We start from the raw sequence: 72,089 nt of genomic DNA, 5'->3' as shown, positions 1-72,089 counted from the left end.
GATCGTTACCTCGGAGAACCAGTGACTCATTCCCACACCAAATGCCAGCTGGAGCTTCTACTGATGTCTGAGGGTCCGTCCGCCCCGTGACGACCCCGACTTGGAGTTTTCCTGATCATTCTGGGGGCAAGACCTGGCCATATGTCCAGTGCCATGACAGTTATAGCACTCTATGGTTGGGCACTGACGGGCCTGGTGACCCCACTCCTTACAACGCCAACAGCGCATGTCCTCAGACGTCCTCTCAGAATTTGTTGTGCCGGTGGATTCCAACTTGCTTATCCTGGATTCCATCTTCTGTAGCAGGTCCAGAACCTTGCTTATGTCCGAATCTGCTTTCGGTGCAGTGGTCCCAGAAGTAGCACTTGCCACCCTGCCTTTCCCGGATGATGCACTACCATCATTCCTATCCTCACGCTGCCTGGTCCCCTGTTTGAGAAGGAGCTGTGCAGCCTCTAACTGACGCACTTTCCTTATGGCTTCTCCCACGGATTTTGGGGAACTCATGAGAAGTTGTTGCTTAACAGGTTCTGTGGCAGTCACTCCCAACAGAAACTGTTCATTTGCCATCTCTTGTTGTAGGGAAAACCCACTTTCTGGATAAGCATTTAGGGCCAATTCCAATAAAACGTCAGCAAATGTTTCGTAAGATTCAGAGCTTCCCTGTATGCGTGCCCTTAATTGTAGTTTATAGTCCTCACGGGTCACATTGTGGAATCTATGCTCAAGTGCACTAGAGAACTCCTCATACGTCAAGGAAGGGGCCAAGTGCAAATTTGCAACAGCCATGTATGCTTGATAGTCAAGACGTGATAGAATTTGCTGCCTCCTCTCCGACACAGGTATTTTTGTCAGGTCACAGCATAAGTGTTAAAGCGCTCAAGCCATAACCGAAAGTTCTGATTTACCATAAATGGTTTGGGGGCCTGCACTTTTGCCGAGGAATGTTGGGCCGTCCCCTCCTGTTTCAATCTACTCTCGACTAAGGATGTAAACGAGTCCAGAAATGATGACATCAATTCTCCCTTGTCTGCACCAGCATCCAAATCTTCCCGTGTCCTCTGTCCAGCAGGGGTCACTGGTGGAAGCGGGGTACTACTGGCTCTGAAAGCGGGTGTACCAGGTGATGCCGGGGACAGGTTCAATGTACGGGGACCACTACGCTGGAAGTCCTCAAATCCAACTCTTCGGTAAGGGTTGTGACCTGGTGGTGCACATATTCCAGCAGCCCTCAGTGGTCCTCGTGGGGTGTCAATGGCCGGGACCGCACTCCCCTGCACTATCGGAGTTCTACAATTCTGATCCGTCACCACATCAAAGAATTCAGCCATATTTATGAGTATAGATAATACTTAATGAATATGCAATAAACAAGTATACTCTCCCACCACAACAAATAGCCGACCAGAATTACCGCAATAGAAACACAATATCATTAACTAATGAACAATACTATAGTGATTGGCACTACAGAGCGTGTACCACTGGTAATGCAGAACAGAGCGTTAGCACACCTAACAGGCCACCATACATTCGCACTTGAGGACTAGCACAGTACCAGCCATGCAGTGCGCGAGAATGGCAATATAATTATACTAAAATCCAGGCAGAAAGTTCATGAAAGCCAACCACGGCGCTACAACTCACTAATGCTTGTGTCTTGACAATGCCTGCAGTGCTCACCCGACACAAAACTCACTTAAATATAGCACAGTAGCACACAAACGAACGGCGTAAAAACAAGAGGCCGTAATACACTGCCGCAGTATATACAACAAGCCCGCACGCAAGCGCGAGTGTCAGATAGGGCCGGCAAAGTTGGGAAATTAACTGCGATCGGGTCCAGAATTCCTGTACAGCTGTCACCAGTGTGAAGTTTCGTCGGGGGTACTTCTCCTTGCTCGGCATTAACTCACGCTAACATACCTTCATGTCTATAAAACTCCTTTATTCCTTCGACACCGAATCCTCACATCTCATCTAAAACCATGCCGTCTTCACCCTCTCCACTCCTACGGTGTCTCATCATGGTCCCGTCACCCGGCAGCCCCCGACCAGTGGCGCCATCTGGCCTAAGGCCAACACACCAAGAGCTACCAGATCACCACACAGCCTTTACTTGCGGTCATGAGTGCCGTCACATTCAATTAAGACAGGTGGGGGACAGCTAATTCGTGATATCCTTTCGAACACTTCGTCCAGAGAGGTAAGGGGACTTTGGAAGTCTTACCATACAGCAGATTTTTGTATTCATTCCAAATAGATGTCGAATTTAATAGTGTTGATACTTTAGCTGTAAGAAGAGCGAGGATCCAGTCATCAAATGTTCGGATAAGAACAATGCCCTCATTGCATCAGACACGTACTGCGGTTACATCAAGTCAACCACTGGACCATTCGCAGAGTGCATCAAGAGCGGAAAGGTAGATTGGAAGTCAGCCTATGCTGCTTGCCAGATAGATGCTTGCGCTTTTGTGGACAAACCCGAGTCCATTAAAGAAGTGATATGCGCTGATGTGGGAGAATTCGCCAGCGAATGTCAGCTGAATGGTTACCAACCTTCGAAGGTTTGGAGAACAACCACATTCTGTCGTAAGTTTGACTGATTCTGCTTTTCAAAAAGATGCTTTGGCTGCAAATCTACAATAATGGCCTTCCGATTGCTTGTCGAATTTCAAAATGGAACCAATGAAGTTCTAGCCTTGTAACCCTCAATTTGATTGGGGAATATTCCTGAGGTCACGCTATGCCTAAGGCAACTGGTCGAAGAAGTTCGAAAATCAAGAACCATTTGGCTTCGGTGTGGAGCAAGTGGTGCTGGCGTTGTTCCAGTGCATCTGGAGTGGGTCCATTGGCTCTAGGATCTGGTAAATGCCAAGAGCGTCTGGTTTCAACCCGAGTAAATTGGCTCTTGGGGATCTTGTGTTTGGTCAGCGCCTGCATCCATTGACTCGTGTTGTGTGATTCTGGTGTTGGGGCAGTGGCTCTGATGTGAGGCCATTGTAAATGATGAGACCTTTCCTGACATCCTTAAAACAAGCATGTTGACGTTAAAACTATCATCACAGTTTTCACTTCATTATCGAATGGTCTCTACCTTGTTCTCTTTTTACTGTTAATATACGATTAATATCAATGTCATTTTCCAGCAATGAAGTGCCCTGCTAACAGCGTATATGAGTCCAAGATGCGTCCATGCCAACCGACGTGTATCAAGCCCGAACCAATCTTCTGTGAGGATGAGTTGATGGAAGGCTGCAAGTGTAGTAAAGGCTTCATCCGAGATGGTGATTCGTGTGTCCCCGAGCAGTCATGTGGCTGTTGGGATGCAGACAAAAACTATTACACGGTGGGTAATGAGTAGAACCTTACTGAGTCAGATCGTGTCTAACTCTTGACCCTAAACTGCATAAACGAAGAAATCGCCCCCCTCGTCGTCTAAGACAATGTTACCTTCATCAACCATTTGATAAGTACTTCTGCTTATATTGCTACTCTTATGAGGAAATAACTATACGGTCTTTGCTTCTTCTCTTTTCCGGTATGACGTAATCTCATCAGGATTGCAGAGACCAGAGCATGTAGTGGGGCTTTTCATTGTACTTCATCTGCTGATATTGTCAACAATTCTTTTTACCTATCAGATTGGTGATGAGCGCATAAGCTCCGACTGCACGACACTTTACAAGTGCATCAAAGTAGGATCAGTCGCCAAGCTAGGGTCCAGTGAGCTTAAACCTTGTGGCAAGGATGCTGAATGCAGACCTGGAGACAAAGGGGTATATACCTGTGGCTGCAAGAAAAGATACCAAGGAGATGGATTCAAATGCACGAAACGTAAGTGCAGCAAGTTTGGCTGCCGTTATAAATGACACCTCACCTGTTGAAACGAACTTGATATATCACCTCGTGACTGGTATAAACTCGCTAGCACACGCCACGAAGGTCGTCTGGGACCATCAGTCATGTGCTTTTCATGGTTATGTCAACATCTTTAGAGTATCTGTAATATGTTTTCCTTGCCCCTAAACATCCCAACCAAATGATACTATCAGTTTTCTTCACAAAACTCTGTTTCCACCAAGTGCGTACCATGGCATCTTTCATATGCTGCAGTTATCTATACAAGCATCGGAACGTCCTTTGGTTCATCCAAACAAAAGCCAATATTTTGGCCAAATTTGCCATCCCTTTGCGTGTTTTCGTAAACTTGTTATCATTTTCCTTCATGAACGATATTGCAAACGGATCTCCATCCACACGACCGAAAGGGTGCACTAAAGTTTAAAAGTTTCAAGTGTTTTTCTGTTGAAGGATTAAACATTAAGCAGGGAGAAGAAGAAGTTTTCACTGCCAGTAATTAACTTCCTTTTTTTCAAGAATGCACAAATGTTGCAAAGAGATGGACGGGGGATAAATGTGTCAACCGCTGTGCTCCAGAGGAGATCTGGGATGACACCAAGAAGATCTGCACACCGAGTGAGTATGAGACATCACAGGATTAGCCTACAACATAGCACTTATCCTTTTAAATATATCTGTCTTTCTGTAGTTTATCCTCTTAAGGCAGCTCGACTGTGGTAAAACAGTGTTGTATTTTAAACGCTTTGCAACTCGTTTTCATTATCTGCACTCGTTTTTTGGATGCGACCTCACCAAAGGCTTTGCCAAAGCTACTTAACCATCGCGATCTCATTCATGATAGAGTGACGCGCAAGTGCGGTGTGAATTCCTTAAGTCATGAGTTTGTACATTAATACACAATCACTGGGTGGATTCTAAATTGAATCCATTCTAAGCTGAATGAAGTTTCGTAACCATTAACTGTCGTTTAATGCTTTACCTTTTTCTCTAGGGTGCACCGAGTCTCAGTTATGGAACATCCCGACCAAACGATGTGTAGACAGTATGTATGTCTTATCTTAATAACTGTATAATAACAAACGCACGATAACGATTACTGATGATGAAGCCTGGGAGATACTAGTGCCGTGGTCCTTGGCCTCGACATCCAAGGACCGTTGGTGGCAGTCATTAAGATTTTCGTGATTGTGAATGTGATGATGGTTAGGTTTTAATGTTAGAATGTATACTCCGACCTGATAATTATATTAATGAAGTTCATATATCCTTTTGGAGATATATTTGGAAAAGCCAGAGTATAAAAGTTATTCCGTTCAAATTTTACCTTCAGGGTGTAAACCTTCTGACATGTTGAAGAAAGGAGACTGTGTTGCTCGTAAGTATAGTTCATTATATTGGAGGATATTCAATGTAAAAAGATATAATACACCGAAGCCTTAATTCCGAATCCTTAAATTTCAAATTATGGATTCAAAGATGTTCAATCTGAAAAAGTGCTCGTACATCAAATGATTTGTTGATACATTAAATACTTTGTCAGATGTAGTGTAGCCTGTACGCTGTTCAGAGACGATGATAGAATAGACAAAACACTGAAGGGAAAAGTCTGGTTCAAGGCAAGTAGTTGTTAACATTACCGAAGCCACGTAGTCACTACTGTCTATCTACATTCAGCTTTGCTTGGAGATGTTACATGACATTCTAATTTCGATCACTCATCAAGAGGTGTTCGTTCTTAACCTCGAGGCTAAATACACATTTTCTTGTTTTCCTTCACTTCAGGTTGTACTCCACCGAAATCATGGGATCTCAGATTGAAGAATTGTACAGAAAGTAAGTCCGTCTTTGGAATTGAGTTTCAATAACCAATAACGAACTAATTGATTAGTGATAAAAATGCCTCTGTAGAAATGATACAACGCATTAAAACTTTATCTTGGTTCTCAAAGTGTTGCTCTTGAAAGTTGTTCATCCAAACGACATGTATTCAATTATCGGTGCATCATAACGGTAAGTCAAATTGTATATCAGGCGTGTTTAGACTCATTTGATTCCAAACTATGTAGCGAAGTTGAGTGTCTCCCAGCACAAATTGATGCATGTAGATTATTGATGTTTGATGTATACTAAGTGTAGCTCTCCGTCTGTTTTATCCACTAGAAATCTGCACCTGCAAGGCTTGGGGAGATCCCCATTACCATCGTTACGACGATTTTAACAGAATGATCGACTTCATGGGTGTCTGTAAATACGTCTTCTCCAAGACGACCAACTCTGACGACGCGTGTTCCTTCTCCATTGAGGTGAAGAATGAATATCGAGGCAACACAATTGTGTCTTTCGGTAGGATGATGGACCTGAAGATGGGAGGTTTCGTTGTCAGACTTCACAAGGACGGATGGACTAGGGTACGTTCTCATATACGAGTATATGCTCCACCCTTTTTTTGATGAATTTTCGCTGTTCGAATAAATTGCTAGAACCGTCATATTGGTGTGGTGGTTCATTTTTCTTTCATCAAGACAGAATCTCGATCTGCACACTCTAATAAGATGTTTGGATCCAAGAGCGTTTACATCTCACTTGTTTCTCATTGGGGTTTTTTCGCGTTACTTGCATGTGATAGGCGAAATCAAAATGCAAGCAATGTTCAGTCAGTATACTGAAGTGTAATGGTATTTTTACCGGCTTATTATAAACCGCGAGATGCGGAATGCGAAATCGCTAGATGCCAACCTCTGTGAGAGTAACATGCGCCAGAGGATGTATTGCAAATATGGAACCTGAAAAGGCGAACATTTATGAGACCGAGGCTGTAGTCTGGAGTTATCCTTGTTTTGAAACCATTGAAATTGCCCATTGAAACAGACTCCGCTCTGCGATGTGTGGAATTTAACCTAATTTATAGCCTACTTTCGATGGTCAGACTATCCCGTGCTATTTTTAGCGATGACCAGACGTTCACCAGGTACATGCCCTGTGTTATCGGTCAATCATGTATATGGTGACTTGTGCCGCCAGGCCTAACGGGAAAATAATCTTGACACATACTGCATACTGAACCTCGCGGTATTATACTCACAGTATATCTTGATAAGTTGCAAAAATCCTAGTGGTCAAGATGAACGTGCAGTTGCATGTAGGCTTTGTATCATATTCGGCCGTACTCTCATTAAATTGAGAAGTAAACAGCAGCGTTGGAAATGGTGATTGTCATGATCGAGGGAAGTAGAAAATAATGATTACTTATCTCGCGATTTCGATACACCCATCGACTAATATAAAAACTTATGTTATCCAGTTATACGGACATTGCATTACTCTCTAACAAGTCACCACAACTTTGTTCTGCAGGTCAGTGGCCTCACACAAAGAATGCCCTTTAACCTCAAACTCAAAGGCGGACATACTCTCAGTGCCACAAAATCTGGTGCCAACGACTTTAAGATATCAGTGCCAACCTGTTCCTTCGCTTTGTCATTCGGTGGTCAATATGGAGGTATTGTGACATCTCTTGGCCACTGGCAGTATGGAGGTGCTGGAAAGCTTACTGGAATGTGTGGTGACTGCGATGGAATAACAGATGCCTTGACTAGCTTCAATAATTATCAGGTTCCCGATGACTCGGATGTGCCATTAGTTAAGTAAGTGTATATTTCAAACAAGCCGTTTGAAATATGATCAAATAAAACAAAAGAAATCGGTTGTTTACCTTGAAAATAATAAGTTCTATGCTTGATAACATCAAGTAGGTCTTTATACATAGTTGATAACATATATAACAAACCACACTATGTCTTATCTGAATATGGATCCTGCAATATTCAACCGATGTCAGAATTACATCGAAAGGTTTAGAATAGTATTCGCCCTTTGTTGAATACGAACAGATAGCCTTTACTTGCGGTCATGAGTACCGTTGTAATGTTTTTGAGTGTTTCTGTTTTTGAGTGTTTCCCCTCATTGTTTGGGAATGCTCAAAAATAGATTGACGAGTATTTCTGTGTATCCCCCCTATTGAAAAGTCATGGTCTCTCTAGCTGCCTATTGTTTGGAAACACTGAAACATGGGGAACAACCACAGATGTTACACCGTCACATTCAAATAAGACAGGTGGGCGACAGCTAATTCGTGATATCCTTTAGAATAGTTCGTCCAGAGAGGTAGGATGACTTTGGAAGTCTTACCATACAGCAGATTTTTGTATTCATTCCAAATAGAAGTCGAATTTAATAGTGTTGATACTTTAGCTGTAAGAAGAGCGAGGATCCAGTCATCAAATGTTCGGATAAGAACAATGCCCTCATTGCATCAGACACGTACTGCGGTTACATCAAGTCAACCACTGGACCATTCGCAGAGTGCATCAAGAGCGGAAAGGTAGACTGGAAGTCAGCCTATGCTGCTTGCCAGATAGATGCTTGCGCTTTTGTGGACAAACCCGAGTCCATTAAAGAAGTGATATGCGCTGATGTGGGAGAATTCGCCAGCGAATGTCAGCTGAATGGTTACCAACCTTCGAAGGTTTGGAGAACAACCACATTCTGTCGTAAGTTTGACTCATTCTGCTTTTCAAAAAGATGCTTTGGCTTCAAATCTACAATAATGGCCTACCGATTATTTGTCGAATATCAAAATGGAACCAATGAAGTTCTAGCCTTGTAACCCTCAATTTGATTGGGGAATATTCCTGAGGTCACGCTATGCCTAAGGCAACTGGTCACAGAAGTTCGAAAATCAAGAACCATTTGGCTTCGGTGTGGAGCAAGTGGTGCTGGCGTTGTTCCAGTGCATCTGGAGTGGGTCCATTGGCTCTAGGATCTGGTAAATGCCAAGAGCGTCTGGTTTCAACCCGAGTAAATTGGCTCTTGTGGATCTTGTGTTTGGTCAGCGCCAGCATCCATTGACTCGTGTTGTGAAATTCTGGTGTTGGGGCAGTGGCTCTGATGTGAGCGCATTGTAAATGATGAGACCTTTCCTGACATCCTTAAAACAAGCATGTAGACGTTAAAACCATCATCACAGTTTTCACTTTATTATCGAATGGTCTCTACCTTGTTCTCTTTTTACTGTTAATATACGATTAATATCAATGTCATTTTCCAGCAATGAAGTGCCCTGCTAACAGCGTATATGAGTCCAAGATGCGTCCATGCCAACCGACGTGTATCAAGCCCGAACCAATCTTCTGTGAGGATGAGTTGATGGAAGGCTGCAAGTGTAATAAAGGCTTCATCCGAGATGGTGATTCGTGTGTCCCCGAGCAGTCATGTGGCTGTTGGGATGCAGACAAAAACTATTACACGGTGGGTAATGAGTAGAACCTTACTGAGTCAGATCGTGTCTAACTCTTCACCCTAAACTGCATGAACGAAGAAATCGCCCCCCTCGCCGTCTAAGACAATGTTACCTTCATCAACCATTTCGTCAGTAGTTCTGCTTATATTGCTACTCTTATGAGGAAATAACTATACGGTCTTTGCTTCTTCTCTTTTCCGGTATGACGTAATCTCATCAGGATTGCAGAGACCAGAGCATGTAGTGGGGCTTTTCATTGTACTTCATCTGCTGATATTGTCAACAATTCTTTTTACCTATCAGATTGGTGATGAGCGCATAAGCTCCGACTGCACGACACTTTACAAGTGTATCAAAGTAGGATCAGTCGCCAAGCTAGGGTCCAGTGAGCTTAAACCTTGTGGCAAGGATGCTGAATGCAGACCTGGAGACAAAGGGGTGTATACTTGTGGCTGCAAGAAAGGATACCAAGGAGATGGATTCAAATGCACGAAACGTAAGTGCAGCAAGTATGGGTACCGTTATAAATGACACCTCACCTGTTGAAACGAGCTTGATTTATCCCCTCGTGACTAGTATAAACTCGCCAGCAGACGCCACGAAGGTCGTCCCGTTTCGTGAGATGTACACAGAAGACCTACTCCCTACTATGAAGTTGTATTCAGTCATTGTACTACAACATGCTTCTTTGCGTGTTTATTATGTCGCATGTAGAAAGTGCCATTTGCTCTTTTCATGTCAAAAGAGACTATTTTAGCCAATTTATACTTGTTTAGCCTATTTAAAGTTTTTAATTTGTTTTCCTTGCCCCCATACATCCCAACCAAATGATACTATCAGTTTTCTTTACAAAACTCTGTTTCCACGAAATGCGTCATGCTATATATGCTGTACTTATCTATACAAGCATCAGAACGTCATTTTGTTTATCCGTACAGAGGCCAATAAGTTTGCCAAATTTGACATCTCTTTGCGTGTCTTCGTAAACTGGTTATCATTTTGCTTCATAAACGATATTGTAAACGCATCTCCATCCACACGACCGAAAGGGTGCACTAAAGTTTACCAGCTTCAAGGGTCATTCGGATCAAAGGAAAAATTTGGCCCCTCACATAAGTCGCTTACATACACAGCGGTGAAAAATATTTTCCACCGCAGTGACAATTATTTCCGACGGCGGTTGTTAATGAGGAGAGAAAAATATAATTCAAAAGAAAATATAGCGTTCTATTAAGAACTTTTTTCAAATACATGTACATGTATAATGAAAATAAACGCATGTCCTATATGGGCCACCGTACGATGCACTGGATCATTGCAAACACAAATCTTGACACGAGAGGCGCTGATTTCGTTCCTTACAACGCCTCTAGAACTAGTAACTTGCCACCATCTTGAAAAGCAGTACCGCGTGTACAGAAAAGGAAAGAATCTTTCTGAATTAACACGCATCACCACTAAGCCCGCGAAAATGATTGCTGCACTACGCTGCGTTTATAGTTCTCCATACAATCATCTTAAAACCCACCAGTAAGTGTCAGATTTTATTTATAAAGATCATATTTTCTTAGTTATTAATAAAAGAAAACGTTTTATGAGAGAAAGTGGCAATAATTCGGCCTGAATATGATTTACAGTCCGAACTGGCGATGCGGCGGATGACTTAGGATTATCAAAACCCTGAATCTAAGGATGCCGAGATCCAAGATGGCGGCAATCGATCAATTCTGAAGTTTTTTTAATTTCGGCACTGGGGTGAGTCTGTGCCAACCCTAATAACTCACCGATACTTTATGCTCTTCCGATCCATGATTCAGCATTTGTACGACAAAATAAGGACGATGACGATAAGACGGCAGAAATCGACACTCAACAAACATGCAGTTCCGGGTGTGGCAAAAGGCGTATTCTTATTTGAAGCGCCGACCCAACCCAAGTGACGTCAATTTGTGCGGGAACGCATGAACATAGGCAGATTGATTTAAGATCATTTCGTAACTTTGACGCACAAGAATCTCTCACATCTTTGATGCGCTCAAATCCTTATTTTACTTCCTTGAACTAGAATATATGTATTGTGGTGGTAGGAATCTAGGTAATTCTAAGCTATTTTAACAAAAGCCCTTACAGGCCTTTTTGTCTCAAAATAGCTTAGAAACCCCTAAGAACCAGACACCACAATACATATATTCTTCAATGAAATTACTGTAGAAATCATCATGTCAGCTTTAACAAAATATCGACTCAGTATCATACTCTACTTTCTAGTTGTGACTCTCTTAGAAGAGAATCCAATCAATCTGACCTAGATATTCTCTTAGAAGAGAATCCAATGACCTAGTTATTCTCTTCTAAGAGAATCTTATTGATTACTACGTTTGCGAAATGAGTGCCACATAATTTTACTAGCAAATAAATAGAAAATGGCAACAGGATATTTATTAAATACCGAAAGGGCACATAAGATTCCACTTGGTTTGAAAGCTGAGAGGCAGCATCATATCATTACTCATAACCCATCATCTGCTAACCCCAAAGAAACACTGTATGTTAGAATACCGGCATTGCGAGAGAATACATTCTTTGTACCTAAATCTCTTTATCTGTCTGCTGATGTAACCATTTCTGGTGATTCTAAAAATAGTGTTGTAAATAATCTTGGTAGAAACCTGATTTCAAAGATGGTGGTTAAGTGGGGAACAGAGCAGATATTTGACCTTGACGAATACAGTCATTATTCTACATTTAAAGATCTGTGGTTTACAGAAGAAGAAAGAAATGATAGAGTTTTTCAGGGTATTCAGTCAAAAAATCTTAGAGAATTAAGATCAGGAGTCGCTGAAGCTGATGTCACTGGAGAAACAGCTAATGAAAAGACTTTAAAGAAAGTGTTTGACAAGAAGTACAAAATACCATTAGATTTTGAACTATTCCATCATCATGCTCCATTTTACAAGTTTCCAATTCAAGAAGATGTGATTATTGAAATAACTTTAGCACCAAAGGAGGAAATCATAGTCACCACAACCACAGCTAGCATGGGCTACAAACTAGAGAATATTTGTTTTGAATACGACACGGTTACTAATAAGATGATTGCTAGTCAATTGAGTTACAAGTACAATTCTGGATTCTCAATATTTTATGATTGGGTAGACCATTTTAACACAGTCAATGTTACTGCTAATGAAACACTAATTAATGAGAACATCAACTTTCCAAGAATGTCTATTAAAGGATTATTATTACTATTTGTGTCTGACTATGTAGATGGAGCTAGAGATTCAGAGAAGTTTGAAAACCCTAACATAAGTAAAGTGCAGATCACAATAGAGGGTGTTGCCAATCAGGTGTTCCCAGAAGGAATGAGAATGATGGATCAATGGGAGGAGATCAAGAAACATTTTATGTCTGAAGATTTGAAGAAAACTCATGACTGTAACATGACCATGGAGAAATACTATGGTGATTCTAATCACTATGGTTTATGGTTGGACCTGAGAACTTCTGAAGATAATTGTCTACACGGATCAGGAAAGAAGCTCCAGAACACAAAAGATGGTATTCAATTATCTATTACAAAGAAATCTGGAAAGGGACCATACAAAATGCACATATTCGTGGTTTCTGACGCCCAGGTAAACATCCAGAATTCTCAGATTGCTTCACTCCAACACTGAGGTGCTGCAAGAACAAAGTTCGCTCCAACACTGAGGTGTTGCAAGAACAAAAGTTCACTCCAGCACTGAATACTAGATAAATGAGTTTTACTAGTGATTTTCTAAGTAATTAAATGGATACACCAGGAAAGAAAGATATCATAAATACACTGTATCAAAGTTTACTGTTGGCATCAACAACAATTGGTTACTCTATGTTACTGAAAAGGTTCTTGAGAATCAATATTGGTCCCCCAAGTCAGGCCAACCTAGAGGAAATTCTTAAACTGGGTGGAACTGTAGCTATTAGTAATGGAACATTAGAGTACCTTTACGATCAAGGAATCCTACCCAGAAATATTATGAAGTAAGAATAATTTACTTATTTGATAAAAGGTAAATTTGAAAACGAAAATTTGCTTAAGTAAATGGTTACTGTAATTAACATAGATTCAAGTGACTATCCAGATCAGAGTTCAAGTGATTTAACAGTCAATCTCAAGACTGAAATTCAGGATGCATGTAGCATCACTTTAACTTTTGCAGTAATACCTTGTACATTCTACAACATAAGTGCAGCCAGGGAGAATAACCGAATCAAAGTTAAGGGGTTTGATGTGGCAGAGATTACGCTACCAGATGGTCTCTATGACCTACAGAGCTTTTCAAAAGTATTTGCGGATAAGTTGAAAGAAAATAGTATGAGTAGAGGTGCTGTCAGATTTGACCTTGAAGAACCAACAGGTAAGGCCGTCTTACACTTCCTAAAGAGAAAAAATGAGGCGCATTATCAGATCTATTTTATTGGTAAAAGTAATGAATTATTTGGCATGAAATCAGAATGGCCTTACCCTTTAGACAATAAAAGTAAGGATGATGTTGTAAGCGAGAAACCCATCAATTTTAGACCAATTAACCATTTTGTTTTTCACTGTGACATAATCGAATCTAATAGTGTATTAAGTAATGGTGAAGCATCTGATGTGCTAACCACAAGACCAATAAAGGAAGCTAATTTTGGGGATTTAATAGCATACACATTTGAGAAACCAATAGCAATTCCCTGTAAACCAAGATTCAATAAGCTGAATATTCGCTTAACTGATGAAAAAGGTGACATCATCGATCTTAATGGTCATAATGTACAGTACCAATTGGTATTAACTCGAGCTATGCTCTCAGGACGAAGTCCGACACATCATTGAAATTAAAATTCATTGGAATTAAATGGCTGGCATTGGCATGTTATTTGGATCTGCAATAATCAATGGATTAGCATTCACTGGATCCGGTTACCTTTTTAAAAAACTAGACAAGAATGGTTATGAGACTGAAGTGAAAAGACATGATTTGGCTCAGGAGCAATTACAGAAGGCCTCCACAGAATGGGATGAGCATAGGAAAAGTACCATTGACTTCGTTAATCTTGAATTAAAGAGAGAAAGAGACGCTTCTATTGATTTTAACAATACTGATTCAGCACTTACTGTTTACAATCATTTACATCCAGAAAGAACTATTGTACTACCTCAGCGACCACAATTAAGTGATTACTACCAACCTAGTGATGAAATGAAGAAATACGAGTACCTATGGATTATCCTAGGACTTAGTGGTTTAGGGTTAATAATTTATTATTTTACTAGGGTTAGAAAGACTAAGACCACTGATCGGACACAGTCCTGATGATGAGAAGCGGGACTAAGATTTTTGATGTGAAAGAGTAAATCCAAATGGATGTTGTAGTCTAATGATCAGTTTTGATCCTTTTTTCATCTTAAGTTCTTCTATGTAGTACTGTCTTTTCTCCTTAGGAATAACACTGTTTTCTTCTAAGGCATCTTTCATGGCTGATTCATCCTTATTAAAAAATAATACTAAAATTCTTATGTTCTCTCTGTAGTCCTTGACAACTGAATTGTACTTCTGAACTAGAAACCAAACAGTGAGATTGTAGTGCCTGCCGGAAAAGGCAAGATTACATAACTCGGACACCTTCTTTTTTGTGTCTCTCAAATTAGCACAGTCATCAATGAGGAATAATGTGTTAGAACCAGCAAAGGTCAGAGTAGCAAACTGAAGCACAAGGTCCAAATTACTGGCCACAGCTTCGGGATTAACTATGTAGACGTTCTTGTCTTGGTAAATCCATTTCCTTTCATATGTCTTATTGTTGAAATATGTTGGACAGAAAATTACTATGTTCTGGAACTTGTGCCGATACTCCTTTTCTAAGAGGTCAAGGGCAAAATATGTCTTACCACAATTGGTAACACCAGAAATTAACATATTGTGTGGCTCGTAAATAAATACTTCACTCATTTAAATGGATGTAAAGGATGACACACAGCAGTATCTAAGGGATTTGTACTACAACCCTGAGAGTCCCGTGGCTTACAGTTCTTTGAGTAAAATCTGGAAACAGGTCAAGGAAGATATGACTTCTTCACGAGAGCAGAGCACAACTTCGTTGTTAGGGACAAAGTCCCGCTCAGGAAAACTTATTAAAAAAAAAGAAGTGAAAGAATTTCTAGAAACACTACCAACTCACCAACTACACAAACCGGCCATTAAGAAATTCACCTTCAGGAAGACAATGGTATCGTACATCGATCAACAATGGCAAGCAGATCTGGTTGACATGCAGAAATTCGAGAAACAAAATAAAGGCAACAGATTCATTTTAACAGTCATAGATCTATTTAGTCGTTTTTCTTGGGCTCTAGCAGTTAAGAGTAAGAGGGGAGAAGAAATCAGAGATGCATTTATAGTGATATTTGAGGAAGCAAAACCAACGAAAATCCAGTTTGATGACGGTAAAGAATTTTACAACAAACACTTCAAGGAACTCTTAACAGAAAATGACATAGAATGGTTCTCCACAAAATCTGATAAGAAGGCAGCAGTAGTAGAGAGATTCAATAGAACCCTTAAAGAAAAAATGTGGCGTTATTTCACCGCTAAGGAGACTGACAAGTGGATTGACGTTCTGGATGACCTGGTCAGCGGCTACAATAACACATTTCACTCATCAATAGGTATGAAACCTGTAGACGCCAGAAAGATGGAAAACGAAGGAACAGTGTGGTACAATCTTTACGGTCTTCACCTCAAAGAGACATTTGGTGATCCAAAGTACAAAGTAGGTGACAGTGTAAGAATTTCAAAGTACAAGTCCATTTTCGGTAAAGGTTACATGCCCAACTACACTGAGGAGGTGTTCCAAATCAAACAGATCATATTTACTCACCCTATCGTCTACCAGCTTGAGGATTACCACAAAGAAGAAATTCAAGGATATTTCTATGAAGAGGAATTGAGCTATGTTCCTAATCCTGACCAGCTAGAGTACAAGATCGAGAAAATCCTAAGGTACAAGACCAGTAAAGGCAAGAAATACGGATTAGTGAAGTGGAAGGGTTACAGTGATAAGTTCAATGAATGGTTACCAGTTTCTGATATCAAATCATTGAAATGAAATAAAGTCTCTAAAGTGACTTAAGTCACAAGAACAAGTTCGAAAAACGTAATTTAAAAAAAAAAAAGTCCTACTAAATAAAGAAAGAAATGGAGGGAGCAATATTTGATAATCAAAATGGTATGATGAATCAAAATGGTATGATGAATCAGAATAATATGATGAATCATGATAATATGATGAATCAGAATATGTTAAATCAGATTATGTTAAATCAAAACATGGAAAATCAAAACATGGAAAATCAAAACATGGAAAATCAAAATATGATAAATCAGAATAATATGATGAATCAAAACATGGAAAATCAACCTACAATTTATTGTGTTAAGTGCTGTGAAAAGAAACCTGAAATTAATTTTGAAAAGAACAGGCGTAATAAACTACTTGATTACTGTAAAGAATGTGGTTCAAGTAAAATCAAGGGATGTAATAAATGTTATGAAAATAAATTACTAAGTGATGGTGAATTTGGTAAAAACGGAAATAGAGGTAACTGCAGATCATGTTTTAATTCATATTACAAAAAGGATTACCTTGACCAAAATGGTAATAGAGACAGACACAAAATTAGAGTTGGTCTAAACCGCATTTCTGAGGGAGAGTGTAATCGAGCTCTGCTCTCAGGACGAAGTCCGACTCGAGCTCTGCTCTCAGGACGAAGTCTGACCGGTAATTCATCATTCAATCTAGGATGTACAGACAGTTTCTTCTCACAGTGGTTAGAGTACCAGAGGAGTCTATCTACAATAGGACAAAGTCCCGAGAACAGAGTTCGAATAGTAGAAGAAGAGTTGGATCATGTCTTACCAATCAAGGAATTCAAAGATAAACCTGAACTGTGCTTTGCTTGGTTTAACATTAGACCAATGTCTAAAACACAAAACAGACAGAAGAGTGCTAAAGTAGACTACACACTATTTAAGGATCAATTGGATAGGTCAATGGATTTCATGGTAAAAATGAGAAGTGAAAACTGGTTTGTCTTTCGAGACCAGGATGTAATACCAAATTGGAAAATAGTGATATCACAGCATTTCGGGGATTATCTTCGTGATGAAAATATGATTCTGCTTGATAGATTATCGAATTTAAATAATAACATGAGAATGAACCAGAACATTAACATATGTAGTCAGACAGAAATCATAAACGAGATGATTAAGTTGAATAATAGACTTGAAAGAAATTTACTCTTTGCAGTGAATTGATTTTATTTTACTTAATTAAATGAATAGAACTTGGGGTTACACAAAACGACCACGTAATTGGAAAGAAAGATTAGAACGATTTCATAGAGAATTAGAGGCAGAAGTAGAGTCAAAGTTGGAGCCTGGTCCCGAAAAACCTTTAAAACCTGCTGGGCCTGCTGGGACAGAAAAACCTTTAAAATTTAATGTACAACAAAAACCTGTAGTGTCTGTAGGATCAACACTAAACACTAGAAATGACAGAACAACTGATTCTAGTTATTCCCACTAATTAAATGGATGGAGACAATAAGGTTTATCCAGATTTAAGTAATTTAAACTCTGAAAGTCATTTGAACTATGAAAGGTCTGAAAAGCATACAGAAAGTAACCCTCAGGCTTTCAGACTACAACAAATATGTGAGGTTAAGAGTTTCTTAGAAAGCGAGATTGAATTTAGAAGAAAGATATTTTCAAAGTACAAAAAAGCATTTAGCGTAATTACTGGCATTAGCCACTTCCTTAATTTAACTAGCGTAGCAGCCGGATCTGTTGGTGTTTCCGCTCTAGCTGGTGTCATCACAGCACCGATAGGCTTAGCTTTGGGTGGCGTAACAATAGGTAGTGCCATTATTTCATCAGCCTTAGGCTGGGAGAAAAAGAATATTCTAAGGAAAATTGAAAAGCATGAGAATATCAGAATGTTGGCAATTTCAAAACTGAACACAATCAATGATTTGGTTAGTAAAGCCTTAACCGATTCTCACATATCTACAGATGAGTTTACTTTGATTCTCAAGGAGAAGGAGAAATACATTTCGATGAAAAATGCCATTAGGAAAAAACAAAGGGAGGCAAGTTCAGCTGTTGATGTAGAGTCTTTAAAGAAGACTTTTTTAGAAGAAGGAAAAAAACTAGCACAGATAGAGATGCTAGAAAAACTAAAAGTTCAGTAAATCAAACAGGACCCGGACTACGTCCTAATCCTAATGTGGTGTATCACTATCACTATTATCATGACTTCGGTGTTAGGGATGAATTTCACCAAGTAACACTACCATCAGCACCACCCTATTCATTAGTTTAATCGAACTTTGTTCTCTGGACCTAGTCCGACTCAAGCGAAGTTTGAATCGCTGTAATCTATGTAGCCTTCATAATACATTCCAAATGGTAAGGTGCTTATTCCATCTTCAAGTATGAACCTCTTGTCATCAAAAGGACTGAGGCTTTTTTTGTCAACTTCTTCCAAATAGATTTGGTGTTTATCTGATCTTAAGTGTCTCATCTTGTGGTAAAATGACCTACTCTTTTCAAGACAATCAACATAGTCATCAAATGAGATATTTCTCCTTACTACATTCTTGGCAATACCCTTCAATTTCTTAGAATCGTAATCTTTTGTCGAGCCTTGCTCTCCAGACATAGTCTTGGTCCTGTAAGCGTACATCTTACTTCTCAGGGCAATGAATTCAGTCATCTCTACTCCTCCTAGCTCATCCTTAAAGTAGCCTGGTACCTTCTTCTTACTGGTGTCATAGAGTGTATGATCTTTTGGATAATTACTGAAGTCAAAATAGTGTCTCAACTCCTTTAAGTCTTTAGTTAAGTCATCAGTATTAATGTTAAGTACAAAGGAATCTGTATCTAGATACAGCAGTTCAATATTTTTCTCACCAAAGTACGGTTGAAGAACTTCATAATAGAATTCATACATTAATAATTTAGACAATTCAAGTACTGAAGCTCCTATGTAGATTGGTTTGTTGAATTTCATTGATGTTTTCCTCATGCTAATAGCAGCATTATGTTCGTCAAATACGCATATCGATGAAAACCTGGGATTGGCCATTACATTCCTGGCTCTCTCCCCGTCCGATACAAATTCAATTTCAACCCTGTTCCTTACATTCTCACAAGTTTTTCCATAGAACGCATTATTCATTAATTTAAAGTAATCTTTCTCAAAATCAGTCTTAGAGTCCATACGTCTTTTAGTGTTAAAATCAATGTATGGTGCTAACCACTTTGATTGTTTAAAGCTTATCACTGAATGAACCCTCTTAAGTACCATTCCGTGCTTTAGGTAAAATTGTAGCATTCTGTAATGCACTATGTAATTAGTTTTATCCTTTTGTGTTAGTATTAGTTTCTCTACATTTGATCTTTTATCATCACCCAGTAACTCTCTCTGGTGAGGACTTAATTCATCATCTTCAATAAAGAGAGATTCGGGACAGAATGGAAAGTTCCTTGACTTAAATTTAATATTTCCTGGATACTCCAAATCAACCTCTAAGAAGTAGCCTACTTCACTATCACTTGGAATTGCCATAATCTGCTCTTTACTGATAACATTCATGTTAAGTCAGACTTTGTCCTGAGAGCATAGCTCGAGTGGATCAATATCTATCATTTCAAAACTACCATAGGGTTGAGGTTCCATCATGGACCAGCCGTAGAGATTATTTGCGTCTACGTAGAGTAGTTTGTGGTGTTCATCTGCCTTGACATGTCTTGTTCCCATAACACCCGAAATTCCACCTCGTATTGCTTTCTCAAAAGTAAGTAAGATGTTGGTATCAGTCAGTAGTTCTAGGTTTATTCCTGTGTACTTCAAACCAGCTTGCCAGGTTAGGCCTGGTGCCGAGTAACAGTGACATGGATCTATCTGAAAGTAGTTCAAATTGACATCCCTGAATTTCTCAAATAAATCAGCTAAAAGGATCACATCAGTTTTGAGGTAGAGGTCAATGAACTCACCGTGATTCCTGATCTTGAAATGATCCCATATTACCTTAGCCTCATCATAGGCAGAATCAGGTGCCATTTCATTTTTCAATTCGTCAAAAAACATAGACTTTTCTAGGTAAGTAACATTGTAGCTTTCATGTGATGTGTAAAAAGAGTAAGGTACTGAACCCTTCTTCCTCAATAGCTTAAAGTCAGTGGTATTTGGGAACAGCTGTCTGGTAATTTTAAAATCATCATCCAACATTGATTTGGTTATGTTGTCTAAACTGGACTGCAGGAATCTGTACGAGTCCAAAAACCTGAAACAACCGAACTGAAATGAAATGTATTCCTCTGATGTTTTGGCAAGTATTTTCAGTTTCTTGTACTTCGGTAGCTTATTCATTAATTCTTTAATAAATAAGTGAGAATCGTAATTACTGAGATTGTGAAAAAACACTGGAACAAACATAGCTTTCTTTTCATTCAAATTACACAAGTTGTGAGCAGCACCTCGATATCTACCACAGTAGTGATCATGATCCTTGACCTTGTCATATCCCAAAGGTTGATTACAATAGTAACAATGTGTTTCTAATTGATATTTATGCCAGTCTTCATCTGTCATTGTTAGAGGAAAGTTACAGTTCAATAAATTAGAGAATTGTTCTTCCATCCTGATTAACCAATTACAGAACACATCTACAACATCAGCACCCCTGTGAGACACATACTGGCTACTGTAAAGGTGTGTGTAGTCTGAGTGAACATAAACACCAACAGCTGATGCATTTTGTTTAAAAAGTTTCTTTGAACTCGGTTCTTTCATCATAGGTGGCTCTACTGATACTACTGGTATGTTGCCTTCGGCAGAAGAACAAGGTTCGCTTATCGCTTCGAAATCAGCATAGATCACAAACGGAACTCTATTTTTGAATGAGTGTTTTTCAAATTTAATTTGTGACCATTTACTGTTAGGTGGAGGCAAAGTAATCTTACAGTAATCGTGTTCTCCACATTTCTTTTTATGTTTATCTAGTGTTGACTTCCTGTAAAAGTAATTCATGCATCTCCTGCAAAGATACACTCTATGAGTTAGTGTCCTGAAGAAAAGATTGATGTCTCTTATGTACATGAAATGGTCCTTGAAATACAACAGATCGATGACATCATCATCATCATAATTCTTGGACAGGTAGAGAGGTTCTAGTTTTGCCTCACAGGTGCTCTTAGCCCATTCGTTCTCTAACTTGAACACATTAATCTTGAGATTATTATCACTCTCTATCTTAGGGATAGCCTTTTGAATACATACAGGAAATGATTTGATTTTGATATCAGTAGTTTTCGAACTCTGTTCTCGTGACGAAGTCATTTCTAGCATATCGGTAGTGATATTGAATGTACTCTCGAGCTCTGCTCTCAGGACAAAGTCCGTCTCTGGATTTTCTTTCAGATATTTAGCGGCCAATAAAGACCAGAGAAAACATTTATTGTCATTTGATTCCACATTTATTACTGCTTTTGTTTTAAATGGTAATTTAGTGTAATGACCACCTTTACACCTCTTGTAAGAACAGATGGTCATGTTACAAGACTCTATTTTATTTAAAGTAAGTCCAGAACCTTGAAAGTACCTTTCCTCAATCTGTGTCTTAATGTAGTTTAACTGGTTGGTTATGGCATAAATTGCCTGGTTCCTTGAAATTATGCTTTCCATTGGAGACTGTATGGGATGTGTTACACTTTCACCCTGACGATCAAACTGAGCAAATACTGATATGCTAATTTTGTGATGGTAATCATTGAGTTGAAATAATACCTCCTCTAATTTATCTCTGTATTCATACACTTGTTTAGCTTCTCTGTCAATCTTCAAACTAATGGTGACTACAGGCTTGCCAAATTGTTTTACTATTTCTATTCCACTCACTTTCTTTATGCCATCTAGCTCATTTTCCTCAAATGCAAGTTTCTTATCCATAGTTTTAGGGATCAGTGATTGGGCCCGGGGTTGAGCAATAGGGACATAATCCGGATTTAATTTACTTAAGTGACCTTTGGTTCTCCTGTGAATAGCCATATTATTGTAGGATATGTACTTGTCACATGTAGTGCAAAGTATTTTCTGATTCTTATCAGTCATTCTATTTATTAGATTAAAATTTATTAAATTCAATAAATCTCTTGAATTAAATAGAAATGGACTTCATAATCAATGAACAAGAATGTAATGAAGCCAAATTTGAGTACTACTTAACAGACCAATTAGACATAAAATCCATTACTTTGAAATCGATAACCTTTTACAATTCATGGTGGACAGGTGATTTTCTACCAGAGGGAGTCAGGATTTTCTCATTTCTAGTCGAAATAACCAGAATTACAAAACATGAGCCCTTAGATAAACAATTATGGTGTAGGACATTATTTGCTCCTGGACTTGAAACAGATACACTTGAAAAGGAAGTCATGAAAATTTGCGAACGGCATTTGGAAAATGATTCTACCACAACTAAAGACACCATTACTCAATACACATTTCCATACTCTCGACATTTTAGTTTAAGTGAGTTTTGTGAGGTATGGCAAAAATACATAAAAGAAATTGGAATAAGCCATGTGAAAATTTACTGTGATAACAATAATTACATAACCCTTGAACTTACAGAGGATAAAGAGTACCCACTGAAAGTAGACAAGTTAGATAAAAATGAAAAAATCAAGATTGAGAGAAACACAGAAGGTTTTCAAATAAGCAAAACCATAAGAGAGGTGATAGAAAAACAGCTCACAGTGGTGAATGAGTGGTTTGGCTTTAAGCAAACTAAATTCACCAAGAAAGGAAAATACTACTCCACAAGACCACTCAACTTTTACAGGAAATATCTATTCCTGCAAGCTAATTTGGTTGACAAAGCTAAGACCCTCTACAACAATAAACCATCTAACATTTTCTGCATCATACCTGTAGAAGATGGTGACCAAATAAAAATGCAGCGATACGAACCGAATTGTAAGAAAACGATAAATAAGTGTACTAATCACATAAAATTCGAAATCACTGATGAGAATGGTAAGCTAGTTAATTTCAGAGGAACAGAGGTTTCTTTAGAGTTAAGAATCGAGCTCTGCTCTCAAGACGAAGTCTGACTGAGACAAGGTCCAGAGAACAAAGTTCGACTCGAGCAGAGCTCTCAAGACGAAGTCGGACCACCTGATGAGATCATTCCATTAAAGGAATAGTACATTAGGGTTAATTGATCCCTTCATGACTGCTTCATTCGGACTTTGTCCTGAGAGCATAGCTCGATTCAAGCCTGATCGCTGCTCTTTACTTACTTTTTTAGGAAGTTTCTTAAACATAATGAATGCTGCTAAAATAACGGCACCTAAACCTAGTACATAGACATAAGTATTACTACTAGATTCACGCAGTGATACATCAGTATTTTGAGATTGTGGTTCTTCTTCCTCTAATTCTTCTTCCTCCTTTTCCACAACTCTGTTGTTTGGTGAGGAGTCCTGTACTTTAAATGTCGTCTTATCCTTTTTTATCCTCTTAAATTCCTTAGATCTTCTACCCAGTTCTCTAGACCATGCTAATTGTTTCTCTGATCGAGGTTTCTTAGACACTGAAACTTTAGTCGAACTTTGTTCTCTGGACGTAGTCCTAGTCGGACTTTGTCCTGAGAGCATATCTCGAGTAGTATCAGTTACAGTTTCAAGTTCCATTTATCTTGGCCGAATTTAATTCGAACTATGTTCTCATAACCAGGTTAATTTAGTCTTCTTTATCATCACTACCTGTGATATCTAGACTTTCATCTATTGATTCGTCACATTCAGAGACAGTCATATTTGGTGTATTCATATTTGATGCAGTCATACTCGATGCAGTCATAGATGATTCCTCATGACAATGACCTAAAGTAATAAGTGTTGTTGAGGCAAGTGCAGTTAGTGCACCCATTCTCAAACTCAACCATCCAAGCCATTTATCCAACTCGTTAGTTATCAAATAATCATTTCTAAGATCATGGTAAAGATTATTTTCATCATCTATTGGTAATAACCACCTTGATAATTTAGTGTAAGCTTTAATTACTGTCTTACCCAAAGAATCATTAAGTCTGGCAGCCATCTTTGTTTCATACATTCTATGGTGTTTTAAGATTTCTTTTTCAGTCATATTATCTAAGTCATTAAAAGTTATTTGTTTATTAAGGAAATCCTTGCTTTTACCAGTTGCAACTAGAATCTCTAAGTCTTGTTTGGCTTTAAGGCCACTATCAGTCAAATAGTTCAAATTTTGTTGATTGCTAGTTGAGCCTAGTTGGCAACTAGAATTGACTATTCCTTGACTGGGATTAACTATTCCTTGACTAGGATTAACAAAATTTGAACTATTCAACTGCTTGTTTGAAACTTGTTGATTTGTAGAGCAGTTCTGTTGAAAGTTAGTTCTGTTTTGTTGGTAACTACCAGTGTTCTGTTGGTTAGAAGCCCCAACTCGAGCTAAGCTCTCAGGACTCATAACACCAATCTGTTTCATCTGTTGTTCAATCACTGCAGATGTCTGACTATTCATTTGCTGATTATTCATTTAAAATTATGGAAAAATGACTGTTAAGTGCAAAATGCTGTTTTCACAACTTTATTGCATCTTAACACTAGCTCGAGCTATGCTCTCAGGACGAAGTCCGGCTCGAGCTGTGCTCTCAGGACGAAGTCCGGCTGGTGTAAACTTAATATTACTGATGCAGTTAATGTCTCGACCTGCACTGGCACTCAGTAAAACGTCAAACTGCTTGTCAATATCCTGGTCATATTCCTTCTCAACCTTGTAATTCTGGAAGAAAATACTTTGAGTGAAATCATACCATATTCTCTCCAAATCATTTACTCGCTCCTTGTTGGTTAAAAAAGGTGTAAATATTACATAATCAATTTTCAGCGTTTTAAAGGCTTGGTGTAAAAATACCTTGTAGTTAATGGTGACCTTCACACAACAGGAATGCAGAAATCTAAGGAAAGCATAGTACACTAGTCTAAGGTCAGTGATATTCTCATCGGTTAATTGCGGTTTACCAATTGCCCTGTTAATAAATTCAATGGCAAGAAACCAATCATATTCCCCACAGTGAAATTTAAAAAGCATGGCTTCACCATGTAACCCTTGGTTACATAACTTAGAGGGGAGAGTGTTAATACCCATTTTTAGGGCTGACTGAAGAGTACTTTCATATCTCTGCTTACTAAGACATTTTCTGTGACTTGAAAAGTAGCACTGTAAATACCCTTCCACAAAGTCCTTTAAATACTTAACTGCCGATTCGGACAGCCGACTCCATCCAAGTTTCCTTAGAATACTGTCAAAGTAACGTGTCTTGTTGTCAATATTGATCTCAAGAGTTTTAAAATCATCGTCGTAAGTAGTCGAATTGCAATTGGTGCAGAATTGATACTTCACAGTTTTAGCTGCGTACCTTGCTGAATTCAAGTTTTTTTGATACTCAAAAAGTGTCCACCTTTTACAATTACGGCAGAATTGAGCATTAGTGTTGGTACTGACGTCATATTCTTTCATTCTTGGCAGGACTACTTTGCCTGTCTCAGTTGAGCTTTGCTCTCGGGACTTTGTCCTAGTCAGACTTCGTCCTGAGAGCTCTGCTCGATCCATAACCCTAGGACGAATGTATCCTTTAAGATTCTCATTGTTCCACTCACTAGAATAATAGTCTTTTAATGAGATGTATTTATTCATATTTACATAATAATTATTTTTTTAAACATTGTTTTGATAGAAGGTCACCTAAGACCTTTTACGTGATTTTACTGTTTTACGTGATTTTAAGGCTTTAACACCCCCAATTAAACCATAAATTATGGAGCTCACAATAGCAATAACTGCTATGATCAGATGTTCAGCTAGAAAGCCAACAACTGCACCAATTGTTTTCAGGAGAAATGATACGATAGAACCGATGATTCCCGGTAAAGCCGCAGCTGATTTCTTGGCTAGTTCTTTTAGCCATTCAGCAAACTTCTTGAGACCTTCTTTTACTTTATCTGGTATTGATGGTTTTGGTCCTGGTTCTGGTGTAGGTCCTGGAGTTGGGTCTGGTCCTGGAGATGGTCCTGGTCCTGGAGTTGGTTTTACAGATTTAGTGGCACCACTTAAAGCACTACTGATACTGAGACCTAGAGTTGTAAATGTCATTACAACAGCTGTTATTATGGCGCTAATAGTTACACCATACGTCTTAAAAAGTAACTTTATTCTGTCCTTCAGAGGAATAGTTGAATCTGGTTTCTTTAGAACATCAACAATTAAACGTTTAATTCTTCTAGTTTTTGACTCCCTGTCATTGTCTAACCTCCATACCTTTGACTGTTCCTCATACAATTTGTCATTTAGTTCATCTATTTTCTTTTTCAACTCTCCTTTATCTTCAGAACCTTCTTCTACAGACTCTAAATAGTCTCTTGTTAAATCATGATTTTGTTTTTCTAGTTCTTGTATTTGCATGTCCTTATCCCTCTTTACTGTAGCTAGATCATCACCAGCCTGTTTTAACCCTCTAAGTTCTCTCAAGGCATATTCAGTAAAACCCAGTGTTTTAAGTTCATCATCATTAGAATCTATCAGTTTATCTATTGGTTGGTTTGAACTGTTTACCTCATTAATTACTGCCTTTGTTTCAGGGGTTACTAATGTAGGTTCCCTTACTGGTGGGTCAGGTGCAATCATACCTCTAATCATGTCAACAAATCTAGTACCAAACTTAGTCTTTAATGTGCCTTCAGCATAGAAGCTTCCATTATCCTTAGTTAAAGGAATTAACTTTATCTTTTCTCCATTTTTATCAGGATATTCAAATAAATTTTTGTTTCCTAGTTTATCTTTTATCAAATCAAGTTCAGAATTTGTCGGAAAGTAATAAAGTTTGTTTCCATTGTAACTAATGTGTGGTGAAAGATTACTCAATTTTTTCTTGTCATAATTCCAGTTTGATCCTCCCAATGCTGTATCAAGTTTATCCTCTATTGTATCGTAACTTAACTCCTTTTCCATCAATTCAGGGACAATACCTCTTACTCTTTCTGGTGTACTGAATGAAGTTTCAGTAGTAAGATTTTCACCTCCTGTGTTGTATGTTGTGCCGTCATCTTGAAAAGTTCTATTGATTTCACCTGTATTAGGATCTATCTCATCCATTTGGATATATTCACCTCCTGTGTTGTATGTTGTGCCGTCATCTTGAAAAGTTCTATTGATTTCACCTGTGTTGTATCTTGCGTGAATATATTGATTAATTAAATCATCCTTTCTCATTTCTTGAATTTGTTCAAGAATTTCATCAGGTGATAATGATGATGATGATGATGATTGTGGATCGTAATCACTCATTTCATAATTTTCACCTCCTTCAGCCATAATTACTTATTTATCTAACCATAAAAACAATCAATGTACCAACAACTGAGTAAAGCATGAATTTAATTGTTTCATGAGTATCATCCACCTTCTCAACTTTGGTGTCAAGTTTAGTAGTAGTAGGAGTATTCTTTGAGGTTTCAGTTGTTTTTGGTGTATCAACATTACTATTTGGTTTATGACTGGTTATTGATGTACCAACGCTACTCTTAACTCTTATTTTCTTAGAACTATTTCCTTCCATCAGTGGTGGTGGTAAGGTCTTTTTGTGGTTAATGTCATTCTTACCGGGTTTAGCATTTTTTGGTGCTATTAAAATGTTATTATTGTAGTTATCGAGCTTACCAATAACGAGTACCATATTTGATCCTATGACATACAATCCTGGTGCTATTACATAATCTAGTCTTGTATGAGTGTCACTCACTGCTTTTTGATATCTTTGAATTGAAGTGGGAATATCAGGATGTTGATTAATCGAATCCTTTAATAGTTTGTTAAATTCCTTCTGTGCATCCAATTCTGTACCCGGTACTCCAATTATTGGTGTTCTGGTCAACGCCTGAGCACCCAGAATACAGTAAACATATGTTCTTATTGTATCATTCAACCTCTCTATTCCAGGATTAGAGAAACCATTTGATTTAAATATCATGAATTGTTGATAGGTTTGACATTCATTTTGTGTAATTACATCAAATACATTCTTGTGTCTCCTGACATGATCCTTGATGAAAATATCTGGATATTTGAAATTAGCCATTCCAGCATCCCAGTCTTTACTGAACATCGGTGGCATTCTATTTTCATGAACTTGCATGAGGAAGAAATTGATTTTAGAATCATTGATGTAATATCCGGGATCAGTTATGTTCGGGTTGTAATCCGGTACACTCCATGACCTCCAACCACCGTTATTTTCAAACACCGAGAAATCGTACTCGTCTTTTAAACCAAATTCACTCAATAACCCTCCTAGTTTCCTACGGTTAATGTTATTGTTTGTCTCATTAAAATCACTTTCACCTGGAATTGGTATCTCTAGATTCTTCATGATCTTCAATATTTGATAGTAAACATGAAACCTGTAAATTGACCTTAACAATGGGTCACTGTGATTCAAGTGATCGTCTATTGAAATACCACAACCTGTTGTAGCAAACCAAACAGCCATGTTAAATTGGTTCTGGTAAAACGATAATGGATTCTTTTCCAGTCGCAGACAGTCTTTCTTATTTTTCAGGCTCAAAAACCCAGGTGTTATCTTAGTTTCTTGTAGTCTGAAGAAGTTATTAGTATTAACAGTTACTTCTAAATTAAAGAAGTCATAGGTGAATTTACTTTTATGTTGATTTGCTATTGGATAATACATTTAATTTACTTGAATTTTTTCCTTGAATTTTGGATAATGAAGACAGTAAAAAGGCCATTTATTTTAATGGAATAATTTCACCAGATGGAGAAAGTGTGACGTTAACATCATGTCTCCATGGACAGAATAACATTTGCCTTTAAACCATAGTGATATTCAGTTGTACAATGGCCATATCAGATGTTGCAGTCATTAATTATTTGTGCTTGCAAATTACAATGGCCATATCAGATGTTGCAGTCATTAATTATTTTTGCTTGTCAAAGACATGAAAAGGCCTATTGTGTCTTAATGCGTTTATCCGACAGAATTTTCGAAAAATATTTTCAGCGCTGAAAATTATTTTTGCGTCGTTAAAATAATGTCTCGAAATTCTGTCGGATAAACGCATTAACGAACAATAGACATTTGTAATACTTTGGGACGTGAGTATTGTTTGGTAACATATGTTACCATGTACATGCAGACTCTGTCAACAATATTTTCAATAGATTCAAGCAACAATGATTAATCACTGTAACAGCTGTCTTGTAGGCCTACAGCATTTATTGGAATACGCTGGGACTGTCAAGATGTGCGAACTTCAAGGGTTCAATTCTCTGCTAGTTTTTAACGGATATTTGCAATAATGTATCCTTGGAAAGCTATTGACGTGTACTTTCTGTTGGAATACAGTAAGTCATGATTACATTAACCCATTGAACTCTAGTATTCCCTCACCATTTCACTGACCATTTCATTGCAACGCTTCACTGGGAATCTCATGAATGATAGAATAATATGTATTGTGGTGTCTGGTTCTTAGGGGTTTCTAAGCTATTTTGAGACAAAAAGGCCTGTAAGGGCTTTTGTTAAAATAGCTTAGAATTACCTAGATTCCTACCACCACAATACATATATTCTTGAACTCACGAGGGAGACCATCATACCATTGCACTGTTAAAGCGCCTGTGATGAGACCCGATGAACCTGTTCTAATGTTTGCTCTAGTCTAGCCCTCGAATTTCGGCTTTCGAAGCGCTGATCTCTGATCGGAGCTTACTACACTTCCCCTCTAGATGCGTATTCGCGCTTCGCATCAGGCCATGAACGTTTCAACGTCGGACCGAAAATCGTCCAAACCGTTTTTACGCGTAGGCTTACTTAAACTAACAATCAAATTTCTTATGAATTCTTGGAGTTTCCTCAAGTCAGCGTTTGAGATCCGCTCTGATTTGCATGCTCCTTGGTCACGATCGTTGACTTGTTTTAAATCCATTTTGATCCTGAACGGCTTTGAAAAGCATGGCTACCTTCAGTTCAACCTGGTCGGGTGATTGGGTATTGTTGGAATCAACCGTAAGGACTGTTTGCTATGCGGTGCCGTGTGGCTGGTTGACTTGGGAGATCGGCTCCTCGGGATCAACAACTTTACCATCAATGGATTTCTGCAAGAGTTGGTAATTTGTTGTGACTCGATCCGATGTAGATTGTTTACAGTATGGCTTTCCCAATGAGTTGTATATGCAGGTGTATTAGATGCTCATGCAGCGTTTTCTTGTGCCAGACTATGAGAATCTTACGAAGACCCTTTTCCATGGCCAGCTCTCTCATAAAACTAGATTTGATGTTAAAGATGTATACTTTATGTTCCTATTCATTATTTGTTTCAAATGTGTCGCATGTCTTCAAAATTTGCATCTAAAAGCTTGGTGTTCTCCAAATTTTGGTGATGACTACCTTCGTAAAACAATGACTACTTTTGTAAAACACCCTTAGTGCCTTAGTGTTTGTCGATTAAGTGTTCGATTTCTGTTTCAGGTGGTATGTCGAGCTGTGGCTCGTGGCTTCTTCTCGGACCTAGGATCGAGTCCAAACCAAGCGGCCTTGGTGGCCTAACCCTATCTACCGTAGGAGCCACAACTCTCACCACCGGCCCTGAAGGTATCAACGCATGGGTTTTCACCGCGCATAACTACGTCAAGATAACCAGTGACGGAAAGCTGGATATTGAGCGTGATAGTTTCACAATCGCGACTTATCTTTACCAAGACGTGCTTAGAGACGGGCCAATCGTGGAGTGGAGAGGAAGAGGAGCTTACGGAACTCACATGTGGATTCATGGAGGCAAGCTTTTCACCAACATGGATGCCCATACTGGACACAGCCATATGCAATTTCATATTGCTCCACCAACTAAGAAATGGTCGTTCGTAGGGATCAGCTACAGTCAACAAACTGGCAATTTGGTGATGTGGGTCGATGGTAATGTTGTCATCAAGAATGTCGGAGTCATAGGACTCCGAGACATGTTGGGTGATTTGTACGTTGGACTCAGACCGGCAAATGGTGGGTCCAAATTCACGGGAAAGCTGGCCGGAACAACGCTGATGAGATGTGCAGTCAGTGGTAATGCCCAGATCGAGGAACTTAGGAAGCTGATCATAAGTAGAGCCAAACCTGGTAAGTTTAAACACGATGCTCTTTCTACCACATGGGTAAATCATTAGAATACGAAGGTTTACCTGACAATGAGTTTTCCCTCACAGCAGTCTTCTGATGTGATGAATTATATATTCTTATCTTGAATGTCGGTATTCGAATTACATCGTGAATACGTCCACTGTTTTTGTTCTTGATCTGGCGGCGTATGCCCAGTAACCACAGACATAGTCTCGTCATCTACCAGGCATATTTCGCCCGATATGTCCGTTTAACCAAGCAATAACTAAGTTATTGTTCTGACGGTTCGGGTAAGAATAACCTAGCAAGGCCTTGTCATTCCCGATAGGTGAAATAAAACTCCAATACCAAAGTTTTAGCCTTGTGGTAGCTTTCGGCACCTCACACCTGTCAACATATTATGTATATGTCTCCGCTCTCAATAGAATTTGGAACAAAAAATGTTGGCCATTCAAGCATGAGATTACAGTTAAGCGTACACTTTGGTAAATTCTATGAAGAGGAAATCAAGCATCTTATTCCACGAGAAGCACAACCGTTTAGCAGGATCTGCGTTCAGAAAATTGATATCTAAGGTTAAAAAGCCAATTAAAGGACAAGTCGAAACGTTTTCGAGAAGCTAGGTTTTAAAAGAGTATTTTGTGACGGCCATACTTGAAATATATATGCAGGCATATCTCTGCCTACGTAATTCCATGATGTGGGTATAATAGTATGCATCTCTGTAAAGAGAAGGACTGATGCAGGCGTTTCGTCTTTAGTCTTTCATATCTTTCCTGATTGTTTTTAAAGATGAAAACAACTTTACATTTTGAGAAAAACGATAACTTCAATAGAAGGGCTTTTTTCTGTTTCCAATCGTGCTGATGAGACATAATTCTATCTAGTCCTTCGATATGCTCACAAAAATTAATTATGATTTGATAATTGTCTTTGAAAATAAATTTGGTTTGTTGTTTTAAAGTGATCAGTTAGGCCCCAGGCCTCTCGACGCCGAAGTTGGCGGCCAGTGGATCCCGGTCGGAGCACACCTGCCCAGAATCGGTATCCAGTAGCGTCTTTTCCGCCACTTTAGGCTGCCATTTTGAAATCATGTGACATCAAGACGCATACTGATTGGCCATAGCCTCGCCGCCGACGCCAATTCAGGCGGCAATCCGTAGCACACCTGGCTTCTTCTTGCGTTCAAACGCGGCGACACGCGTCAAAAATCAAAAATGTTAGATATTTGGCGTTTAGTTGCGGCAAGTGGCGGCAAGTGGCGTTCGCCGACGCCGTTCGTAGCAGACTAGGGATTTTTCAGGCGTTCAGGACTCTTGCGGCAAAAAACGCCTGTGAACGCCGAAGTTGGCGGCTAGTGTGCTACGGGCTTTAGGAATTTGATTGAAATATGCCTAGAGCCACCCTGCGACACTGCGTATCCCGCGCGACACAACACAATAAGCAACATCTGGCAAATTGAGAAGTGCTGAAAACACAAAAGAGTTTTTCTCAACACGTTTTATGTGAAGAGACCCAAAGGCGTTGTGTTAAAGGAGCTTAGGTCTTTTGACTTTTGACTGATGTTTGTTCAGGGTTGAATTACGAAAGGTCAGTTGGTGTACCAGGGACACATTCGTCATATTCACATAGACGTCTGATGGCCAAATTGGTCCCTAACCAACTTGTATTAATCGACACTCTTATCATAGAGATGAAAGCAGCCTTTGATTGACACAATTTGATAAAAGTGACAGCTGTAGGTGAACATGTTTCTTTGACATACTCCTTCAAAACTGGGTCTAAATTAACGTCAATGTGGCATATTCAATCATAATCCAAAATCAGTTTACTCTCCAAACATTTGGTGGAAAAATCTGTCAATGACGAAAATGTAAACTACTTTGGAGTTAGGAAATGAACCCTTGGAGATGTTCATAAGTCGATGCAAATAAAGCCGTAATTGTTAGCTTCGAAGATCGTATGTGCAAAAGAAAACGAAATTGATATACCTTTCCGTGTCAAAGGGGAGGGGTTAAACTTGCTCAGCAGATTCTCAACAAACTCATGTCATCTTCTCTAAAGCTTTACGAGGGGTCTGACGAATTGACATGTTTTCTCAGGTTATCTAATGTTATGTATGGTACACGACACATTAATGTGCAGCGTCCTGGCACCAGTTATTTTCAATATACCCCGCCTCCCTACTTTTTAATATATTTTAAATTTTGCGTACAGGTAGGAGTTAAAAAAGGAATATCTCAGGATGCCTGCGCAGTTACCTGTATATTGCCGATCTGTCTCCTTCCAGCTACATGTGACACGCAAATGAAGACCAAGGTAGCTAGTGGAGTGACATATACATTTGCCGGGATGCAGTATTACTGCAAGGATGACGGGAAGTATGCTGAAGTCAAGAAGGGTGAGTTCACGCTTTGACCTTGATCCCTCACCGATGAGGTCAAAGGTCACAGGCCATTTGAGATATGACTAGTCAGATTCAAATTCATAGCCATCGCCTTCACCCGAACCAGGAGGGAATTTATGAAGGCTTATTTCAACAAGATGAAGAAGTTGTCAGGATTCTGACCTCATTAACCGAATAGCAATGGCGAAATCTTTGAATAGTAAGGCCACCAGGTGGTGCCTTGATGTAACCTGACGTTGCTCTTTTCGTTTTTAGAAAAAAAACACGGGATTCATTTACGGCCGTAAAAATCTCCATACATTTTTAGCACAAATACTTTTCCCGATACAATTCGACGCTTTTTTGTGTTATGTTTTAATGAAATTTTCAGGTGATTTTTTTAGTGTATCAAATTCATTCAATGCGCCTTTCTTTCACTTTCAGTTGGCAATTGTGCTATCCCTTTCAAATACAAGGGCGTGTGGTACAGTGGATGCATCGATTCAAAACCATGGTGTTCAAAAGACCACGTCTACACCAAAAACTGGGAATATTGTTGAACCCGAACATATCGACTAACTTTTCGCATGGTCTTAGAACCATTGTACTCCAATATGCTACACAAAACTACTAAAAACGCTATCAACTCTAAATCTTTCGATAATAGTGGAACTTTCTCTTGATTTTCCGATGTAAAGAGAATTGCATTTTATTTTACATCAATCTTGATTCTGTGGTTGTAAACAAAGGCGCATAGTCTTGTCAGGTTCTAAAGAAATATTTCAAAGGATTACTGGTCAGAACACTTTGTATCCAACTACCAAAGTAATACTGGTGGAAAATGTAATACCATTGTCTCATTAAAGACACGCTTTGAGAATGAAAAATATTAAGACATTATTGCGAATAGACGCGACCGACTTTCGCTTACCCGTTTTAGAATCAGCAGTCATAGGTGGAAAATTGAGACGAGGAGGTTTGTTCAACCTATCATTCCTCGAGAAAACAGATTCTGTCATTTTTGTTCTGCTTCTAAAAATATAAACTGTGTTGAAGATGAAATCCATGTTCTTTTAGACTGTCCAAATTTTCGAAAGGATAGGGAATTTTTTATCGAAAAATCCATCCCACAGTACCCTTCCGTCAACCTCCTATCAAAAAAATTCATTTACCTAATGACTGCTGAGGGTGATTTACTTCATAAAGTTTCAAAGTTTTGTGCAAATAATTTATAAGACAAGTGACTTTATTTCGATACTGGTATTTTGATACACTTTGTTCATCTTTTAAACTGCTGTATCAAGTGTGTATGCACCGTCTCCTCACACGCTGACAGAAGGGGTACATTCCTATAGACAGATCCCCTTTGGTTTTTCTCCTCCTCTTATCAATAGCTTCGATAGCTTTCCGCACTCACTTTATTCTGCTCTCCTCACCGATGTAAGTTTGCTTATAAGGTGTTAATAAACTAATTGGTAATTGTAATTCTAATAAATTGTAATCATTCTTTTTCTTCACGATATTAAACTATTGCAGCATTAAAACACAAAATGGGTCATTGTCATTTTCTTGCTTAAATTTACGAATTCAGAAGATAAAATATGATAAAACTTTTGATCATTCTGTTGAACAGTCTGTAGGGACGCTCCCAGCAGTTTGAAAGTCCTGTGAATGTATTAGTGTATTTTTCTCTCAAGGAGCCGCATTGGACACTGTGAGGTGTCACATCCTTCGAACTAAAGGGACACAGCTCATGTGCCCTTATCAAATAGCACTTCAGGTTAGTTATAGCTCAGTTAGTTGTCTCGTATCAGGTACCACCCAAGAAGTACTGGAGTAGTGTTTGAGGAGATGATATGAATAAACACCAGCAAATGCTTTGTCTTCCAGAGACGATAGCGGTTTACCAGTTACTCTAAGCACGGGTTACTCTGGGCAGAGATGGGGTGCCAGTGTCTCTCTCAAGAGCGTACAGCGGACTGTCTGCAGGATGCCTCATCCAATACTAAAGAGACAGGGCTTTTAGCACATCTGTAGGGATAACCATACATCGTAAGGATAGGATACAACACAAGTTTGAATGTCCTGGAATAATTTGCGTCTCTTTACAAGGTGGCAAGAACTGATTGCTGACCAAAACAATGACATATTCTGTTAACACCAATGGAGCATTCTCTTGTACTGTATTTTAGCCCAAAACCGCCCAATCAAAATGGTGCAGAGACTCGATTGACGTTTATTGTCTTCAAGAGGAAATTGATCTCAAAACTGATATGGGCCTGTAGTATAAATAATATCCTACCTAAAATATAGGCCTTCTGTTAAATTAGGCCTGCCTTAAGAAAAAAGAAAGAAAACCTACAACCAATTCCTCTTGAAAACAAATATGTCAATAAGGCTCATCCATGCATCATTTGAGTAAAACAATGTAGAAACACATTTTTGCTGTGATCAAGAAATAGCTCCATTGTTGTAATGTTGCACTTCTTGTGCTGTGAAATAGCTCGGATACGGTAAATGGATTGCCACATTGAAAACGGAACAAGAAATAGCAATATTCTGGATCAGCGAGTACATACATGAAGTGCTATTGATTTCAGGAAATAAGCACATATTTTGCAAGGTTTACTTTTAACAAAGAGTAACAATGTTCGATGTTTAATTTTCAGGGTCGAAAACAGGTGAGTGTCAACCCATTCTGAGCCAACAGCATGAATTACAACAAGAAAAGGGTTAATTCCGTTGGGAACTGCTGTTCCCTGATCATGGCTCTTGACTACTGGCCTGGAATAGAAAGGGAAGATGTAGATACCAAGAAACATTGAAATATACAATTTAAGAAATTGAAGATTTGATCATTTTTCATGACGTTTTTTTCTTAAATTTTCTATTACAGCATATCAGTAATATTAATGTTTATGTCTGTGACAGCCTCATTGGCACTAATAAGATGAATCAATTAAATTTAATTGTCCGGCAATGGTGGTCAACCTGCCTCGGGTTTGTCCCAATATCAGTCACATGATGACGGACCTAAAGCCTCATTTCATCAACTGTAGCCAGCTTATCGAATTTTATCTCATTTACCTCAATTGTGTTCCTTAAATCTGGCATCCTGAATATTTATCTCTCAGAAGTGGCCTCGGTCGCGTTGGCTCGATTCTTGGGACGGGACAGCGAAACCACACGAGATGAAGCAATCCACCTGAAAAAATTGGAGACAATTCGAATGCTGCTTCAGTGAACAATGGGCGATCTGTTCAGGAGACGTCTTTCAAATCGCCCATTGTTTCATAAACGAGAGCTGGACAGACAGTTCCAGCTACTCTTCGCAGATTTCCTTCTTCCAATGCATACATCGCGTTTTGTCTCGACAACACTTACTTTAAGGTCACGTGCAGGTCTTATTGGTAATTGCTGGGGTGAAACTTGGTACTGCGGGACAGACTTACATGTCCACAAAACGCAATGTCACTGCTGGACTGATATACAAGTCCACAAAACGCAGAATCGGACATGGACATCATTACCCCAGCAAGAACCCAATGTGACCCCATAAATAGGGCCGTTTATAATGTTTAAGACATGTCTATACAATAACAATGCTGAAGCTATTGCCTGCAGTGACCTTGCTAATGATTTTTATGTGGGAGGGGCCAGGGACCGTGACTATTGATAAAGTCCTCACGATATTATATTCGTCAACAATGGGGCACAGACTTTCAGATATTTTTGTGACTGACCTATATTACCAGTACAGTCCAATATATATTTCATTTTTCGTGACTGACCTATATTACCAGTACAGTCCAATATACATTCTATTCTTCGTGACTGACCTATATTACCAGTACAGTCCAATATATATTTTATTTTTCGTGACTGACCTATATTACCAGTACAGTCCAAAGATACTATTTAGTCTGTATATTATTCTAGGGCTGGGGTGGGGATGGGGAAATTCTCCAGTGACAAACTTTTTGATTGTCATTCTGGTAAAAAAAAACACGTCCAAAGAAGAAATTTATTCGCATAACTTTTAACAATGCTCGAAAAAAACTTTTAAAATGTTCATGTGGCGAGTCGCCACATGTACCGACTATACCTGTGGATCTAAATATATATATCATCATTGAAATCCTCAGAGAAATTAAACCAAGACAAAAAAGGGTTCGATGCCCTTGGTTTCCATGAACCGCGAACGATGCTAACGATAGGATTTAGCTGACAGGATTTGGCCACATGAACCCCTCCCTGTCCAGAAGACGCGGGGGTCGTCAGATCAATTTGAAACCGCCATGGACATCACTTCTTCCCCCTCACAAGTCGGTCGCGATGACCTCCATGTGCAAACCATTTTGGCTGTGGATGCCCTGGTAACCCATGTCGCCTAACCAGACATAGCGCGCTGCCTGACTAGAAGTTACCGCCTCTGAGACCCAGGGTTGAGACACTGGGGTCTGCCCCTAGCTGACAGGTGGATGGAGATCCATATCATAGAGCATACCAACCGTACATAACCGGCTGGACTGGTACACCCTATCAGGCTCAGACTCCCCAACGGAGTCTATTGAGCGCAGCCGCAGCGCCAGTTAATATGGATGGATTTACGTCGTCAAATAACTGTCGACCTGATGAGCATTCGTTCACGGTACATAGAGTTTATCGGGGTTGGGGGCGAAGAGACAAGACCAGGAACTCCTATGTGGTCGCGGGCGCAATGCAACCCGAGGAACGAGATGCACCCAAAGTACAAACTCGAAAATAACTGGCTCATCCTTCGCCATAGGTGTCAAGTATGTACCACTTATACAGACAGGCGTCATTAACATTGGGTAACACCTCACAAGGAGCAATACCAAGCATTTTCAAGACCTCATATTTAGCGAAAAGGTGTGACAACAATGATAATATATCAGATCCAATACCAGTCCCTTGACCAAACCCAACCATTTCTTGAAAGTTCAAAGGACGTCGGGGCTTCTGAAAGAAAAAGTATTGGCCATGACAGCTACGGTAGATAGATCGAAGTGATAGATGGGCTAACTGTCTATCTGAAAAGGACGGGTAGCGAATTTTTTTTTCCTGAACCTTTTGGTCACTATAGTGTACATTGGGACTTTCAGCCAATCAGATTTCGACAAATACATGACGTCAGAAGTCTTAGAAACTTTAGAGCAGTTGGTAGAGCGCTCGTCAGAAATAGCAGAATACGATGTTCGATCCAAAGGTCGTGAGTTCGAATCCGGTTGTGGACAACATTTTTCTTTTTCTTTTTTACTCTTTATATTTTATTTTTATAGCGCATTTCTTTTCCCTTGTTATTTAGATTTTAGATATTTTAGTTATTTCTGCTGCCTGCAACATACCTACAGAAAGGACAATAACAATAGCCCATCTCCAAGATCCAAGGGATAGTCCTTCAGATATCATATTGAGCATGAATATACAATGAGACTTGTCTCATTTGAATGGTCTTCCTCCAGTAGGAATATGTTTCTCTGCAATGAGACTTGTCTTTCGATACTACCTCGTGTGTATGGTCTTCTCCAGTATATTTTGATACTGTATGCTTCAATTTGAGCAACAAGCACAAAACAATACAAGCTTACTTCTAAGTTTCATGATGACGCCCTGAAGACGACACAGATTTATCGGATTCTGATTGGCTGAGAACCTGTGTACAAATGTACACTGTACTGCCCGAAAGGTTCAGGGAAAAAAAATCGCGGGCGGGCGATTAAACAGGCGCATACAGTTAGATAGCAAAATGGTAACAAAATGGCCGAAATTTATCTTCGCACACCATCTTTATACTTGTATAGGAGCTATAGGTAAAACACAATGGTGACGAGATAATTACTGCTCCCGAAAGAGATTTTAAGTAGCCTAAGTCTTTTGTTTGCTGCTGGTTTGCTGCGGCTTTCAGCAGCTTCCTACCGACGGCACAAGGATATCTTTGAAAGCCACCACGTGACCGCAGGGCCAATGCATTGGTGTCATTATTCACATATCATCTTCGTGACCACGCGAAAACCTACTTAAAGCTGACGTGCATGCATAAAAACCCAAACGACAAAGATAGAAAACACAAACGCCCGACCACCAAAAGACAAACTGCACTTGAAACATGATAGACACCCAGCGACAGGTCTCACTTGACTGCACAAACACAAGTTCATTGACGAGACAGGTCACAGAGAAAGAAAAAACAAAAAAATATTCCTCGAGCGGGTTCGAACTCGGAACCCTCGCCACTTCATCATTTCCGTCTTTTCTAATTTGGCCGTTAGGGTTTTTATGCATGCATGTTAGCTTTAAAGGGACAACCTGGGCGTGGGATTTCCCTGGCCAGGAGGATAGTATCTCTGCTTGTCACCAGGCGCCGCCACTTATCTCAAATGACGATTTTCGCCAGTGTGCGAGGCAGTTTTGGACATGACCTGTGAAATTCAGGCAGGCCTAAGGTTACACCCAGTTTTTGTGCATTGTTTATTGCAGTTCAATGATGTATTTCAATTTTCCTGTTTGGACTGAGAAGTCACGGTTCTACTGGAAGCCATTTTTGTAGGAAAAACCACCATATCTCATGCCACAGTTGTCCATTTAATACCACTGAATACAAGTGGGGGAAGGCCTATCACTAAACCATGGTCATTTCATAACACAAGCCTGGGAACAACTGGCAGGTTTATCAAAGCTCTGGGATGCTGATCTCCGACTGATCCTCGATCGTCGCACAGTTGGCAGCACAGAGGTGAAATGAGACGATTGGTGATCACTAAATCCTAAAGGCTGGAGGGAGGTAATTATAATATGATCTCCACCGCCCGACCCGATGACGTCATTACCGGAATTCAGGGTGGGAAATACCCCAAGTATTTACATCACAATGGCGGCAACTTCAGTTAAGTAATCGATGAGCTAGAAGTTGCCACCCGGAATTCCGGTAATGACGTCATCGGGTCGGGCGGTGGAGATCATATTATAATTACCTCCCTCTAGCCTTTAGGATTTAGTGATCACCGAGACCATTGGTCATTTCTGCCATGTCTTCATGTAAATGTCTCTGAACTACTTCGATTGAATTATCTTTCTGATCCGGTCAAGGTCCTCATCATACATATCACATGTCACATTATCAAGGGCTGATTGGTTCAGAGATAGAATGTGTTATGAGCACATGACACATTGCGCCAAGCACGTGGCGCGTGACGTCATAAAACATGGCAGACATGTGACCGATCGTCTCATTTTCTTGCTGCCAGAACGATATAGTACCATAGATAGGGTATGGGCTAACAGCGTCCTCCTGTGTAAGGTCAGCTGAACCGAGTGTGGAAATATTCAGAACAGCAGTGGCGGATTTAGGGGTCCCGCATGAGTCATCCCTTTTTGATATTTTAGGGCACCTCTCCTCAAGAACCCTCCCCTCATTTTCAGGATTGCACCTTCGGCTCTATCATGAGTTCTCATTGGTGGGGCAGCCCCCCCCCCCTCCCGGCCCCCCGCTTCTTTCCCAAATTTCTGGATCCGCCACTGCTGCAGAGATGAGAAGTTTCAAAAGAATACGTGCGATCAAGGAAGTTTCGATAGAGTAAAATAACTCACCATTGTGGTGTTCACGTCGTATCTTGTGATAAACCGGTTGGGCAGCATTGGGTGTGCTGGACAGGACAACGTGTCTGGCGTCTGCAAGAAATGAAAATGAAAAGATAAGATAAGATTGTACATTGTATCAGACAATAGTCGCAAAATTTGGGGAGAAAAGTTGTGAAGAAATCCGGCTGAACTCACCAATGTTGAACCAGTGCTTCGACTTGGCGTCGACACAACTGAACGCTTATGTTCCCAAAACCGGTCTGTCATACGAGGAGCACAGCCAAATTCAACGCCTCGTATGTTTTTACGATGACGAAAGGTGAGATAATTAGGTTTTTACTCACCGAATCGGAAGTCGATCTGCTGCTATTGGACCTCGCCAGACGGCACCCGTTTCCAACCCCCTGTAGTCAAGTAGTGACGATCGAACACGGAAGTCCCCTCGGCAAGACGGCTTCAACGTACACAAGTCACGACATCAGGCGTGGAGCAGCACTATATCCTCTGATTGGTAACACTCTGGATTATACGCCCAGAGGGCAAGATTTTTAAGATCAGTGTCGAGTTCGGTAAATTGTGGCGTTAAGCCAATATAAGCAGCACGTAGTGCTTCACACACATAATTGATATATATATAACGGGTTGTTGCATAATTACAGAGGGTTAGCCTATCACTAGACCAAACGAAACGATGACGAAGTCAATGCTGGCAAAGTGATACTATTAGTGTCAAAGAGTAGTTCTGGAAATATATTCTGCAACAACGGAACGGACGTCTAAAGGGCGAGACTATTCTCATCTATAATTAAGTGGACGTCCTAAAAGCGAGACTCTTAACAGTACTCATCTATATACACGCAGCGATCCAGACATCACGGACGCCATCTATCGACTATATGTTGCAGCAAACCTCGATAAAGCCAGGTTGATACTACTCTCACGAATAGACACAGTGTCGGTATCCTAGACAGCACGTTCTAATCAATTCTTGGCCTATGACTCTAACCCCCTCCTCTATGTCAACAACAATCTAACACAGCCCTCTAATAACGGAGGGTAATACATCACACACATAAAACTATATCACGTTTCGAAACATAAATCTATTCTCTATGTAACTATTTTTTGGTTTTTATAAATACGTAACGTCAACGATGTGCTTGAAGTTCTGAATTAAACCAACCATAAAAAACTACTTACAAAGGTGAGGCCTATCGGACAGAATAGGCCTATCGCGGTCCTTCAAGAAGACTACAGTGCCGCAAGGCACCTGTAGCGACCCATTAAAAAATCCTTTAGAATAAAATCCACATCACGCTCACAAAACAGGACTGCACAAAAACAGGACAACACCAAACGAACACGGCAGTGCAGTAAAAACGTCTCCTCAACTCCACGAAATATGGTCGACTGGGATAACGCCCAAATATTCACTCAACCAGAATGAAGTAATAATATTAATTCAAAGTCCCGGCCCGCCTACCCGACAGGCAGTGCGCGCACCGGAACTGCTTACAGCAAGTGAAATGACAAAACATGGCGGGGCAGCGTCCGTAGAAACACCCCCCTCTGTGACCGGAACTAGTCTTTCCGGGTCACTTCCAAATTATCTCTTGAAACGACCAACGGAACTAATCTCGTGATCGGTCTGATATACTCCTTTCCTCTCGAAAGGACCTTCACTGTTCGGGTATGACTATCACTGCTGGGAAAAACCTCGACTACACGTGCCAATGGCCAACTGCCACGTATCTTGCTAGGTTCCTGCAAGACAACAACATCTCCAATGCTCAAGTCCGGTTGAGGAGTCACCCATTTCCCTCTTGGCTGCTGGATGGATAGGTACTCCTTGGACCATCGTGTCCAAAACTTGCCCAGCAAACTTTGAACGACTCGCCAACGATTCCTCGGGTTGAACGGCAGTTCCTCTATTCGTTGAGGCGCTAGAGGACCGCCACACTGCCCAACCAGAAAATGGTTTGGTGTTAACACCTCCTCATCACATGGATCGGAACTGCAGTATGCCAGGGGGCGAGAGTTTAAGAGCCCCTCCACCTCCACGATCGCCGTCAGTAGTTCCTCATCAGTAAGGTGGGCTTCACCAAAGATTGCATAAAGTGACCGCTTGGCAGACTTAATAAGTGATTCGAACACACCACCATGGTGTGACCCGTATGGCGGGTTAAACCTCCACTTGATGCCCTGATTGGTTGCGGACTCTAGGATTCGTTCTTGTTCCAACCCTTGAACTAACTCTCGAAGGACTCGCTCTGCTCCAACAAAATTGCTGCCGTTGTCGCTGACTACCTCTGCTGGCTTTTCCCCGGCGTGCAACCATTCGTGAAAAGGCGAGAAGAAACCCATCCGTCTCCATGGAGTACGCCATCTCCAAATGAACTCCACGCGTCTGCATACAGGTGAAAAGACATAGGTACCTCTTGGCAGTAACTCTCCGAGTGATCTTGGTGATAAATGGCCCAGCGTAGTCCACGCCGCAGTAACTGAAGGCTCGCAAAGACTGCATCACACGTGACGTGGGCAGCGGTGCCATGATCTGGGAGGCATGTGATCCCTTACGTCGTCGACAGAAAAAGCATTCGTATGCTACCCTCTTCACCATCTCCCGCCCTTGAACAATCCAGAAACGCTGGCGGATCTCAGCTAAGACAGCGTTCACCCCTCTGGAATGTCCGGCAGTTGAATGGGCTCGTCGAATGATCAAGGTTGACAAGTGATGCTGGCTTGGAAGAATTATCGGATGACGTGCATCATACGGCAATGACGAGTGCTGAAGTCTGCCACCAACTCTCAAGATACCATTCTCATCCAGAAACGGAGACAAATTCTGTAGACGACTCCGTCGGCAACCCTGCCCTGATCTCAGGGCCTCTATCGTTTCCGTAAAACTCTCTCTCTGTACCGCCTGAAGCAACACCGTCTCTGCGTGTAGAAACCAGTTAAAGGAAGATCTATCTGCCTCCGAAGCCAACTTCTCCCCTCTTACTCTCTTTGCCTTGACTCTTAAGCAGTCGATGAACCTCAATACCCACATCGTGACTCGGACCAGACGGATCCAGGTGGAGAACTTTGAAAAATTAATGACCATCGTGCGCTCCGGTCCAGACACGGTAACGTGAACATATGATCTAGAAGTCTCTCCCTCCGCCTCTGCACTCTTGGTTCCCATCGGGGTTTCCGGCCACGATCCTCATCAGCATACAAAAAGTCGGGTCCGTCAAACCATACATTCTTGGAAGTGAACTCCCTTGCTGTCATGCCCCTGGTCGCTACGTCTGCCGGGTTCAACACTCCAGGTACGAACCGCCATTGACTCGGCAGGGAATCGGATTGCAAGTCTGATACTCTGTTGGCTACAAATGTTTTGAACTGACGTGACTGACTGCGAACCCAGTGCACCACATCCATACTGTCAGTCCAATACGTCACGTTCATCATTGAATACTTCAAAACGTTGGTTATCTTCTGGGTGAGACGATGACCGAGAACAGCTGCCATTAATTCCAGTCTTGGGATGCTCACTGTCTTCAATGGAGCGACCCTAGCCTTTGACGCCACCAACGCAAGGTTCACCCCGCCATCTGCCTTCTGCTGACGGATGTACGTGACGGCGGCATATGCTTTTGAAGAGGCATCACTGAAGGTATGAAGAGTAATCTCGCTGTCAGGCTGTGTGCGGAAGTAGCACCTCGGTATTGAGATGCCTTCGATCTTCTTCAGCTCAGCAAACCAATCTCTGGCTTCAGCAATCATTCCTGAGGGAAGGGGCTCATCCCACGTCAGTCCAAGCACCCATGACTGCTGAAGAACGATCTTGACACGAATGGTGAAGGGTGACAGCCATTGCAAAGGGTCGAACAACGTTGCAACACGACTCAAGAGTGTTCTCTTAGTCATTACTGCCGGTGGCGCGATGTTTTGGGTGGAGAACTCTAACATATCTGTCGCTGCGTTCCACTTGATTCCCAGTGTCTTAACGCTCGGCATCAAAGTGGAGTCCTGCAAGTCCACAATGCCTGCTGCACAGTCCTCACGGGGTACACCCTCCAATACTCCTGACTCATTACTACACCAACGGCGGATGAAAAACCCTGCCTTAAGCAAAAGGGCGCTCAGCTCACATCTCAACTTGATAGTGGCAGCGGTGTCTGGTTGAGAGTCAATGGCGTCATCCATATAAGTGTTCTCCTGACACACTCTGGCTCCCTCTGGGTACTCATCTTGATGAGCTCGTGCGTGACTCTGCAGGACATACTGGGCCAAAAAAGGAGACACCTTGTCTCCGAAAGTCACTCGAGTTGACTCGTAGATCTTGATGGGAGCTGTCAAGTCCAAATCTCTCCATAAAATTCGATGATACGCCCGATCCTTAGGGTTCAACATCACCTGGCTGAACATCTCCTTGATATCTCCAATCAGCCCCACTGGACCTCGTCGAAACCGTGCTAAAATGTCAAAAATGTCTCGCTGTAGCTTGGGTCCTGCCAACATCGCATCGTTGAGTGAGACCCCCTGGCACTTGGCGGCTGAGTCGAAGACGATTCGGACCTTTGTAGTCTCTTTATCCTCCCGTACGACTGGGAAATGTGGCAAATACCAACCCCCTTCGGCTTTAGCAGCTTCAATCTCTTGCAGATACCCCTTCTGGATATTCTGCCTCATCCCGTCGCAGTACTTTTTGGCTAAGTGTGGTTTCTTGAGGAGAGTACGCTCTATAGACAACAGGCGGCGCCGAGCTTCCTGAAAGTTGTTTGGTAAGTCAGGGGTGTCGCCAACCCACGGAATCGAAACTTCATAGCGATTGTCTGTGTACACCTTGGAGGCCTCAGTCCTCTTGATGATCGCCCGCTCTTCTGGAGTGAAGTTAGTCTCTGATGTAGTTGTGAACACATCCATGTTCCACAATGATCGGAGGCTCTCGTCCAACTGACGATCCGTAATTGTTGAATAAGTATTTGCAGTCGTAACAGAATTGCTGGTCAAAGGAGTGACCACCTCAATGGACCCTGTGCATGTCCATCCCAGAGGTGTCAGCCTTGCCACCGGTTCTCCCAGTTGGCCCGGTCGCTCCTCCAATGCTAACGTCAATTCCGGGTGATCAGCACCAATTAAAATATCGACGGTCTTGCACCCATCTACTCTTGGGAACTCGATTCCCTTCAAATGAGACCATCGATCTCGTAGATGCTGCCAATTTTGCGGCGGTAGATTCTCACACAACCTGTCAAGAACTCGCGCTCCCACCTTGGCCGTTATCTCGCCGCTCAAGCTTTCAATCGTCATCACCGCCAGGCCACTACGTAGGGACTTCTTAGGGTCAGTTAAAGTAGACACACTCAAGGCCTGTTCCTGCACAGGGGTGTTTAAGGCTTCTGCTGCAGATCTGGTTATATATGTTGAATCAGAGCCATCATCCAACAGCGCGTTCAGTCGTTGACGTTGTCCTCGACTCCCAACTACATAAACTGGGATGACTCGTAGGGCGACCTTGCTTGGATAAACTCTTCCATCCTTGGCGACTCCAAACATGTTGTTGGCATGGTCTTTAGGCTCGACCGACACATCTGTCTTCGGCTTCCTTCTGTGCAAGTGACGATGATGGTTCTTCTGACAGCCGTCAATCCCACACTTGCGGGATCCTTTCTGGCAATCCTTGCCCATATGGTTGCTACACAGGCATCTATAGCACAGGGCCTTCTCCTTAGCAATGTCCCAACGTTGGCTAGTAGTAGTAGGTGTCCATCTGTCACACTTGACGATGTGATGTGCGGCCTTACACAAAGGGCAGGAATACTGGTTTTCTGCGTCAGCTGGTTTAGACGTCGTCCTGGAGTAAGCGGTTGCTGTCGAAGCATAGGCTGTGCTCTTGTCTGGTCGTTTCACCAACTTGTTAGCACTAGTCTGGCTTGGTCCCTTGCGGCGTGACTCCCTCAAGTCAGTCATTTCAATCATCAAACATACATGATGGTTGAACCATTTGGCGAATACTGCCAACCCATCTATCCTCGTCGAAGTGTTCTACTCTGCGTATTTTACCAACAGGGAAACGGGCACCTTCCGCCTCACGAGAGCATACAACGTGTTCTGTCCAACTAACTCCTGGGCATGGTCTGTATCTGCTAACTTCGACACTACATCGCATAAATGGTTCGCCAGATCCTCCAATCCCTTCAAATCCTGTTCGCTGACCTCGTTGAGTGCCATCAACTGGTCGATGTATTTCTTCAAGATCCTTGACTCTCCGCCATAGCGCTGATCTAACTTAAAGAGGGCCATAGATTACTGGGCTTCGGTAAAACCGAGATTCTCGACCAGCTTGCCGGCGCGTCCTACCAGGGCGTTCTTAAGCATGATCATTTTAAATCTGATCGGGACTTCAGCCTGCTCCACGAAAACTTCAAACTGTGCCCGCCAATCCTCGTAAAGATCTCGATTACCATCAAACTTCGGTAGGTGAGGCTTAGCGATACCTTGGAAGAACTTTCCAACCTCTCTGGATCCAGTAGAGTTCTGGCCACCAACCGCCCGGGCCGGAGTAGAGCTGTGCGCAGGTTTAGTCAGATGGGAAGAAGTAATCGAATGCACCAATCTCCCTAACGGATCCTCATGACTCTCATCCGGTACTTCTTGCTCAGGCTGTGGCGGCGTCTTCATCTCAGCTGGTGACCTGCTCGTTATAACTGTCATGGGTAACCTCACGTGTCGCGCCGGGTCCTCGGACCACAACTTGGCCTCTAGCCTAGCTCGAGCCGCCTCATCCTCGGCCTCGGCGATTGCCATCTTGTGTTGAGCCTCCTTAACAGCCAGTTCCGCCGCATATCTTCTCTTTTCTTGCCCTACTCTCATTGAGGCAACCTCGGCCTTGATCTGTGCAGATTGAGACTTCAACGAACGCTGAGACTGCTGACTCTCATGGCTCAACTCACTACCGGCATCCTCCTCTTCATCATGGTTGCCGTCACAAGCCTCAGGCAACTTCTCATCCGGCTTATCTACCGCTTGGCCCATCGACTGCGCCTCTTCCTCCCGTTCGGTGAGTTGGGCATCCACCTCGTCCTCCGTGTCCTGGATCTTGATCTTTATACACCTCCCAGCCTGAACTAACTCTCTCATCTTATCGACACTGGTGTACGAGCTCACTAGGCGATCGATGACTCTTCGTAACTCCTCGAAACTGGCCCGCATTCTGTCGACCATCCTCAGCATGCCGGTGCGGCTCCCCCGTGACCTCAGCAGAGCGTCAACCTTTCTCCGTTCGCTCTCGATCTCCTCCATCAAGGCAAGAGACTCCCCCTCGAGCCAGGTCTCCACATCATCCTTGCTGCTAGCTTGGACTAAAACCTCATCCTCTTCATCAACGGCAGCCTCCTCCTCTAAACTCTGGAACCAGCTGACGGACCGGTCGGCTTGACCAGGATGGGCCTGTGATCCACGCAGAGGTCCCGTCACAAAACTCTTGAGATATGGTGGGGGTCGCCTGGTACGCGCGGAACGTCTAACATTGGCCATTACAACCTAGGACTCTCTAAACGATTTACGACGAACAAACAAATCTTTACAGTAAGACAAACGAATTCTAAAATACGACGGTGAAGAATAATATACGATCTCTCCCGATTCACTCAAACAATCTTGCTCCTGGTAATACAATTAATCCGGTCGGAGAGACCATGTTTTTACGATGACGAAAGGTGAGATAATTAGGTTTTTACTCACCGAATCGGAAGTCGATCTGCTGCTATTGGACCTCGCCAGACGGCACCCGTTTCCAACCCCCTGTAGTCAAGTAGTGACGATCGAACACGGAAGTCCCCTCGGCAAGACGGCTTCAACGTACACAAGTCACGACATCAGGCGTGGAGCAGCACTATATCCTCTGATTGGTAACACTCTGGATTATACGCCCAGAGGGCAAGATTTTTAAGATCAGTGTCGAGTTCGGTAAATTGTGGCGTTAAGCCAATATAAGCAGCACGTAGTGCTTCACACACATAATTGATATATATATAACGGGTTGTTGCATAATTACAGAGGGTTAGCCTATCACTAGACCAAACGAAACGATGACGAAGTCAATGCTGGCAAAGTGATACTATTAGTGTCAAAGAGTAGTTCTGGAAATATATTCTGCAACAACGGAACGGACGTCTAAAGGGCGAGACTATTCTCATCTATAATTAAGTGGACGTCCTAAAAGCGAGACTCTTAACAGTACTCATCTATATACACGCAGCGATCCAGACATCACGGACGCCATCTATCGACTATATGTTGCAGCAAACCTCGATAAAGCCAGGTTGATACTACTCTCACGAATAGACACAGTGTCGGTATCCTAGACAGCACGTTCTAATCAATTCTTGGCCTATGACTCTAACCCCCTCCTCTATGTCAACAACAATCTAACACAGCCCTCTAATAACGGAGGGTAATACATCACACACATAAAACTATATCACGTTTCGAAACATAAATCTATTCTCTATGTAACTATTTTTTGGTTTTTATAAATACGTAACGTCAACGATGTGCTTGAAGTTCTGAATTAAACCAACCATAAAAAACTACTTACAAAGGTGAGGCCTATCGGACAGAATAGGCCTATCGCGGTCCTTCAAGAAGACTACAGTGCCGCAAGGCACCTGTAGCGACCCATTAAAAAATCCTTTAGAATAAAATCCACATCACGCTCACAAAACAGGACTGCACAAAAACAGGACAACACCAAACGAACACGGCAGTGCAGTAAAAACGTCTCCTCAACTCCACGAAATATGGTCGACTGGGATAACGCCCAAATATTCACTCAACCAGAACGAAGTAATAATATTAATTCAAAGTCCCGGCCCGCCTACCCGACAGGCAGTGCGCGCACCGGAACTGCTTACAGCAAGTGAAATGACAAAACATGGCGGGGCAGCGTCCGTAGAAACATCGTATTGAGTACGTTACGTCAGAGAGGTTACCAAACCACTCTTCTATTCAAATTGACCCATACACGAAAATGCTCACGATACAAAGCAGATTGGTCAAATACTGAGGTCACGGTCGGATGAACAGGAGTCGGACAACAAGTGACATAACTTCGCGGAAACTTGGCTTTTGTGGTATTTTTAAACGAGTCCACGTGACGTAACATGATTGTTGAAATTTATAGCCAGTAGTATTCACACATGGCAAATTTCTTTTAATTCAAGTTCAAGTTTGCGCACCGAGCGATTGAAAGTGGTCCGTTTTCGCGTACGTTGGGTGCGCTCAGATGAATTGATAGCTTGTGCTGCTCCGCCTGTCTAGCTGAGAGTTATGGCTGGTCAAATCGTGTTTTTTCCCACCGCGATCAGCTAGCCATCATGAGCCATTGACCATTCACACAAGTAGATTTATTCACACCGGCGCCACTGAAGTGCGGGTGTTGGACATCATGTATTTAAAAATCGTCTGCTAGGACATACAGTTGTGTGAGTTCACTAGAGCTTCCTCTTTACATATTATGTGGAATGTTGTTTTGATAATAGGTAAACTTGGAATTGCTGGGAAAACGAATTTGACGGGGAAATCCGAGCCAAGATGTATACATCAATACATTGCATTTCGTCAGGCCACGTACCTGTAATAAAGTTTTAAGCCGTTTTCCCTTTGAAACAGTAGTGACTTTCTACATGCTCATAACTTTTTCCAAGATGTAATCTGAGAGGAACGCTTTCAAAGCCAAATAGACCTATCCTAGCCTGTCAAACCATGAAATTTTCGTTGTGTGTTACACAACGAAAAACACGTTTTGCATGATAATTTCAGGGTTTGGGGGTCTGAACATAGGGGGGAATTTTGATGGCTTTTAACCAACGAGTCAGCTTTTTCACCACGACGGGTTAAAAATGGAGCCTCAAAACCACATAAGTAAGCAAATTGGACTGAAACTTCATCATTTTCTTCACTTTAAACACACCTTATTCTCAATTTTAGAAAAATTATATCTTAAATGGAAAATACCATTCAACTGGTATGATGAGACCACGCATTGATCTCAAACTGAACTATTTTCGGGTACAACCGCGTGCTGATTGGTTTAATACAGGTGCGTGACCGTCAGTGGTACCGGGGAGCGAATTTTTTTTCTGCAGGATACTTCTGCCATAGTGTACATCTGACAGCCAATCAGAATTCAAGGCAAGCACGTGTCTTTGTTGACATCATCTTTCCACATGGCGCAATAATGTCAACAATGCCACGTGTTCTGATAATCTTGGAAAGAACAAGTTAGCAAATGGTTAGAGGAGTATATTAGCTAAAATATATTTATTTGCAGTATCTTAACATGTATTTTCATTGTCGAGTGGACTGTATTTATTGGACTTGTCTGTTAAGGCGCACTGTGCTCGGCAAAATAGCCGAGGTTGAATGTTTATCTGTCAACCGTGTAACTAGTTCTGCTGTATATGCATAGGTGGCGCCACCATTCAATTTTATTTTGTTTGCTTGTCAAAATGTGTTTTATACAATGGCCCTTCAACAATGTTCAAACTACCAAAATAGGCCTGATACCTTCAACAGCAGACATCGGATACACTGTCCCTTTAATAAATTATCAACATTGGCAACACTGTCAGTGTCACTGCCCCTTAAAATTTCACAAATCAATGCATGCACTGCAATGTAGGATCAGATCAGCTGATGCCTCTTTTGTACGCATAATATCATCAATTTTACAATGAATCTGTGCAATTCATTCCTAAACACTACGACACAAACCTTGAGTTGAGCATACTTGGGGTCAGACAATTATTGTCACATTCACAGTTGAAGTGGCACTCGGCATGCGACTCGGTATCGTCCATTGTATTTGCATTACCATGCATAAATAAACAGTGTGACGTCAAAGATCCCGCCAATTGTGATTGGCTGTCAGATGTACACTGTGGCAGAAGTATCCTGCAGAAAAAAATTTCGCTACCGGGGAATGTGAAATTGGGATTCCCCGTTTTCGTCAGGCTGTTGAAATCCGTCGCAGCCGGGAATTTCTCCGAAGGGGCCGCGAGGACACTGTACATGGTTCTCTTGGGATTGTGAAATGGGTACACAACACTTCTACCACTCATATGACACCACTCTCACCCCAGAAGAAGCAATCCACTTCCCCCTTGCCACTTCCCAGTCGAATTCCTCAACACATTGCACATCCAAGGCTTACCACCACACCGCCTCATTCTTGAAAAGGCTGTCCAGTAATCATCCTCAGATCACTCGAACCACCAAACATTACCAATGGAACCCGCTGTGTCGTACATACATGCCACCACAATGTCCTGGACGTCATCATCCTCCATGGCCCTGCAGCAGGAAATGGCTTACTGGACTTTGCGCAACGAAACGAAACGAAACGAGCGAAATGGGGGAGCGACCATTATGTTTTACCCCGGTACGTCAAGTTCGATATGGTGTCAGTCACCAGTATGGATGTGTTTTCCATTATGAATACGTGTTTTTAAAAATCAAAATCATGAATTTCCTTTCCATTAGAAGAAAACCATGACGACGTTTCAGTTTAGGAGCCTAAGTTTTGTGGTCCCAATGGCCAAATTAACCCCTCGTTGGCTGAAAAGTCGATTCACCGGTCACAAATGGTCGAAAATGACCCCCAAAACTTCAGACCCCCAGCCTGGTAATTATCACGGTCAGCGGCCTCAACAAAATTTCTATGGTTTGAAGATCTAACCCCGGGCTGTATTATCTGCCAGAAATTGGCTTTCATCGGCACGTCTGGGAAAAATCTATGGGGCGCTAAACTTGACCAATTCAACTTTTTAATGCAAGCAATTTGAATAAATGTAGTGTGTACCCGTAACCGCTTGAGGTCTGGACTTAAAACTTTGTTTACAAATTCACACCAAATTTCGTTTCAAAATTATTCTTTGTTTGGCACCAGGGGGCGTAATGCAAAAAAACATGCAACAGACGATACGGCCCGTAGTTTTGTTGATACGAATCGTTTTCTGTATGGCCGTTACAAGCCGTTGTCTGAATATGATGTGAACCATGCTGCTCAATGTGACGCTGTACCCGCAAATGTTCAATGAAAAAAATGCTGATAATGACTTACACGGCTTGTTCGCATCGTAGTGGTACCCGGGTTAACTGTCTTTGCGTTTGACCTAATTTTACAACGATTACTCCCCATGTAACCACGATCTAGGATGGACAGGCTGTGTATTATGAATAGGAAAAGTCACTTAGGGACCGTTGCGTAGAATACTTTTTTGGCGAAATATTGCGCAAAGTCCAGTAAGCCGCAGGAAATCACTGACACCACTTCCCAAATTGGAATGCCCGTCCACAAGGAAATTAGTACCCGTCCACAGGATGGTCCACAGTACGGCTCATAGTACATAGATAAAACTGGTGAAATTGGAAAGGCCGTGGCTATTTGTATCGTGACAGGGCCGGCTGGCCTGGCTGGAAGTCAAGGACCCTACCCACACCCGGAGCCACGAGTAAAGGCACTACCAACACTCGTCACAAACAAACACCACCTCAATCATGAATTAGGCCTACTTTCCTTACCCACCATCACCCATGTCACCACGGTGCGATCTATTTATTCACTCCGTATTATTCGCACCATCACGATACGGTACCTTTCACCGTAATGGTGTTTCTGACGGTGCGAATAAGACCGGAAACAATGGCCCCATGCACGGTGGCGGTTCGAATAGCCGTCGATTGTTTCCATTGTTCAAAGCGGCTTGGTAACCAACTGTGGCAGAGACAGTAGATCGAGTGAGACTAGACGGCTGTGGTCACCGTTGACGACGCTTGGAGACTGCTAAAAATTCAGGTCAAACCACAAGTACGATGACGTAGTTTACATCATCAATCTTTGAAACAACACACGATCTGGTGACGTTTATTACATCAGCTGATTCTGGATTTGATAAAATAGCACGAAATTTAGAATCGAAACATACTTTATGAAATAAAATGCACTGGAATTTTATATCATTACGATCTGCATCAAAGGTTCTATTATTTCCAAGAGTTCAGTGTGCCAAAATCTTCCCAAAAAGGGCTTATTGTGAAAATAATGGAGGTCAAAAGTTCCGATCCAGGAAGTGGAATTCACTGGTGTACATTTCTGCACCTCTTGTGCTGTGTGGTTGTGTTGGGGCTTTTGCCTGGCTGCGCAAAGATACAGTGTTGGGACAGGGGGACCAGGTGAACGTCTCACGGAAGAGAAGAACACTTGAAAATGCAATACAAGAGAGTAGAGACATTATCCAAAGAGTAAAGGTATGATAATGATTCCATAGGGCCTAGGGAGACCTCGACACCGGTGAGTCACCTGTCGTTCTCTACTAATATACCACATTAGAAAGTCGGCCAGTCGGTAACAGCAAATCTTGACAGTGGATCATTCTGACATGACAGTGCATGCACTTGTATTTGCCTACTTGTATCTGACTGATAACCGGCTTTTGAATGTGGTCTACTCTAAGTCAGGCCATGGTAGTCTCAAAACTTAAGACGATAAAAAGAAAAAATAATTCAGAGAAGGTTTCCTTTTTCATCTTAACTATAGATTCATGTACTTGATTGGGAACAACGTTTACATAGTGTTGGCCGTCGTCACGTCACGATGCATTGCAGCTCTGACGGTCTTACATTACTGTGACGTGACGTAATGCAATGTCCTCGTAAACGTTGTTCCCAATCAAGTGCATGAATCTTTAACTCGGCATTGGCCATTACTGCCAAATTCACTATTCGTATGGAATAGATAATAAACACAGAGTGCATGCGCTTAAACCATAATATGCATTGCTTTTAAAACACTACCATGTTAACAAAACTAATTGTAGCCTGCCCTTAGCGGTTGGTGAAAAACATAAGTCGTACTTCCACCTATCAAATCCCCGTGTCTTTTGCGCTTACACCTATGAATTGCCGTGTCTTAATGGACCTGTGTGTCAAATCCCTGTGTCTATTAGCCCCATCGAGCTCGATGGGGCTAATCGGGGGCTAATTTAGACCCGTGTTCAACACGGTTTTTGATAGGTGGAATCTGAGTAGACACGGCAATTGCAAGTTCTAAGATCCGGCGACAGATGGCGCGGTGTAGTTGCCTCGGTATTGCGCATGTGAAATTCACCTCCAACGGGAAAGAAACACAGGAGAGCTCCTTACTTACAGCGCACCTGTCGCCGGGGCTATTAACCATTATCTAACATCACTGATAGGTTTAAGTGCGCCCCGGGTTTTTTGACACACGGCGAAGACACGGGTCTTGAAAAAACTTTGGCCATTTTGAAACAACCCTTTTCACAGGCAACGTTTGTTTACCATGGCAAAAAGTAAAAATATACAAACTTATTCAAGCAATTTACTTGAATCATGTCCATGTCTTCCAATATTCATGATATTTTGAATGCTTTTGGTGGTGATTTGATTTAAAACATGACTTTCATGTTGAGGTAACCTTACGTTGCCTGTGAAAAGGTCTTTTCAAAATGGACAAAATTTATTTCGCATACGGTCTATTTGGAGACCGTTTCAAAGCAAACTTGATTTAGAAGACGGCTAACTCCAGACAGATGGGCAACACATTAGGAGATAATATCCTAGCGAAAATGTCAATGTTGCACGATTGTGTAACATGTGTAAACCGCTGGTATCAACAGCGCCATTTTGTATAAAAACCCGGGCATTTCTTAAGATTGTCAAAATTGCAGTGAAGAAGAAAGAGCATCAAGATTCATTTCCTCATCCATCCAAATTATCAAACAACAGAACAATGAAATAACACTGTTGAGAAATTTGATGTTACTTGTGTTTTATCTAATCTTTATTGGTCGACTCCACACATATTGCTGTCAGGGGTAAAGACCGACTCAGACCAATACCTGGTCTCCAAAAGGGACGAAGTGCGAGGTGCTTATTGCGAACATGATTGGTTGACAAACAATGGGCTGATTGGCTAGCCTTGTGACGTCACACTATTTTAACCTATTTTAACCTAGTTTCCAAGGTCAAAAAGGTCAAACTCTAAAATTTTGCTGAAGGTGGTACATTAACACTTGTCAAAGATTCTTCAAACTTATATACATGTAGACACTTGGCACCTGGGATACATAGTGCTTTGATTGGTCATGGATTCCATTCCTCATTTACTCCTCAGTCGGGTGGTGAAGGGCTTTGGGCAAGCCAAGGGTTCGATTCTTATCATGGGGTGGTGAAGTGCTTTGAAACGGATTCGATTTAGGTAGGGTGCATGGTGTCTCAAATCGGAGGTTTTAGGCCCAATTAATGGTGGCTCACATCTGAGGTAGGGTGCGGCATGTTGTACCTCCAATGAGAGGTTTTGGATCCCATGATGTCTCAGATCAGAGGTGGGGTGCATGGTGTCTCAGATCGGAAGTATTGGATCACATGGTGTCTCACACCAGAGCAGAGGTGGGGTGCATGGTGTCTCAGATCGGAAGTATTGGATCACATGGTGTCTCACACCAGATCAGAGGTGGGGTGCATGGTGTCTCAGATCGGAAGTATTGGATCACATGGTGTCTCACACCAGAGCAGAGGTGGGGTGCATTGTGTCTCAGATGGGAGATTTTGGATCCCATGGTGCCACAGATCAGAGGTTTTGGGCCCAATGGTGTGGTCTCCCATCCGAGGTAGGGTGCATGTTGTCTTGGATCACACCGTGTCTCAAATCGGAGGTATGGTGCTTGGTGTCTCAGACTGAAGGTTTTGAGTCACATGGTGTCTCAGATCTGAGGTATGGTGCTTGGTGTCTCAGACTGAAGGTTTTGAGTCACATGGTGTCTCAAATCGGAGGTAGGGTGTGAGGTGTCTCAGACTAAAGGTTTTGAGTCACATGGTGTCTCAAATCGGAGGTAGGGTGTGAGGTGTCTCAGACTGAAGGTTTTGAGTCACATGGTGTCTCGGATCGGAGGTAGGGTGTGAGGTGTCTCAGACTAAAGGTTTTGAGTCACACTGTGTCTCAGATCGGAGGTAGGGTGTGAGGTGTCTCAGACTGAAGGTTTTGAGTCACATGGTGTCTCAGATCGGAGGTAGGGTGCGTGGGTGTGGCTAGATCAAGAGTTTTTCAAGGAGGCAGCATATGCTAAGTTTAGAAGAGAACATGGCGAAGTAACAGATGGTCACGTGGTGTTGTTTGTGTCTGTGATGAAGTAGATGGTTAAAAAAACACCATTATGTGGCAAGCGATGTCCGTTACTTGAACAATGATGAGCTTTGCCATAGAGAGCTGTTTGATGTTGATTGAAGTGAACACTTATTCCATGCAAATGATTAATACAGGGCACTCTCCAATGCAGAGGTATCTGTGGGTCTTTGTTGTTGAGGGTGAACAAGTTGAGAATGAGTGAATTGAATTGGAACAAGGAAGTTTTTTACCTACGAATCTCCTTGATTGATTGAATTGAGTGTTATGTCCACCCGGGTATGGAAGTGGAATCTCCTCGATGTGTTTTTAACTGTGCCAATTGATGACTGATTTGCTTGTGTGGAAGTAGAAAATCTCCTGCTGGAAGAAGTGTCTGGTCAAATCATTTGGACAGATTATGGGTAAAATAGTTCTGTATATATGTCATGACCATCTAGGTTCTAAGAGCCTGATATTGAGCCCTTGATCCCGCACATTTGAATAATGAATCGTATTCTTTCAGGATGAGGTTGGTGCCCCAGGAATTGTGGTTGGTGTGTGTGTTGATGGTGAGCATGTCTGGAAAGAAGGATCGGGCTATTCTGATGTTGAGAATCGTGTCCACTGCAACTCGGAGACAGTCATGAGGATAGCCAGCATCTCCAAGGTTATCACCATGACGATAGTTGCCAAGCTGATGGAGAACAATCAACTTGATATTGATAAACCGGTTCAAGAATATGTGAAGGAATTTCCAGAGAAAACCTTTGAGGGGGAAAAGGTAACCAGTTACTTGCAGGATAATGCTAGAAATGATCTGGGACAACCCACAAAACATCAGCTCAAAAAGGCTTTGTCCGTATTAAAAATGACATGTCATATATCGGCCAATATAGATGGATATCTGCTGGCATCAAGGCTAATTTGTAAACATCACGCGCGCACACTCTTGTATCTCTTCAACATGGTTTTCATGAAGAAAAGTGGCGATAAACCATCGTTCTGGTGAGATTTCTCTCGATAACATAATGTTGCTTTTAACCGAAGATGTACGACTGTCATTGTAACAAAATCGTACCCAAGTTTTATTCAAAAATGTCATGCAAGTTCCGAGATAGGCGAGAAAAACTCCTCGTATCCTAGTGAAACCAACAATGATCGTGGAAGTTGATATTGTTATGACACGTGATGCCCTCTTGAGATACGAGTAACGGAGCCAACGGTAATGATGTCATCTTAAAAGATATCCATCTATAACATCCGGTTCACCCGTCGATTGATCAGATATATGCATTGTTTGATTCACGAGGCAAGGGCATTCACTCCATCTCAAGGTGACAGGCTATAGATAGGGATACGTTATATGGGTAGGAGATTAGACTTTGCTGAAAGTCTCTAATATCAAACGGCCCGGTAGTCAAGAGGTTGACCACTAGGCCATCGAGATCGGTGGTCTACGTTGACCACCATGTTTTCATCACATCATTTTGATAGTATACGATCCTTAAGTTTCCTTCCAGTGATTATTTGGCATGTTTATCAACTATGTTGGCACACCCTGTAAAATTGTCTCCATCATGTATCAGGTTACCATAACAACGCGTCATCTATTGTCACACGTGAGCGGGATCAGACACTATGAGACGGCTGAAGAGATTCAGAAGAAGAAGCAAGAAAAGGAACGAGAGAAGAAAGAAGGCAAGAAGTTGGTCAAGAACGAGAATGAGTTAAAGATAAAGGAGTATAATCTGAAGGAGAAATATGCGAGTGTGAAGGATGCCTTGATGATCTTTAAAGATGATGAGTTGATACATAAGCCAGGTGAGAGGAAAAATAATACCAAGTTTTTGCAGTGCAATGTTTTTGCTCCTCACTCCTAGCTTTGTACTGAGGTGGCATGATGATGTGTCTTTGCTCCTCACTCCTAGCTTTGTACTGAGGTAGCATGATGATGTGTCTTTGCTCCTCACTCCTAGCTTTGTACTGAGGTGGCATGATGATGTGTCTTTGCTCCTCACTCCTAGCTTTGTACTGAGGTGGCATGATGATGTGTTTTTGCTCCTCACTCCTAGCTTTGTACTGAGGTAGCATGATGATGTGTCTTTGCTCCTCACTCCTAGCTTTGTACTGAGGTGGCATGATGATGTGTCTTTGCTCCTCACTCCTAGCTTTGTACTGAGGTAGCATGATGATGTGTCTTTGCTCCTCACTCCTAGCTTTGAACTGAGGTAGCATGATGATGTGTCTTTGCTCCTCACCCCTAGCTTTGAACTGCGGTAGCATGATGATGTGTCTTTGCTCCTCACTCCTAGCTTTGAACTGCGGTAGCATGATGATGTGTCCCTTTAACAGGAAGTAACATCGACATGTATTTCAAAATGTGTTTACCTTGGTTTTTGTGAACAATTTGAGTTATAGAGGGTGGGTCAATAAAAAGGTAATCCTGAAACAATCAGCTTTTATGTGATAATTAATGATGCCATGAATATTTCATTGGATGTATGATAAAGAAGGAGCAAGGCCCTTTCCATTGATGTCTTCATATTACCCTTGCACCAACAGATGACTCCACACCATTTTTGTCTTGAAAACGGCCTAGGTTTAAGCAGGTTTGAGATAGGAACTTCCAAACGAATGTCACCTCTCAATCCACCCTGTATTTCAATGGAGATACCTTAGTCCCCTCTTTTTGCAGAACCTAGAGTCTCAGAATTTCAGTGTTGTTGATATGAGCGAGACTGTGCAGTGTGTTTTGGCAGGGAGATATTGTATGATGGAGGTGTTGATGTCAATATGAGTGAGACTGTACAGTGTGTTTTGGCAGGGAGATATTGTATGATGGAGGTGTTGATATCAATATGAGTGAGACTGTACAGTGTGTTTTGGCAGGGAGATATTGTATGATGGAGGTGTTGATGTCAATATGAGTGAGACTGTACAGTGTGTTTTGGCAGGGAGATATTGTATGATGGAGGTGTTGATATCAATATGAGTGAGACTGTACAGTGTGTTTTGGCAGGGAGATATTGTATGATGGAGGTGTTGATGTCAATATGAGTGAGACTGTACAGTGTGTTTTGGCAGGGAGATATTGTATGATGGAGGTGTTGATATCAATATGAGTGAGACTGTACAGTGTGTTTTGGCAGGGAGATATTGTATGATGGAGGTGTTGATATCAATATGAGTGAGACTGTACAGTGTGTTTTGGCAGGGAGATATTGTATGATGGAGGTGTTGATATCTATATGAGTGAGACTGTACAGTGTGTTTTGGCTCACCTGTGACCCTTTGTCAAAGCGCGTCATCCGGCTTTAGACATGGGGGCATGTTTCTAAACCCCTTAAGCTACGGAAGTTAAACTTAGTACACACATACCCCTGGGTGACCGCTACTTGGACACCAAATCGTAGCCCCTAATGATTTCCAGTTTGGCCAACAGGGGTCTTTTGACAAAAACACAAGAAGTGTTATGTCTCCCATAATAATGGTCACAGCTCGCTGACATTTTTAAGGCATACAGATTTTTGATTCGACCTATTTTTCAAGGTCACAGAGATCAAATTGCACCACCATTCGACAATAGAGGCACGTTGTGTTACCGCTTTAGCTACAGACCCCAAACTTAGTACAAATGAATCCTAAGGTAAGGGGAAATTATGTGCCGAATTGCCGCCCAATACCAGTCCTCATTTGGCTACCAGGGGCGTTATGCGAAAACACAAAAAGTGTGATAACTCCTCTGATAATGGTCAAAGCTGGCTGAAATATTTAAAGTGTTATATAATATGGATGCTTGACTTGATGTATTTTCAAGGTCACAGAGGTCAAAGTGTACCGTCAGGATCAACGTTCGGCAATAATGGCACGTTTTATATTCGCTACAGATCTTGTTACAAATGTACCCCTGAACCCACACATCAAAGATGATGTTGTCCATGGGTACATCTCTCTCCTTTGTGTCCTTGGACAACAGGTGAGCACATGGTCCCTGGACCATTTCATTGGAGACACGTTTTGCTTGACGTGTTCATATGAATATGAGCTGGACTATTTTTTTATTTCCAGGCACGGAGTTCCTCTACTCAACCCACGCTTGGACGCTTGTTAGTGCTGTGTTAGAGGGCGCCACTAAGAAGGAATTCCCGGACATGCTGCGTAGTTTATTCAAAGAGCTTGGCATGACGAGGACGTATCTAGATGAAAACGAGCCGCTGATTTATGGAAGATCAAGGCAAGTTGTTCTTCTCCAAATTTCAATGACTTCTTTCCAAAAGGGGGTCGTTCGTACCTTGCCCCTCCCCCTTTGGGGGTGCCAGTCTACATCTATTTTCGAAAGAAAATCTTTACCAGGCTTCGCTGTAGTTTCTTCTGGTATAAGGTCACATCACAGCCCACTGAATCAAGGCTCAGGATGGTGGTAAATAATGTCCATGAAGGGTTAAAGTTGAAGGAGAATGAATTCACAGAAGTTCCTCTATAAATTTCTTTATGCTCCCTCTTCTAGTTATACCCTCTACATTGTTTTAAACCCTTACTGGCCCCTGATTGAGGCTCAGAATTCAATTCCTTTGCCCACATGACCCAGTATTCAAGCACTTACCGTGTAGAAGCTCTAGACTGTCATCATGGTATACATGATATGTATGCAAGTGCTGCACGCAATCATTACCAAGATTGTCTCCTTTCACTTTTATCTCCAAAAGCTCCCGAATAAAGCCTACATTAAACTTTTTCAATAATGAACTGATTGTCTTTTTTCAGGTTTTATGAAAGGAACAATAAAGGTAAAATAATGAATACACCATACGTGGACAACTCTTACAAGTGGGCTGGAGGTGGATTACTTTCAACTGTTGGAGACTTGTTAAAGTTTGGCAATGTTATTTTATACAGTTACCAATGGCATCCAAACAACTTTTTTTCTGAGCTGTCTACCGGAATTCATATGTCTAATAAATCAGAGGAGTTGGTTGTAAATCATGAAAAAGACATAATCAAAGCAAAAGGCCTTCCAGGATATTTAAGTCGGCTGACTATAGTAAAGACTTGGGACGTGAATGAGAAGGCCAAGTGCTCATGGGATAAGAATGGTCACTTTGCTTTAGGCTGGGCTGTTGTTCCTGAGAAGAAGACGAACGGTTGTTGTCAGGAGCAGCGTTTCTATATCTCACATACAGGTGAAGCTGTTGGCGCGTCCAGTGCCTTGGTTATCCTTCCACGTGAGGGTGAAGGCAGTCAAACAGTGCCCCCTAGTGGTGTGGTTGTTGGTATAATAACAAATCTGAGTAGTGTTGGACTTGCTAAGGTTGCCATGGAGATAGCTGCTTTATTTGAAGATGTTCCCATGCCGATTCAAGGCAAGTAACTTCTTCCATGCCAATTTTCATGTCGCTCACCAAAATTAGCGTGAACAACTTATTTCTAGTCACCTTGTTTGTTAAGCACGCAGGCATGCAGGTTGATGTCACTGCCTGGCAAAATCGTGCATACCATGACACCAATAAAAAAGTGAGTCACATTGCAGGGAGGTTTAATTTGACCACTCATCACTCACTCCTGTAACTTAACACTTCTATAGTCGTACTTCCTGTCTTTTGCGCTTACACCTATGAATTGCCATGTCTAAATAGACCCGTGTGTCAAATCCCCGTGTCTATTAGCCCCATCGAGCTCGATGGGGCTAATCGGGGGCTAATTTAGACCCGTGTTTAACACAGGTTTTTTTATAGATGGAATCTGAATAGACACGGCAATTGCAAGTTCTAAGATCCGGCGACAGATGGCGCGGTGTAGTTGCCTCGGTATTGCGCCCCCTCCAACAGGAAAGAAACACAGGAGAGCTCCCAACCTACAGCGCACCTGTCGCCGGGGCTATTAACCATTATCTAACACAACTGATAGGTGTAAGTGCGCCCCGGGTTTTTTGACACACGGCGAAGACACGGGTCTTGAAAAAACACTAGGTTTTATGATAGGTGGAACTACGACTTATGTCAACTGTGCCACTGTGTTAATCAATCAGCAATCAGTCGACAAGCATTGTTTTCTGCCAAGTTTTGTTTTCCTTGTCAAAAGTTGTAATGTCCAATGTGAATGATTTTGAGGGCAACTGATCTACTTGAGATGTATTGCCTCATGAAAATAAATTGTTTTGAAAAAATTGTGCTTGTTTTAAATCTGAAAATCCATGCAGTCTCATCTGACATAAAGACATCATGAACATGAATACGACATATGTTTGATTTTTATACAAAAATTGCTTCCAGCAGCGCCGTCTGTGACTTCTCCAAAAAGCAAAAAAGGAAATGAAACGTCCTGGGGATATTGTGCTTACCTGGGAATAATTCAGTTGCAGATGAAATGACATATGGAGGTTAAATTGACTGTTAGATATGAAAAAATGTGGCACTGTCAATGACACTTTTAGAGTTTGACCTCTTTGAACTTGATAAACTAGGTCACAATTGACCTAAATTGAGTCAACTTGTACAGATGCCCAATATGTGTCTCCATATAAAAGTTGAAGAATCTCAGACAAATACATGTAGTAGTTAAATGTGTCGATTTCAGTGGAATTTCAGAGTTTGACCTTTCTCACCTTGGAAATTAGGTGAAAGTCAAAATGTTATACGCTCTATGTCCATCTTTGAGGATCACACTGTGAAGGTTTCTTGATATAACTGACATTGAGTTTTACGACCTGACCTACTTACACCTGAAAAGTAGGCCCAGGAAGAAGGTCAAATGGTGATGATTTTTTTTGTGTCAAGTCATGTTGTCATAAGACATCCTCACACCAAGTTTCAACTTTCTAGACTCAATAGTGAGCAAAAATGTCCCTATTGCTGACAGACGACGGACCGACAGACGACGGACAAGACATGATGACAGAAGCTCACCCATGTGAGATAAAAATCAGTGAACTACAATTAACAATGACGGGAACGAGGTATAACCATAGCCGTGCCTGAATATGACAAGCCAGGTCCAAAACTGCCTCGGCAACACTGGCAAAACGCATTATAAAAGACAGCATCAGTGTGATGCTACAAGTTGTGCCACATGGCAACACAGGGGTATCATCCTCCTGACCAGGTAAATCCAGTCCCCAAGTTGTCCCTTTTTAACCACCCTGCTTCTACTGGGCGATATGGCAGCAATGTGGCAGCAACCAGGCGATATGACAGCAATGTGGCAGCAACCAGGCGATATGGCAGCAATGTGGCAGCAACCAGGCGATATGGCAGCAATGTGGCAGCAACCAGGCGATATGGCAGCAATGTGGCAGCAACCAGGCGATATGGCAGCAATGTGGCAGCAACCAGGCGATATGGCAGCAATGTGGCAGCAACCAGGCGATATGGCAGCAATGTGGCAGCAACCAGGCGATATGGCAGCAATGTGGCAGCAACCAGGCGATATGGCAGCAACCAGGCGATATGGCAGCAATGTGGCAGCAACCAGCGATATGGCAGCAATGTGGCAGCAACCAGGCGATATGGCAGCAATGTGGCAGCAACCAGGCGATATGGCAGCAATGACAACTTCATTGGTTATAACCAAGATTTCTCAGGCTTGCGGCTTAATGAATTAAAGACAACCTGCCATTTTCAACCTTTTGTAATTTGATATCGTGATAATGATAAATAATACTGTCACTCCGACGTGACACTGCTGGTGCCAAGCCGACTGTTGCGCCTGGTAAACATGTAACTCATCCGCATGATGATATGACATTCTTATTACAACTCCCTGCACTAACCCATAAACTTTGGTTCTTCGAAAACAAATAATGGACTTGCTTGGTCCTTGGCATGCCAAGCCGGGCTTGATCATCTTTACCCTCAATGTGTGGGGGAGGCGGTCCTGGAAGTTCAGTATGGGGCTTGTTACACCCATCAACACACTTGGCACTGACAGTGTCAGCTCTCAAACTTTGTATGAATAATCATGGCTTTGCTGAAGTAATTGACATCTATCAGGGCTCTGATCTTCGCGGTAAAGGACCACTCGCCAATCATCGAGCGTGGTCGTGCTTTAGACCATCGATAGGCCCATATTTTGAAATGCTTGTCAAATGATAGCCGTTAATCACACCGCACACCAACCAATCACAACGTAGTCTGGCTTGCGACTGAAATTTCTAACTGCGCAGTTCATCCCCGGCGTAGAAATAGAAAATGTCCTCTGTAAAACGCGTCCGGCCCTATTGTATTCTTACGGGATATGGTATATTGTTCAAAGAGGTGATGACCGTCTGATAATTGAATGATTAGTTTCCAGACATTCTATCCTCAAACTTCTCCACCGGCTCCATTGCATGACTATCATTGCAATAAATATATGTTGAATAATCAAGCACAGACACTAGGGAATGACTTTCTGCTGCAGCAGTTTGACTTGATTTCCGAAATCTTATTAAGTGTTCCTGTGATATTCTTCGCAGTTAACACACCAACTGACTGCCTTTCAAACTCATAAGTACGGTATGCTATTGCATTTGATCGAGCTTGTTTCATCAGGCGCGGATCGGGGGGGGGGGGGGGGGGTAGGGGGGTCTCGAGGTCTTGTCTGTCAAGATGTGCTACAGCGCGATAATGGGTGCCTGCATGTCTTATAGGGGGTTAACGACCTCGTTGAGATACCATTTTCTTAAAACATGAATTTATTAGGCACAAGTTAAACCTTTCGAGGCATTATATGACAGAAATCAAGCGACTCTCAGCCAATAGGAGCGATAGCTTCTGAATAGGAGCCGATTTATCTTGTAAAAGCCCCCTATGGTCAGAAATTGGTAGCTAGTGCAAGATAAATGACGTATTCTTTATCTTTATTAGTTCTTGTTATTTTTAAAGGGCGGGGGACTTCGTCTTTGAAAAATTAGGTCGTTAAGAATGAAATCCTGCTGTAAGCTTTATTCATGAACTCCTAGGATATACATGTAGATTGTAATACAGAATTATCCTCATATTGGTGTGGTCGTCGTCACCTCGTACTCTTATCTAACTCGCAGGTGCGCATGTGCGGCGGCCAAACCGATGAGGCTTCCTATGGGCTGGGCTCCATAGGAGAAGACTCACATTACACTGGGACCTCATTGTTTAGATAGGCCTACAGGTCATGTAAATTATACATTCTGTTTCATTTTAATATCAAGAGCAAATACACAATTGAGACAACGACCATCCTTATACGTTAAAATATTTATTATTATACAATGTGTACAGAATTAAAAATTAAGAATCTTTCTTTTCTTTGACAGCTACACAAAGTTGCCTATAGGGGTCTCTCCTATCTCTCACTACATCAAAACTGTTGTGCTTGTACGAGGAATCAATCATGACCCAGTCCGCTAATTGGTCATTACCCAACAGGAAGACCACCAGTTTCACCCCCAAGCTCCAACCTAGCCTAAAGTCCTCTTTAAAGTTGAGTAAGTTAGCTAGAGGTGCACTCTTTTGGTCTTAAAGAAAACAACCTATCCTGAGTCCTGTATTATTTCATTTCCCTATACTTCACACTTCTATCCTAAATTGCCATCCAGAATAACGATAATGATGATGTGTTGCTCAACACCACTTTAACCCTTAACTCTCCAGCCTCCTCCGTGTAATCTCTCTCCTCCAAATGACCGCATACTCAGCCAGGTGGATCACGGTCGGCTTCTCACTCATGCGGTATTCAAAGATGGTGGTGTTACCTCTCTGCTGGAGGTATCTGATGATCGGGGAGCGACTTGATGTTATATCAGAACTGGAAAAACCATGTTAAAGGCTTGTGTTAGTTGATATAGAAGGTATTCATAGATGGTGGTGTTACCTCTCTGCTGGAGGTATCTGATGATCGGGGAGCGACGTGATGTTATATCAGAACTGGAAAAACAATTCAGAACTTGTGTTGGTTGGTAGTCAATAGGATATGCAGTATAACCTCTCTATTAAGGACAACCTAGGGACTGACAAGTTCTGTCCCTAATAAAGAGGTGTCCTGATTAGAGAGCTCAAATTGAATGGAAACACCCAATTTGGGACCAAAACTAGTGACTTTGATATAGAGGGTGTCCTTAATGGAGAGGTGTCCGCTATGGGAAGTTCTACTGTATGTGACCCATCACAGCAAAACCTGGTGCAGGTCTCACAGAAGATGAGCCTAAATGACACCAGGAAGAAATTGATGTGCTCAGATTTTACGACAGGTAGACAACAGAGAAATGAACAGTCCGTCTCAACCTGCCAAACTCAGAGCGATATGCGCCTGGTATTGACGTGATGGGCCACATATGTATAAACACAAACAGCCTGATCCCTGTGCCAATTTCTTTTCAACTCATGGCACCTTTGAATGAAAATGACCTCTGTGACCAAGTACATCTATACTATAATGCGCGTTGTGGCCGCTATTTAGGAGGTAATTTTTGTTTCAAAATTGGGCCTTGGAAATGCGTCGAATTCTTGCAACCTTTGACTTCGTAGGTCTGGATCATACGTAAGAGTGTCACTGAGGGTGTCATACGTCGAATATCTTCGTGGTTTTAGAATAAATAACAACTTTTCAGAGAGCACGTCGACTGGAGAGCTCCGCTCATTCTCAAAAGCATACACAAACTTCACGCATATTCTCCCTGCCACATCAGTATTAGCTTCCAGCACGGGTGTCTACAAAACCAAGACCCAAGACCTACAAAACCAAGACCCCCATCTACAAAACCAAGACCTACAAAACCAAGACCCCCACCTACAAAACCAAGACCCCCATCTACAAAACCAAGACCTACAAAACCAAGACCCCATCTACATCTCTCCTTTTTTCAGCAGGAAGTTGCAATTTATCAATAAAACAGAAGCTCCTATATAAACAAGCTCTTTGATGCTTTGTACTCAGATTCTGTTCAGAACATTTAACACTGGTTAAGCTTTTCCAAGAAAATAAGGATCTCGGGGTAAGGATATAATACAAAAGCTAAAATACCTTAAATAGTCCTCTCGAGGGTATTCGTGATAATATAGCCTAGCTTTCTAAAGGGTTAGGGTGAATGAAAAAAAAGAACAATGTAATTACTTCTTGGGCAGGTACTATGGTACTAGGTACTAGTTTGGAGTAGGTTTGTTGATGGGTCTTGGTTTTGTAGGTCTTGGTTTTGTAGACACCCGTGTGGGTGTCTACAAAACCAAGACCCAAGACCCAAGACCTACAAAACCAAGGGAGATTAATGATTAGCCTGTTCTATTTTAGTTCTATTCGAGAAACACTGACCTGAGTGATAAGGCAAATTCTGCAGATTGGCCTACCGGAACATGTAGTCAGGGTATCAATAAACAGTTATGCCAGGATGGACAAAATATGTACAGTGGCCCGCGCTTGCTCTTTGATTTATTCTTTACTGACTGATGTTGTCAGTTTGAATTGCGTTCTGCATCTCTCCATGCGCCTGGCTTTGGTCCGACAGTGGCATTAGGTACGGGAGTGGGTAGGTGATATGCCTAATATGTGAGGGCCTTATTTGGAACAGGACCTGCTGTCACTGGTCTCAATGCATTGTGCAAAATAGCGTACTCCAATCAATCTATTGGGGGTTGCATGTAGATAGCAGCAATAAGTCCCTAAATGCAGTTAATTTCGTGTTTAACCTCTAACAAGAGGCCCAAGGGCCTGGCGCTCAGCTGGATGACCTAATAACACAGGACTGAGGGTATAAAGCAGTAAATATCGGCTTTATACTACTGTTTGAAGGTCAAGAGAACACGTTATACCACTAAAATTTCCAATGCAGAGCTGCCAGGTGGATGAAAAATGATTGAACTAATCAGCCATGGTATGTAAATATTACAGGAGGCAACGGAAGATATCCCTAGTTCAGCATGTTGTATCAGTAGCTTTACAGAAAAAAAGTGTCAGAGAGGATGAGACTTCTCCATGGACAACTGTGGTATGTCCAGGCTGGGTTGTACAGCACAAGGATACAAAATGCTGTCTGTAATTGAGAGGTACAGTATCATGATTTAACAGAGGTCAAAATAAATAGAAATTACCAGTTTGGGACTAGCACCACTTTCTTTTTTTTTGATAAGGTAGAGATTACAGGAGTCAACAAAATTAATTTTATTGAGAGAAATTGACCTGTCCTGCAGGTGATTGGAATTTACAATACAAAGGGTCGTTTTTCATGACATTGCGCTCTACTGCGTATTCCTAGTCATAGTGAGTCGATCTGGAACCAATCTATCCTTGGCGCAGACAGGTTCAAATTGGCTATATCTTGAATAGATCGAATTGCGATGAAAATCTAATGCAATAAAGGAGCAATATCGAAGAGACAAATTAAAATGCGTGCTCCTCCTAGTCCTACATGAAGCAATGTCTCAGCCAAAAAGGGAAAGTTAGCAGCTCCTTGGTAAGGCCATGTCAGGTTCCGCGCGCCTCTTCAGATACATCAAGTATTGAAAGCTGTGGTGAGCTGAGCATATAAAAGACTATGGTCACCTTAATTTGAAAATCCCTTCATAATCAAGGGCTACCTCTGACTAAAACAGCACAATAGACCACCAATTTGATCCAGCTCCTAACTGCGGGAAAACCCAAGTCCAGCAACCGAAGGTGCCAAAAATACATTTTTGTTTACATTTGAACTGCACACATGCGTTTCTTTACAATTTCATTTCCCGCGAAATCTCGAAAATCAGGTGACCTGCAATCGTGGATTGAAAATAACATTAACCTCGGTTCAGCAGGTCAGCAGGTATACCGGCTGTTCCAATCATCCTCCTACAGCCAGCCGTTCAAAAGGTAATGTTATTCACCCCACATGGAGTGCAAGTAATTGATTAAGCCCCTGCATAACTTAACAGCAATGGCTTGCTTTCTGTGAGTGGTAAGGAGAATTGACAGTTTTTTTATGGGAGTAACATTATTGTGTTGCTTAAAACGTCTACTTTTTACTCATGTAAGAATCGTAGTACTACTAATAATAACTTCAACTTATTTTCCAGTTATGATAACACAACACGCATCTTCATGATCATGATCTTTCTCAAACTAACTGAATGACCTAATCGCCTTGGACGCACAACCTAACCACATATCAATCCGCCCCGACGATCGACACATCCATTCGATTCGATAACCCTCGATAAAGTTTGATAAATAAACTAGAACTGAGATTTCACAGGAGCACCTGTGAATTCATGACTCCAGGGTTGTTTTGAGGGCGATATTGTAAGAGTTGGTCTTGAGTATGGGGACGTGAAGGTCCGTGTGAGGCACCTGGGGAGAGAAGACTAGTTGAACGATGTGATCATGGAGGTATAAATAATTATTTATACCTCCATGATGGGATCTGACATGGACACTACTATTGATCTCATTATATGAATACCATTTAATTACAAAAAAGTGAAAACAGATCATATCATATTCCTTGGCATAAATTAAAATAGGAGTGCGGGAACAGGGTTTTTTAGCAGGAGGAAAGCGAGAACATTTTGCGCCGTCGTATTCCGATTTGGCTGGTTAGTGGTGAAATCTGCTTTTAATTTTGCAAATTAACATATTCGTTTTCTAGTTCTAACGTTGTCTGTAAAGATGCTTTCACTGGTCTGGCAAGAGACATTGCCAGGAAAATGTGACGTCATTTTGGCCATTCTTCTTACCGCACGCCCTCTCTCTCCGTAAAAGTTCCTGACATGGTGTGAAGTGGGAGGGCGCACAATGGGAACCACACTGCCGCGATGTTAATAATTTCTATTTATAGAATTCAGCGGCAGAGATTTAGGCACGGAAAAAGTGGATTAACTCGGCTAATCTCAATGGATTTTACCCAGGAATGTTTTCAAGGCGAGAGAAACATCGAGGGAAACCACGGCCTTTAAGTACTGCGCTTATTAGATTTCATGTTCAGGCCGAAGATTGGCCTAAAACGTGGACGAAAAGAGTGCATTATCGAGTGTTGGAGAGGTCACGTGATTGGACGAGAAACCTGAACAAAGTTTTCGTGCTTTTAGCTGTCAACATCAATGGCTATAATATACTCCTGCAGAATAGTAGAACTAATAGAACTAATTTCCGAAGTTTCCAATAGTTTGAACACAAATCAGAACATCACCCATCAGCTGGACTCAGATCTGCATAAATTACGATAAATAATGAGGTCGTCGCTTCAATTTCGCAAAGAAAGTTGACTCCATTCGAAGGTTGTTTTGACCAAATTCTGTTGAACTCATCGTTATGAGGGCATTTGAACACATTCTCGTTGATCTTTTCTATAAACGTGTGAAGTTTCGTACCAAAATACGTTTCCGTAAAGGCTTAAAAAAGAAAATTCGTCACTTACAAAATCATCACTCCGGTAGAAATAAAAATGTCACCGCCATTTTCTTGACGATAGTTCTCCAGGTAACCTCGGCGGGAAATTTAAAGCGGGGTCATCCGGGGTCAAACAACAGTTTTG

The 72,089-nt window shown here is 41.6% G+C and overlaps 1 protein-coding gene and 1 long non-coding RNA gene across 3 annotated transcripts; one reads left to right on the top strand and one right to left on the bottom strand.

The window, feature by feature from the left end:
* Positions 1-35,179: 35,179 nt before the first annotated feature.
* On the bottom strand, positions 35,180-41,715 carry LOC135501925 (uncharacterized). The gene is made up of 4 exons (XR_010449675.1): positions 41,662-41,715; positions 41,476-41,556; positions 36,952-38,847; positions 35,180-36,648 (listed from the first exon to the last, which is right to left on the bottom strand). It is a non-coding gene; the product is annotated as an uncharacterized LOC135501925 (long non-coding RNA).
* A 12,534-nt stretch (positions 41,716-54,249) lies between these two features.
* LOC135501262 (serine beta-lactamase-like protein LACTB, mitochondrial) lies at positions 54,250-63,797 on the top strand. 2 transcript variants are annotated; one of them, XM_064793285.1, is made up of 5 exons: positions 54,250-54,768; positions 58,167-58,424; positions 59,230-59,464; positions 61,712-61,877; positions 62,408-63,797. In XM_064793285.1, the coding sequence occupies exons 1-5, from the start codon at positions 54,460-54,462 to the stop codon at positions 63,009-63,011; spliced, it is 1,572 nt and encodes a 523-aa protein (XP_064649355.1). In that variant the 5' UTR covers positions 54,250-54,459; the 3' UTR covers positions 63,012-63,797. The 2 variants fall into 2 exon arrangements, with proteins under 2 accessions (XP_064649355.1, XP_064649356.1); XM_064793286.1 differs by having other exon boundaries at positions 54,675-54,811.
* The last annotated feature ends 8,292 nt before the right edge of the window (positions 63,798-72,089 follow it).

Source organism: Lineus longissimus, chromosome 17 (assembly GCF_910592395.1).
Source record: "Lineus longissimus chromosome 17, tnLinLong1.2, whole genome shotgun sequence".
NCBI classification, from domain to species: domain Eukaryota; kingdom Metazoa; phylum Nemertea; class Pilidiophora; order Heteronemertea; family Lineidae; genus Lineus; species Lineus longissimus.
The sequence above is the reverse complement of the archived record's forward strand: the minus strand, read 5'-3'. Positions and strand labels throughout refer to the sequence as shown.

Excerpts from the sequence above, each read along its gene's own strand:
- LOC135501262 (XM_064793285.1), top strand. The coding sequence starts at position 54,460 with ATGCACTGGAATTTTATATCATTACGATCTGCATCAAAGGTTCTATTA. Across the intron at positions 59,465-61,711 it reads TGAGTTGATACATAAGCCAG|GCACGGAGTTCCTCTACTCA; the intron begins GTGAGAGGAAAA and ends TTTTATTTCCAG. Across the intron at positions 61,878-62,407 it reads CTGATTTATGGAAGATCAAG|GTTTTATGAAAGGAACAATA; the intron begins GCAAGTTGTTCT and ends GTCTTTTTTCAG.